This window comes from Oncorhynchus masou, chromosome 30, assembly GCF_036934945.1.
Source record: "Oncorhynchus masou masou isolate Uvic2021 chromosome 30, UVic_Omas_1.1, whole genome shotgun sequence".
Lineage (NCBI taxonomy): Eukaryota > Metazoa > Chordata > Actinopteri > Salmoniformes > Salmonidae > Oncorhynchus > Oncorhynchus masou.
This window is the reverse complement of record NC_088241.1, coordinates 43181481-43253569: the sequence shown is the minus strand read 5'-3', so window position 1 is coordinate 43253569 and position 72089 is coordinate 43181481. Positions and strand designations below refer to the sequence as shown.

The window sequence follows — 72089 nt, the reverse complement described above, 5'->3', positions numbered from 1 at the left end:
TTTGTGGGGTGTCTACCCACTCCGCCCAAAGTGGGTGAAAACGCATTTTGGTAATGAAATTTCGCTTCCTTATGTTATAAAATAAATTTTACCAAGACAAATATGCTCATTCATGTTCTGAATCATTCAGCGGGGTCGTTTTTCAAACATTTCATTATGCCCTCCCGAAAAATAAAAAATATTAAATTCACATTATGAACCTAATACATCCGATTATAAGCTCCGAACTCTGTTGACAAAGCGGTTTGGGTTCCTCATAACTTTTGAGAATTTAACATTTTATGGCAGTCATCTTCAAAGTTGTTTCCGCGAGTGGCAAAAAGAAAAATTAGCATGACACGAGCGGAATTAAATGTAAAAGGCTTTTGAAAATAAAAAGCTTGGTACAGTATACGCTCAGTGCTCTGTTGAGATTTCACAGGGTTACGCTTGTTTTTGTGAGAAATCTTTGAAAAACAGAATTTCGAATGAATATGAAAAGCGTATACTAAAATACTACATGTCAGCTCTCAAACTCTATATCAATCTTACCTTTATTTTGTTTTATGTCCTGCGGATTCGAGAAGATAGATGACTAGTTCAATGGGAAAGTGAGCCTGTCAGGTAGTCCGTAGCCTAATTTCTGTCACAGAACACAGCCTCCATTGATTTAGTCACCCTAACTTTGGCCATCCTACAAGTTTAAAAACTCCAGAAGACATTTCACAAGCATCTTCGCTAACAGCTACAAAAACTGGTCGGTGTGCGCACCGCACATATTCTCATTGCCTCTTCAGAAAGAAATACTGTATCACTGATGCATTCTATTCATGTATTCTGATAAACTTGGGCAAATTAATACATTTTCAATAGATTTAGTTGATTTCCAAATAAGTTCAATACATTTTTGAATATTGTTGAATTTTGTTTTAATGTCTGGATTCTGTCCACATTCTCCACATCAAGGATTGTGCCTTAAAAAGGGTAACTATGGATGCAAAGCAGCATACACACACACACATTAATATAGGTACTCGATACACACCACTGACAGGTTATAATGTTGGCCACTTTATTTGTAATCTACAAACCATAAACAGATATCCTATGATGCAGATAGTGCTGACGTGGAGTGACAGGAAAACCAGTGACAAGGACGATGTGAGTGACAAGGACAATGTCATCACACACCACACTGCACACACATACAGGCTAAATGAAGACACCAACTCGTGACCATTAGCATGAGTACTCGATTCACACCATTGAAAGGCTATAACGTTGGACATATTATTTGTAATCCACAAACCATAAACAGATATCCTATTATGCGGATGTGAGGTGATAGGTAAACCAGTGACAAGGACAATGTCCACTTTAAAAATGGCCTAGTATGTTTACACATCAGAGCCAGTATTCAAAAAGCATCTCAGAGTAGAAGTGCAGAACTAACATCAGGTCCATCCTGTCCATGTAATCTTATTCTTTGTGATCTAAAAAGGCAAAACTGATCCTACTACTCAGACTGGTCCAGGTGGACTTTCATCACCTCATATTTAACAAAAACAGGCAGGTATTGTATGTGCTGTGGTTAACGTTTCCCACCTACCAGCATATGACATGACAGGCGGAGCTACACACACACACAGTAGTTAGGCCTGTTTCGGTCTTGTTTTCCCTGTCTTCCTTGCCTGGTAGTTGAATAATTTACAGGCACGGGTTAAGGGACCCGTAGAGAGTCGTAGTAGTAGTCTAATGCTGGGAACAGAACAGGGACCATTCATGGAACACCATCATCAATAAAACAACAGCAGACAAATAAGCCCCTGGCTGACGTTACAGGCTGACTACACCGCTCGCATTGCATAGAAAAATGAATTTAGAAATCTATATTATTCAATTATTGCACCCCCACTACTCGGCGCACCAACGAGCATCTGCGTTGCCAAGGGTTAAAATAGAAGTCAGTTCTATTTGTGATGGGAGAGGCAGGACTTGCAGCGCGATCTGCAAGTCCTGCCTCTCCCATCTCCTCATTGGTTTATAGAAACAGGTACCCACATGCCATCTCCTCATTGGTTATTCCCATGTTGGTGACAAAGACGAACGAGGTCAGTGGCGGTAATGCACCTAATTTATTAAAGTTGCCAATCGCAATATAAAGTCAAGAGGAGAAAAGGCCTGGAAGGAGGAGAGATGACTAGAAACAATTCGGGTTGACCATTTTATGTGTGGATTAATTGGCAGAGTAGAGGACCTTGTGCATTTCAGGTAAAATAATAACTCAATGTTTATATCGCAGGACAAATTAGCTAGCAACAGCAAGCTAGCTAAATAGGACAAACTAGCGAGCAAGTGCAAGCTAGCTAGCTAAATTGCCAAAAATGTTTAATGCTTTTCGCCCTGTCCCTAAATTAATGTAATTGGTTCAGGGTTTGTTTTGATATTTTAATCTGCGTGTCGTGATCACGTTTGGTGTGGGGGGACAAAACGTATGCACGATGGTGCACTCGCGCAGCCAGTTTGGGTTCCGTGTCAGTCTAAGCTGCTCTGCCATGTATAGAGCTGGGGGCTGAGCACGCTCTTCTGCTCTGCTAGTGTGTTGCACTGTAATGGAGCTTCTGTAAGCACTAGTCTGAGATCAGCTGTAGGAGAATGGAATTAATATTATGTGAACGTACTGCAGCCTAGAGATGATCATGTAGGTTACTGACCTAAGATCAGGTCCCCCTGACCCTAAATCAGCACTCCTACTCAGACGATTTATAAACACACAGCACAATATATATATTATTTTGCTCAAGGGAAACAGTTGCGCTTCAGTGTCCGATGTCCATATCACAACATCTTGATGCCTGACCTTCTCTTGTCCCCCAATAAGGTGTGTTTCTCTGTCTAAGTTTTCTCCTCATAGGCCCCAACCACCAGTCTGTTGTAGTGACAACGTGCCTGGGGGGATAGAGGAGAAGCTTTATAGCTGGTAATCAAATGTGACCGCTGACTGTTGCTGGTGTCTGATGGCTGACATCTGCCTGGTGGACTCATTCCAGCTCAGAACGCATCACGGTGATGGGTAACCCGACACTACACCGCCGGTCCAGAGGAGGAAACAGAAGCGCTGTCTGACCTAAGAACCTTACAAGGCAACCGAAGCTGACATTGACAGCAATTAATCCAAGAGAGAGAATTCCAGGCCATTGTCGGGTGGATGTCCCGAGAGCTTGTTTCCTCTAAACAGTGGCTGTGATGATTGCCTGGCTCCAATGACTTGTAGCACTGTGGAGCACTGACACTAGGTCCCAAATGGCACCCTATTACCTATATAGTGCACAACATTAAGGGTTCTGGTCAAAAGTAGTGCACTATCAAGGGAATAGGGGGCCACTTGGGATGCAATGTAGTGTGTGCTGTGTACACTACAGGTACCTCCACGTCACTATGCATTCCTGGAGCGAGAAACAAACACGCCAACATCTGACCCCAAAAGAGATGCAGTAGAATACTTAAGCATCCATTCACCTAAATATGTCATCACTCGGCAGTCATTTGGCATGTCCCTCCCTATCCCTAGGTAACTGAACAAGCCAGAGGAGCTGCTGCCTGTCATCTGCAGTGAGTGTGTTGGATGCGTCCCTGTTACGGATACCAGTATCCTGTGTGTGTATCCTGTGTGTGTGTTTTCTCTCCTCCCCTCACAGGTGAAAATCATCACTCCCCAATCAGTCAACAATCAATCATTAATCAGAAGACACATCCCTCCTCCTGTTTCCTACCCAATCACAGTTCCTTTCCCTTGGTTTAAAAACCCTGTCAGTTGTTTGCTCTAGAGCTCAATCTCTCTGTAAATGCCATGTCTGTAGGTCTCTGTGTTTCACTCTCTCGTTGTGTATTAACCTCTCTTTTGTTTGAGCACCTCCATAGCACTTTGTCATCACCTGTGAGTATTGTTTTGGTTATGATGTTTGTGTTTGATTGCTGGTGGGAAAAGGAGAAACCAAGACAAGTCGCCCATGGGCATACACTACCCGTAGGTAGACTTTGTTAAATACACTAGTTAGAACTGGGCGGACCACCCAATGTATTTTTGGTTAGTTAGTTAGCTGTTGTTAAAGTAGGCTAGTCTAGCTTAGGTTTTTTTTGAATACTTATTGTTTCTTTCCTTGGGTCAAGCTCAGCCCCTTTTCCTGCTCCCCCCCCCCATTACCGTGTGTTTTCAAATAAACCTTGAGTTTGACGGTAGATTTCAGTTGTCCTGGTTATTTCGTTCACACTTTTGCTTTGTCACTATTATAATTTGCGTGAGTTATGTTACGGGTCTCATTACCATCCCCCCCCCCTAGACTGTCGGGCCAAAAAGGATTCGTAACAGTCCCAAATGACACCCTAGTCTCTGTATAGTGCACTACTTTTGAACAGAGCCCTATGAAAAATAGGGTGCTGATGAGGCAGTACAGAAGCAGTTAGGAGGCAAGGACCTTTGTACAACTGTCTCACATGCCTTAGCTACTTGTTACTTGTTTTTCCACATGTGAATGTGGAAGTGGATGGCCTGCATTGCCGCATACAGTACAAGTATCCACTTACCGAACGTGGCCTACATACCTGACATTTTACCACCACAAACTTTTTGAAACGAGGTGTAGAAATTAGTGATGGTGGAAACATCGATACCGTAGAGCATCGATTTTAGGTCGATACTGTGACTATCGATTTGTCAAATCAATAATAAAATAAAATTGCTAGCAGTAGTGAGCTGTAGCCTACCTACACCAAAACTCTGACATTTCTCTTTCTGCATTCTAAAATGGTGAGCCAACATTTTCAGCACTTATCTCAATGACTGATCAAAACATGTCAGTTTTGTCCCTCTGCAGATATATAGTGAGCAAAATGATTGGAACATCGAATCGCAATAAAAAAAGCGCAGTTTTGAATCGCTATATATACTATATATAGAATCTCAATACATATCGGCACCTAAGTATTGTGATAATATCATGTCGTCAGGTCCCTGCCAATTCCCAGCCCTGGCAGAAATAACTAGGCCTGCACCTAAGGCTTGCTCCTGATGGGCATGCCCTATTTCCTAGAGACCAAGCATACAGTATAAAGTCTTTAAAATTCTAACTTAGGCTGGGCCAACACAGATATCCCACTTCTCTCCCTCAATTATGAAAGCCCACAGATATTCATAACCTGGCTTTAGTTTAATCAATAGCTCAGCAGGAAGCGATTTTGTCTCAAAGTAGGTCTAGTGCAAACAGCAGATGACTCGTGAGACTACGAGCTGACTGAGTGTAATTTGAGCATAGCACAAATAGCATTTCCAGACATCGCTCCCCCTCCCGAGAGACCCACCACTCCCTTCGCACGAGGAACAAAACCTGAGGAATGTAAGTTATGTCAGGCCAGGGGTCTCAGACACAGGTTCATATGACCAGGCTGCCCCCTCCATCGCTCCCCATCTGGAGCTGCGCTCTCAGGGCTGACCCCACTCGGGCCTCCCACTCCCCCTCTGCTAGTTTCCAGCTGCTGGAGGGTAAGAACATCAATACAACACACAAGAACAGGATGCAACATCCAGGTGAAATCCTTCAACTGACTGACCCCTGGAAGGAATCCATCTAAAGAAACAATTCTCACTGTTTGGGGGAAGACTTCTTGCATTGTTAGTAGACAAAGTTTAGGATAGTTTTCTAATTGCAATAAAAAAAAGCTGCTCAACTCCATTACTATACAATTACAGTATTAGCTATGTAACACTTATTACAGTAGTTATTACAGTGTTACTACACACAGGTATAAGAGCAACCTGGGTGCATTTCAGTTGGTAACGTTAAAGCCAAGAAGTTTAGGTGAGTCAAGGGTGAAGCCCTTCTACAGTCACCGTCTGATCCCCTTTGAATTATACAGGAAGGGCATGCAGCGCCAACGGAACATTGTAGACTAACTGGGATCCACAGAAATCTGGCCAGGCTATAGCTTTCTAGCCATGGGATGAAGACGAGGGTGATCTGAGCAGCCCCAGTCAAACCACAGCCCTGCCATCATCCCCTGGTTTGGCCTAGTTCTCACCCCCTGAAGCAGACCACAAACCACATTATGAAGGCTAGGCCTGATCATTGGTTGTATCCGATGTACATGTACAGGATAGACTACTCATGACAAGATCCGGGAAATTTCAAATAGGGTTAATTGGATTCTAAAGCTAAAAATAACATGACAGGTGATAGCAAAGCTAAATCAAACTGACTTGTTGAATTTAAGTTTTTCCTCTTTTCATTGATGTATTTCAATCACCGAAAAGTATAGCCAAAGATGTAGCCCAGTCTCCCACCGTAGCTCCTCCCCTGGGTGAGTGAGGTGTAGCCCAGTCTCCCACCGTAGCCCCTCCCCTGTGTGAGTGAGAGGTGTAGGGTGCAGACAGCTGTGTGAATGAATGACAGATACTTCTCTCCTCAGACAGCGAACATAAAATGCCAAGATTTACAGCAGAGGAGCTGAGGAGTAAACACTTGGCGACCAGTATAACAGCCAAAGCCAGGGAGTTTCCAGCTGAACAGTATGAGGATGGAGGAGTAGTATTCTGCAGTCAGCATTTAATTGTCTACATATGACGTCACACTGCGGTGGAGCACCTGAGGTCACTCTGACAGAAGAATAGGAGGGCTACTGGACCAGGTAAACATTCTGACGCTTTAGCTAGCTACAGATATATTAACTAGCTAGTAAGTTTGCTCTAGTTAGTTAATATCTCTTCTTGACAACAAAATTACATGGTGGAGCTATCAAAACAAGTGAGAAGTTAGGAATTACAAAAGCAAATCACAGACTTGGGGGGAGGTAAATTCTCCAAAAATCAGGGAGGGTCTATCCCAGCGCCATCCCATCTGCATACAGAGTACCTTCCAGAGCTCTATTCACAATATGGACAGGACATCAAAGATGCTGTACAGGGAAAGGACATTTATATTGATGAGACGACCGATGCATTTGGAAGATGTGCACTCGCCATCTTACTCCAGTCAGTGGGTGAGTGACCTGTTGTAGCAGACCTAGCTTTCTTGGACAAAATCAACTTTACCACTGTGTCCCAAGCTGTCATTTCCTGTGTCAACAACACTGGAGATGACTTTAGCAATGTGTAGGCTTTTGTAAGTGACCTCAGCTAGCTACATGAAGAAGGCTTGGAGTACCTGACTTAAAACACAACCTTATTAGAAACGGCCAAGTGTGTCCAGGACCTTGGTGAGCTGCTGAGGGAACACAAGGCCCAGCTGAAAGCCCAGACAGTGCTCATTGTGGAACATAGCATGGAGATAGTGGCTAACCTGACAAGGCTGGAGGAGACCTCTGTGCCAACAGCCCACAACATTGCCAGCAAGCTGGAGGACCTGCAAATGCAGTTTGAGTATGGCGGAACAGCTGGGCCTGATGACTGGCTCCTTCATACAACTGAGCTGCTGGGGAAGCTTCCAGAGTTGTTCCAGTCTGCCATGGCAGCATGCTCAATCAAGCTGCAGAATGTGCTAGAAAAACCTTTCCCTGTTCACGTCACTAACTGTTCTAGATCCAGCCCAGGTGGTAGGACCAAGGACATTAAGGACTATGTCCATGCCATCCCTGCTCGGAGTCAGGTGTCTGCAGAGGAGTGGCACAGATACATGGGCATCAACAAGGCAGACTATGGAACTGAGTGCAGTGGACTGGTGGGCAGCTAGGCAGGACAGGATTCCAGCCTTAGCTCACATTGCAGTGATATTTTTTTTTCAATGTTGTTGATTGCAAAGTATAATAGCATTGAGCACTAAAAAGCATGTCAGTCACATACACACCCACCAACTCTACCACTCTTTCTGTGATTTGGTTTGAAGCAATTTGATAATTGTTCATTAATGGAACGAAGGGACAGAATCGTTAATCTAATCGATTTGGTGTTTAAGTAATTATAGATGGATTCAATGTATTATTTGTATTTATATGCCTTTGCACTTTGTTGATTATGCTCTATTTATTTGTCTATCATATATGTTTTTCCATAAGGAAACACTTACGATAAAAGGATCATATAAAGGTTGAGTCTGTGTAGAGGTTATTTTTGACTGAGCTTTAGTAGAAGGATAGCCGTGTGTTCATTGTCATTTAATACACAGAATTAAGCATTTATTTACGTAAAACCATGTTCCCAATGTTATTAAATAATGTTACAACACTAGAGTCCAAAAAAATAAAAATGTATCCGCAGATTTTCAGCAGAAATCGCCAAATATATATTTTTTTTTTAAATCCCCGCAGCTTCCGTTTGGGTTTGCTCATGACCCGGAGCCCAGACCCCCACCCAATCACGCAGTCTGTCCCCAGACTAAAATTTGATAAACAATATTATTACACTTTACAACTTAATGTGAAGTGTTATCCATGAAGCCAATACTGTACAAAAAGACAATGACATATGTTTATTTGCCTGACCTAAATACATGTGCAAATACTGGTGGTGTTTACATTTCGAACACCTGCTGTCACCCAGAACGTATACAGGTGACATGATCGCCATTGGTATATTTGCCTAATATGGCAGAGACATAACCCACTAAATACCTTTGTCATTATCTACCAATAATACAACGGAGAGCAAATGCAATCTATAACTAGAATCCTAACGAATAGAGTCATTTCACTATCAACATCGCAACTTGCTCCGACTTGAACTTGCTGGGTTGAGAGCGAGCCGAGCTCTATCGTTGAAGGAACTAGCTCGCTAGTTAGCTTCACTATTATATAAATAAAGATAAAGGATCTAGCTACCATAACATGGATTGTTTTGTTTTTTTAAGTCCTTATTCCAGACACGGAAAATGTCCCAAAATATGTAGAGGTTAGATTGAAAATACGGACTACTTGCCTCGCGCTGTCAGTGACAAGCTCCGTTTCAAAACACTTGGCTCGAGCTCAAGAAACGGCTCCGTATTCCTTCGCAACCGCGCTTGCTAGCTAGCGATGGCTAACTTTTTCTTTCAGAAAGCACAGCTAAACTCTCACATATTTCAGATATACATCTAGTTAAGAGATGTGAGCGCATGTAAAACACAATTTAGCTAATTTCTTAACTAATATTAACTAACTGCTATGAGAGCAGCTTGCAAGTTTCTTTCCCACGCAACATGGAATCGTCAAAATACAATATTACTCACTCAAGCTTCGTTGCGTTGGTGCAAATGTGCTCACACTGAGGTTGGCACTTCACCTGATCACTTCGGGATAGAAACTGCTTTGCAGCCAGCCTTAATTTGATCTTGAAATTCTAGACGGAGACTTTCTGCCTGTTTCAATATCTCATCCTTGTTCTTTCTCTGTCTGGGACGCGAGCCTTCCACAAAGAAACGCCCAGTGCCATCCTCATTCGTATTCCCGTTTTGGGCGTTGCCAGTTGTTCATCTGCCCATTTTTATTGGTTCTCTCAAGTTATCAATCACCCGCCAATGCCTGCTTCTCTTGCAACATTGTTCGAATAAGAGAAAAAGTACAGTATTCAGACTAAGTCAATAATACTGTATTTCATTTGGATATTCGCCATGTTAACTTTAAGGTATACTTCAAATTATTTAGAAAGGCTTTATAAGTAAATTATCCATAAATGTATTCTAAATATGATAAAGTATACATTTGGATTATCTAATATTCCTATATCAAATATTATACTTTTATCATAAAAATGTACTTACTTATTCTAATCTGTGTGTAAGCAGAGTTTGTTTACCAGTATTATGAAGATGTTTAAAACAGGGGTTCCTAAACTTTTTGGGCCCACAACCTCATTTTGAAATCTGAAAATTATCGTGACCCCACCCATGTGAAAACAATTATGCGGCCAAATTAATAGCCAACGTTTACTTATTTTTATGGCAGTCAGTTGAAAAACATTCTAACAGTATTTCTGACTGTCTTCTCAACTTACCATCACATACTTTTAATGTGGGGCAGTCAATTGACATTATGTCTCTTATCTCTCCACCACTTATGAGATGTGTGTGCTTGATGCAAGTCATGCCCGAGAGTCTCAAAGTCAGCGGGCGTGGTCTACAGTACGCACCCCATCTCTGCTTTCACATCCAACCTGGATCGATATATGGTTTTAATGCAGATGAGAGCACTGAATCCAGCTTCACGTAGATACAGTATGAGCTAGCGAAGGGTAGCCTACCATGAGTCTTATGGTGCTTTCAAGACATCTGGATACTCGGAGAAATACAATGTCAAATCATGACGTCGGTGATCTTTAGGTTGGAAAGTCTGAGCTCTAGAATGAGGCCAGATTTCGCGAGTTGAATTCCGAGTTGGATGACCGTTCGGAATCTTTCCGAGTTTATCGGTTTTCTTGAACACTCGGGAAGTTGGAGATTTCCCCGTTTTGTGTTCCCAGTGGGTTGAACGCGGCATTAGTGCTCATAGGGAGACGGCAGGATATTTAATCAATTTGAGTCCCTTTGGGCTGCTCTCCGCCCGGTGATAGATGGAGCCCCATCTATGGAAAAGGCCACCATTCGATCCCATATAGAATCTGTTTTTCGTCAATATAGCTTAGCAGCAAACTGAACATCACATATTCCGTTTCATGCTCGGGAATCGTGGGACAGAACAATATGTCCTCGTGAATAGCATCCCCTACATGAAGGTTGTAGCAAACAAAGTCAATGCGTATGCATCTCGACCCTCGCAGCTAAAGTCCATTTGGAGAGGATAAACTAGGGAGTTTGAATCGTTCAGGACAAGTTTCCTCTTGATTGCTAGCAAGGGCATATCTTATTCGTGTAACAGTGTTATCTGAGAAAGGTATTGATATGAGATTATGTGCCTCTGCCTCCCCACACATTGTTTTCACCATATCAAATGCGGTAATATCAGTCTACAATATTGTGTGGTTTCATTGCGAAGCGGACCTAGCCATTTACTGTGGGAATGATTCAAGTGCGACCTTTTCCCATAATCTAAGGGAACTCTGTTTGAATTTTAGATTTGAGATACAAAGACGATATTATAATATATCTATATATTTTGGTATATATATAGAAAATCCAGAATATTTTTATATATATATATATATATATATGTGTGTGTGTGTGTGTGTGTGTTTTTTTCTTCTGGATTTTCTCAATTCTCCCACTAACCTATTTTTATATCAGGTGACCCAACATGGTGTTGTGACCCCTGGTTTGGGAACCGCTGACTGAAAACGAAGGCAAATTGCGGGCATGCTAAGTCAAACTCACGCTTCGTACTGCCCACTATTTGTATACAGTCGATAAGCGCTACTAGCCAGCAGTAGTGAAAAGTAATTAAGTAAAAATACTTTAGAGTACCACTTCAGTAGTTTTTGGGGGTATCTGTACTTTACTTTACAATCTATATTTTTGACAACTTTTCATTTTACGTCACTACATTCCTAAAGAAAATAATGTACTTTTTACTCCATACATTATTCCTAACACCCAAAATTACTTTTTGAATGCTTGAGCAGGACAGGAAATTTTTAAATAAAAATGTAATTGTATCTTCTGGTTTGCTTAATATAAGGAATTTGAAATTATTTATACGTTTACTTTCACTTTTGATACTTAAGTATATGTTATCAATTATATTTACTTTTGATACTTACATATATTTTAAACCAAATAGTTTTAAACTTGAACTCAAGTAGTATTTTACTGGGTGACATTCACTTTTACTTTAGTAATTTTTTATTAAGATGTCTTTACTTTTGCTCAAGACTTTTTCCACTACCAGGCATGATATCAAGAGGAATGATATCAGGCTTTTTGCTCTCTGAAATGTTCTGTGGATTTATTAGGAAATATGAGAAGAATGAGTTGTTTTGCTTTGCTTGATTTAGGCTTCTTCCTGTTCTATATCTCTGTTATTGGTTTGTTTTAACATGCCCAAGCTAAAGGTTATAAGTGAGACTTGCACATACCTGCCCCCTGAAGAATTTAGCCTTCCAGGATTAGCTGGCCTTACTATTTCAAGCTATTTATGTATTGCTTATACATACATGTATTGGATGTATTTGTTGCATCTTTAAATCCCTGGCTGCAATAAAATGTTATTGAGGTGTTTGTGACATGCCAACATTGTCTCAATCTCAGTGCAGAGAAGCACCAATCATAGGCAACAAGTGTTATTTTCAGATGTACCGTACCATAGGAAAATGTGATCTATGGCGCCCCCTGGTGTTTTTTAATACATATCACGTGGATTGTTAGTCAGTTCTGGCACTTACAAGTAGGCCTTGGCCTAAATACTCATAATTTTCAATGGTCAAATAAAGATTAAATACAGATGTCGTTTTCAATATCCCTGCTAGCCTACGATCCTGTATTAATTTGTAAGAAGAGGAGCACTACGTGATATTTGATTATTGAAATCAAAGGTCTAGGCCAATTGTAGCCTTCAAGCGCTAGTATTAGAGTACATGAATGGGAAAGCCCCATTTAAACAGTCAAAGGGGAATTTAAAAAACAAGCTACCTTTATTAATTAAAGTCTTGAAATTTAGATGAGCTTTTCTGAAACAGGTTTACAGTAAAACACATTGACACGAGTACACTAATGGCTTCTATCTCGTTACTTTCACTGGATGGCTCAAACACTTCCTAAAGTGCTACAGTGCTTTCACAGACTTATTTGTTGCTGACCGAGTCCACAACTGACCAGAAACAGTACCAAAGAAAACCTTCTTTGTTATTTTTTCCCCAAACTAAACTGTGATTTCAATAAACGAATTGGTCCCCCAAAGACTCCCTCTGCAAACACAAACTAGCCTATTTATTTGTATGTAATTGCTTCTTCTATTAACCTTTTCAATAATGAAAGTGTAATGGTGCAACATTGTGTAGAAATGTTTTCACTCCTGTTAAATGTATGCTGATTGTCTTAACCAACAGAGCATTAAGCATTGCATGAGTCTACAATCAGCTTGTTCTAGAAATCAATCAACAAAGAGAGCTTCATACTGTGCCCTCCTGACCCATAGTCAAAATGCATTGTGCACCAAAGTGCTGATGCACATAGCTTCTTTTGTCCATGGCCTTTAGGCTCTCTCTTCATTCTGACCATGCTAACAATATGTAAATGGCCTTGTTCTGGACCTGGGGACTGTGAAAAGACCCCTGGTAGCATGTCTGGTGGGGTAAGTGTGTGTTTCAATGATGTGTGTAAGTTGACTATGCAAACTATTTGGAATGTACAACACATTCATGTTTCTTATAAAAACAAGAAGTGACGCAGTCAGTCTTTTCTTAACTGTTAGCCAGAAAGACTGGCATGCATATTCCTTTTATTAGCCCTCTGATTACAATGAAGCGCAAGATGTGCCACTCTGTTTATTTTTTTTTTTATTTCACCTTTATTTAACCAGGTAGGCCAGTTGAGAACAAGTTCTCATTTACAACTGCGACCTGGCCAAGATAAAGCATAGCAGTGTGAACAGACAACACAGTTACACATGGAGTAAACAATTAACATGTCAATAACACAGTAGAAAAAAAAAGAAAAAAAAGGGGAGTCTATATACAATGTGTGCAAAAGGCATGAGGAGGTAGGCGAATAATTACAATATTGCAGATTAACACTGGATTGATAAATGATCATGTACAGGTAGAGATATTGGTGTGCAAAAGAGCAGAAAAGTAAATAAATAAAAACTGTGGGGATGAGGTAGGTGAAAATGGGTGGGCTATTTACCAATAGATTATGTACAGTTGCAGCGATCGGTTAGCTGCTCAGATAGCTGATGTTTAAAGTTGGTGAGGGAGATAAAGGTCTGGGCCAGTTTCAGCTTAACTAGGTCTTTCTTTGCAGCAGTTGACCATATGACTGCACAATGATCAAGATAAGATCAAATTTGAGCCTTCAGGACTTGGTTTGTGGAGTGTGGTGTCAAAAAAAGCAGAGCATCTCTTTATTATGGCTAGACGTCTCCCCATCGTTACAACCATTGAATCTATATGTTTTGACCATGGAAGTTTACAATCTAAGGTAACACCAAGTAATTTAGCCTACTCAATTGGTTCAACAGCCACACCATTCATTACCAGATTCTGCTGAGGTCTAGAACTTAGGGAATGATTTGGACCAAATACAATGCTCTTAGTTTTAGAGATGTTCAGGACCAGTTTATTACTGGTCACCCATTCCGAAACAGATTGCAAGTCTTTGTTAAGGTTTTCAGTGACTTCATTCGCTGTGACTGCTGATGCGTATGTAGTTAAATCATCAGCATACATGGACACACATGCTTTGTTCAATGCCAGTGGCAGGTCATTGGTAAAAATAGAAGAGTAGAGAGCCTAGAGAGCTGCCCTGCAGTACACCACACTTTACATGTTTGACATTAGAGAAGCTTCCATTAAAGAAAACCCTCTGAGTTATGATAGATACAGTAGCTCTGAATACACGATATGGCAGAAGTTGAAAAACAAAACTGTTTTCTCAACAAAAGGTTATGGTCAATAATATCAAAGGTTTAACTAAATCTAACATCACAGCTCTCAAATCTCCTTATTATCAATTTCTTTCAACCAATCATCAGTAATTTGTGTTAGTACAGTACATATTGAGTGCCCTTCTACATAAGCATGCTGAAAGTCTGTGTAGTTAATTTGTTTACAACGAAACAGCATTGTAATGGATCAAAAATCATTTTTTTGCGAAGAACAGCTTGCTGGCATTGCATGCCTAAGTTTGCCCACTTTGCCAATGAAGTAGTCATTAAAATAATTGGCAACATTAAATAGTTTTGTGATGAATAAGCCATTTGATTCGATGAAAGATGGAGTTTAATTTGTCTTTCTGCCCATCATTTATCCAATGTTATTTTTTCATCATTCTTTATATCATTGATCTTGATTTCATAATACAGTTTCCTCTTCTTTTTGTTGAGTTTTGTCACACAATTCCTCAATTTGCAGTAAGTCAGCCAGTCAGATGTGCAGCCAGACTTATTTGCCACTCCTTTTGCCCCATCTCTTTTAACCATACAGTCCACATCATCCTTAGAAGTAGAGTAGACAACATACTGTACAATAGGTCACAATATTTGTCAATTCACTTCCACAAATATCCACCAAGTGTCACAAGATATCCACAATCGAAAAAGGGAGAATCTTTTTCAAGTAGATACTCGAATTACTAGACATCAACTTCTTTGAAAGAGTGCATTTGTGACCAAAAGTGACAGAAGTACCACTAGCTACTATATATTTTTGCCGATGTTATTTAATCGGCAACCGGATGATGGCGGCCGAGTTTAGCTCCACAGTTTCCCGGATGTAGTGGTGGGAGGGAAGCGGGTGGTTTGCAGCCTGAGCTTCGCTTTTTGGTAGATAGGGGCAGTTGGTGTTTGCGAGTGGGAGATGGACCGTGAGCCCTCTTCTGATTAGCGAAGCCGAAGAGCTCCTCAAAATAATCAGAACTATTGAAATAATAGACGAGAACGGGTTGCTGAAATAAAAATACAACTTAGTCCATCTTTCACATCCACTCCACACACACTAACACGGCATTGATGGTAATGTATGCAAGGAAACAACCGAGACTCAGCGATGGGTAAATAGCTCCTAACCTTACTTCTATTCAGAATTTCCTTCTTAGCTTTGACAATCCGCCATTTTTATTGAAACCAAACTAAGTAGACATTTATGGCAGATATTCAGCTGTTGCTGACTATTGTATAAGTTTTTTTTAAACATTAATCTTTACAACCTGTTTCTTTATTTTTTTTAGGTGCAACGACCGAAGGGATTCACAGCCCTACCAGGTACTTGTTAATGTTAGCTAGCAACAAATAAGATTAAAATGGATACTCTAGTGCAGGCTTCCTGAACACTACAGGCCTCAGTGCGGAAAATAAATCGAAAAGTAGCCAATTTCCTTTGAATTTGAACAAAAAAAAGAATGCTCTGTTTTGTTTTCATAATTATGACCGGCAGATCGAACTTTGCCTTATGAACACATTTACTAGCGAGTTTTATTGGAGTTCAGTTAGCCTGTTAGCTAACGTTAGCTGGAATCCCGGCCTATTCGTAATATGTCACAGTAAGACCAAAGATCAGAAGTATGTAAACAACGTTCAGTTACCAATCTGCACAGCCATCTAAATTAGTTTATCTGTGCAATTGAATAATTATATCTCGTTATATGTCAAGACACAGCACTTGAACTACCACGGATCTATTGATTTCATTTGGTGGATTTCAAAATGTGTCGTTTAACCCAGCATTTAGTTTATTCTTAAATGCGCAGGGTTTAGTCTATTTCCAATGCCCATCTATGGAGCCATTATAATAGCGTGTGACGTACTACAGGCACAACTGATCTAACTACAGGATTAAGTCACGACTTTTTGGAATTTGCAAGACACAAACACTTTTTATTGGCAATGATATTTGGGCACAATATTTGTAGATTTTGGTCGAGCCGTTCTAATTGAGCATTGCTCTGAACCGATTGCAGTTCCAGAATCTAACGTTATTGATGTCTTTGGTGTTTATAGACGCTCAAATACTCGTCGAAGAGTCACCCCGGTGGTGATCATCGCCATGACAAGATGCGAGACACCGCAGATGCCACTCCTCCATGTAAAATGTATCGTCGATCTGACAGTCCTGACAACAAACACATCGATAACTCGGGGCATGGCAGGGCAAAGGCAGTCCACACGCACCGGGCCAGAGAGAGGGATGGAGGTGAGAAATATGTCGAAAACGATCTTGATTCAAACAAGCCAATTATTTGAAGTAGCGAAACACCAGTGTCCGACTTAATTTCTCCCTTGGCTAATTTTACTACTGATTTGTCTGCAGCTTTAATATGTTAAACTGAATGATATAGCCTAGGATGATATAGCCTATACCTATTCAGAAATACTGCTATGTTGCTAATACAACAACAGTAGGCCCACTTTCTCTCATTAGGTTGCTTTTCTGGATCTGAAGCACAAGGCAACAGTTATGACTGAGAAGTAGTGTTTGGTCACATGCCTTAAATCGGTCTTTAATAGTTTGGTGTGGTTAATTTGGCAACCATTGTTGTGATTCTAGTAGGCAGACAGCTAGCCACATTTCTCAAACTGTTTAATGACAGTTATTTACATGTTGCATTGTCAAACATTAGTCGAATGGTACTTCATATCTAGGATAGGGAAGCCGAGACAACGTTCTGAGTGCTGTGGTGAAACTAGACAGTCAAGTCATGAAGGCTAGTTGGCAAACGGCAACTCAGTAAAGTGCATCTCCTTGAACTAGCGCTTCAGTTTGCAAATGCACAATATTAGATAAATAGTTCTGTCAACTATTTACTTATATTTGATTAATTCAGGTAGCCTCTGTAACCATTTCCTTAACTATCCACTAGTCTTTCATTGTAATATTATTTTGGGAATAGTATTCAAACACACCAACTTCGGTCACTTGGCAGTGACATAACAGCATTATAGTCTGCAACCTTCATTTCCCATTGTTATACTTCTGTTTTGCATCTGGTTAACTCTAGCTGTGCATCATTCTTTAATACATCTTCAGATTATTTAGGCTAATTTACAGTTACTGTGATAGTCTTTTTCTTGGTTTTGGTCATTTTATCCAAAATGTCTGCTCTCTCCCCTTGCCCTGACTGGAAATCGGTTGCTGTTTGTCTTCTTCACCCACAATGAGAATAGCTTAACCTAATGAGACATGTACGAACAGTGAAAGACCAGTGGATAGATTATATCACTTCATCAATATCTGGTACGGATCTAACGTTTCACCGAACCCACGGTTTGCTACGTTTTGGGGTCACGTTTCGGTACAGCGGGAAAATGAAATTTCCAACAGTTACTTTGGTAGACTTTTAAGAAAATACAAAGTGTTATTCCTGATTCCATATATGTTCATGAATCATAATGCCTGATGAGAGAGCAATCAGGAATAACAACACTTTGTATTTTCTTAAAAATTAATGAAAACACACGATTACTCAACAATAAAATAAAGTGCAATATGCATGTGAAATCAATACATAAACATGGCTCAGACATTGTATAGGCGTATGCTATAATGTTTTCTTACGAAGATACAAATATGCACACTTGTGTGACTCATAAAGCGGCCGTGTCTGTAGCACGGGATTTGTCATTTCCCACTCAGGGTAATGTGATGGGCTGTCACTGTTAAGTAGCACTCTGCAGTCCATCTGCAGTAAGCGCAGTGCAGGGTGCATTGGCCAATTCATTGACATCAGCTTTAACTTGCTTATATAGAGCGGGTACTACCTGTTTGCTGAAATGGTTGTGAGAGGACGAAGTTTGTAACATGGCTCGAGCACTTTCACGAGGGGCTGAAACCCCCTATTCTTCTCAACCATGAGAATGGGCGCATATCCACAGCTGGAAACATACCTATCGTTCTTGTAATTTCCTGGTCAGAATCGGCTTTGTTAATGCAGAGGGGTGAAGTTGTTGTTTTTTTGCCTTTGTCTTGCTACAGTGGTAGGAGTACTGGGTGGATGTCGGCGTAAGTGTGTCAACATGTTTGGGGTGTCGTCAGCTGCATAAGCTATTTTCGGTGAGCAGTGGTGACATTCTGTCCATCGTCGTTGAAACCAAAATGTTCCTAAATTGGAGATTTTAAACGATGATGGAGAATCCTCCTGGTTTATTGAACCCACCACTCGCTATAGAACAGAACTTGTTCCCCGCTGTGCCTCACAAAAGGACAGTTTGAAATGCTATAGTTGTTTTAACACTGCTGAACGAAAATATAAACGCAACATGCAACAATTTCAACGATTTTACAGAGTTACAGTTCGTATAAGGAAATCAGTCAATTGAAATCAATGCATTGAACCTTAATCTATGGATTTCACATGATTGGGCAGGGGCGCAGCCATGGGTGCCCACCCACTGGGGAGCCAGGCCTAGGCAATCAGGATACGTTTTTCCCCACAAAAGGGCTTTATTACAGACAGAAATACTCCTCATTTTCATCAGCTGTCCGGTTGGCTGGTCTCAGACGATCCCGCAGGTGAAGAAGCTGGATGTGGAAATCCTGGGCTGGTGTGGTTACACGTGGTCTGTGGTTGTGAGGCTAGTTGGATGTACTTCCAAATTCTTTAAATGACGTTGAAGGCGTCTTATGGTAGAGAAATGAACATTCAATTCTCTGGAAACCACTCTGGTGGGTGTTCCTGCAGTCAGCCAATTGCATGCTCCCTCAACTGTGGCATTGTGTTGTGAAACAACTGCACGTTTTAGTTGTCTTTTATTGTCCCCGGCACAAGGTGCACCTGTGTAATGATCATGCTGTTTGATCATCTTATTGATATGCCACACCTGTCAGGTGGGTGGATCATTTTGGCAAAGGAGAAATGCTCACTAACAGGGATGTAAACAAATTTGTGCACAACATTTGAGAAACAAGCTTTTTGTGCGCATGGAACATTAGTGGGATCTTTTATTTCAGCTTACGAAACATGTGGCCAGCGCTTCACGTTGTGTATTCATATTTTTGTATAGTTTAAATAGCCTGGAATGATTTACTCAAGAGGCCTACAACGCAGTGTAGGCATAGCCTAGTGTGTTTGTATTGTATTGTAAATATTTTTTGGTTTCATAGTGTGGACCGTACCAAGGTCCCTGTACCTAATTGTTCAGTACAAATACGTGTACCGTTACACCCCTAAGGTCTAGCTGAACATATCTGTGGCACATGGGAATATGTAACAGTGGCAAAGGCTGCGTTTACATAGGCAGCCCAAATCTGATATTTTGTTCACTAATTCGTCTTTTGACAAATCAGATCAGCATTGAAATGTATCTGATTTGAAACTGGCTGATTTTATTATTGGTCAAAAAAATCGAATCAGTGGGAAAAATATCAAAACCTCCCTGCCCTGTAAACGCAGCCAAAGGGACATCTGGGCCCGTATTCAACAAACGTGTCAGAGGTCTAGGATCAGGTCCCTCCTGTCCGTGTAATCTTAGTCATTATGGTCTAAAAGGCAAAACTGCAGCACTCCCACTCTGAGACACTATGAATAGAGGCCCTGAATTGCGTTCTCCTTTGATAAGTCAGTGCATACACTGTAAATACTACACTGAAAAAAAGCCTGCCTAATTACATATGATCAAATGCATGAGAGTGAACTCAACATTGTATTTCATCTAGGTAAAACATGCCTCTGATATACAAGCTCGGCCTATGATTGTGAGAACTCTTTTTTTTATGGGGAGTTATATCCTAAGTGCAAGGAAATGGCAGTACATTTCATTAATCAATTTGCTTTCGCTTTGACATGTTAGTTAAATGATACATACATACTTTCTTTCCCCCTTTTCCAGCAGTCTTTCACTGTTGGTAGGCGCTAACTAACATTCATCCCATACTATAGACCCGATGCGTTGTAGCCAACTCTTTGATCATTCTTCAACATACCATATGGGGAACAAAAGAAGAGATGGCCACAGCACCAAGGCCAACTGCATGGGACGAGGCTCAGAGTTAAGGACAAGGGCTCTGTTCTGCATTTTAAAAGTATCTGAAATCCTTGAAGGAAATCACTCTGACATGATGTGATTGTTGAAAGCAATGCAATGGCGAGCTTTCTAAAATCTATCTAGTAATGTAAGATCAATGATTGCTTGAAGGAAGGAAAAATGCATGTTTTGAAAGTTGCCAAAGTTGGTCGACTAGACGTTGACAGCTACTTATTACCCCATAGTCTTTCATGCACAGTGACTACAAACTAAGCCTCAATGTTCTGGTTTTCAGATGAGTCACGAGGCTTTAGGACCTCTAATGCACAGAGGCACCATCTTCTCCTGCCCGTTTGTCAGTCTTCTAACCTAGAGATCTGCATTATTTCTATAAAAGTTAGATTATCACAACATTTACGCTTGCAAGGAAATAAGTGTGACAGTCATTTATGTGATAATGTCTTAATTGATTTAATTTGTTGGCTGTTGAAACATCTTTAGATAAAGCATACCTCCATACCCAACCATATTTATTATTAAATGTCTGCTGCTGATTCTGCTGGCTGCACAGAGCTGTCACAGCTAATAGTTGTTCTGGGCAATGGCTGGCCTTTTGGTTGCCATAGATATGAGTGTTTGACACCTCTACCTCCCTCACCTGCTTTGTTCAGGGATGCCCTGTCATATGGGCCCTGGTGGTCAAAAGCAGTGCACTATAGCCAGATTTCCATTGTTACTTTGAAGTCTACTCAGGTTGAGCTGGCCTTGGTGGGCTAGCTCAGATTACGTTTCCACTGCCTCCAGAAATGAGAAATGTCATCTTGCTTGAGCCTGTATGTGACTGCAGCTGGCTTTGCTAATGTTGCAAGCTAGCAAGATGTTGAAGAATTTAATTCACCCTCACCATGCAGTAACTAAAATTTTCCCATACTCGTGCCAGTCAGACTTGGAGCCATGTACTAGCATGCTGATGTTAGCGTCGTTGTTGGCATAACAGGCTAGCTATGTAGCTTAACCTTGCGTGTCTTGGCATTGGCTATTAGCTGCTAGCTAACAAAGCAAAGCACATTACATGTTTGATATGATGTAGCTAGCGAGCTTTCAATACGACCTGGCCAGCTAAAATTCCTACTAGCTCACGTTAGCTCGCTAGCGTGTTTCAACTCTGATTTGCTAGCATTTGAGGGATGACTGTTATCATAATTTTGTGCAAAAATTAATGCTGTATCCAGCTATGGTGTTAATTTGTGTCATGTCTGACTACTGCAGTACTGCTTGTCCATGTGCTAGCTAACAGCAACAATCCCAGACAAGCTAGCTAGTCGTTTTCAGCATCCAGCAGTGATCAGCTTGGTGGTTGCGTAGTAACGGCACCACCAGCCCGAATTCTCATTGAGTTTGCAGCAGTAGTGAAACTGGGCCGTGCTCTCCCGGGTTTCCCTCGAATTTGAGAATTCCATTCGAGACAGTTCTGCATTAGATGGCGCTGTTTCTGCCTCTGATGCGTTTTCATACAGGATTTGCCCCAGTGTTTTACTAAAAAGGCACAGACTTTTTCCATCTACTCCGGGCAGGGACCTGTGCCTCACTGGGAAAAGGCTCCGGCGATCCTACTTTCTCTTGGCACCGAAGCCGGGCCACTGGTACTTTTCAGCTTGCCTTTACATAACTGAACTTTATCACCTTCTCACAAAGCAACTGTTTTGAATATGTAGAGGTTGATTCTGGTTTTCACTGTCAGCCCTAGCTCTGGAAACACAATTTCCCTAATATAACATGAGGGTGTACAGTCCAGTAAAAAGTTCGGACACACCCACGCATTACAGGGTTTTTCTTTTTTCTTTACGATTTTCTACATTGTATAATAATAGTAAAGACATCAAAACTATGAAATAACACACGTGGAATCATGTAGTAACCAAAAAAGTGTTAAACAAATCCAAATATATTTTAGATTCTTCTTGATGACAGCTTTGCACACTCTTGGCATTCTCTCAACCAGCTTCACCTGGAATGCTTTTCCTACAGTCTTGAATGAGTTCCCACATATGCTGAGCACTTGTTGGATGCTTTTCCTTCACTCTGCGGTACAACTCATCCCAAACCATCTCATTTGGGTTAAGGTCGGTTGATGGTGGAGGCCAGGTCATCTGATGCAGCACTCCACCACTCTCCTTCTTGGTCAAATAGCCCTTACACAGCGTGTAGGTGTGTTGGGTCATTGTCCTGTTGAAAAATAAATGATATTCCCACTAAGCGCAAACCAGATGGGATGGTGTATCGCTGCAGAATGTTGTGGTAGCCATGCTGGTTAAGTGTGCCTTGAATTCTAAATTGATCACTGACATTGTCACCAGCAAAGCACCACCACCTCCATGCTTCACAGTGGGAACCACACATGCAGATATAGTCCATTCACCTACTCTGTGTCTCACAAAGACATGGCAGGTGGAACCAAAAATCAAAAATTTGGTCTCATAAGACCAAAGGACAGATTTCCACTGGTCTAATGTCCATTGCTCGTTTCTTGGCCCAAGCAAGTCTCTTCTTCTTATTGGTGTCCTTTAGTAGTGGTTGCAGCAATTTGACCATGAATGCCTGATTCACGTAGTCTCCTCTGAACAGTTGATGTGTCTGCTACTTGAACTCTGTGAAGCAGAGGCTGGTAACTCTAATGAACTTCTCCTCTGCAGCAGAGGTAACTCTGGGTCTTCCTTTCCTGTGGCAGTCCTCATGAGAGCCAGTTTCATCATAGCGCTTGGTGGTTTTTGCGACTGCTCTTGAAGGAACTTTAAAAGTTCTTGAAGTTGTCCGGATTGACTGACCTTCATGTCTTAAAGTAATGATGGACTGTCTTTCTCTTTGCTTATTTGAGCTGTACTTTCCATAATATGGACTTGGTCTTTTACCAAATAGGGCATATTCTGTATACCACCCCTACCTTGTCACAACACAACTGATTGGCTCAAATGAGTTAAGAAGGAAATACATTCCACAAATAAACTTGTAACAAGGCACACCTGTTCATTGAAAAGCATTCCAGGTGACTACCTCATGAAGCTGGTTGATAGAATGCCAAGAGTGTGCCATGCTGTCATCAAGGCAAAGGGTGGCTACTTTGAAGAATCTCAAATATAAAATATATTTAGACACTTTTTGGGGGGGGTTACTACATGATCCCATATATGTTAGTTCATTGTTTTGATGTCTTCACTATTATTCTACAATGTAGAAAATAGTAAAATAAAGAAACTCATGATGGAGTAGGTGTCCATACTTTTGACTGGGGTCTTAAACGGGTAAATCGCGAGCTACCGGTAGCTTGCCATCACAAACTGTCATAAACATGAAGCTTCCGGCCACTATCCAATCAAAGCCACATTGACATTATCCCACCCCTGGTTCGCCACTATTGGCTTAAAAAGCCAAACGTAACTATCTGCCAATTTAATTTCCAGCAAGATTGACCGTCTGTCTTTTTGGTGTGCGTCTGTCCGTATGTAACCATTTAGTAATGATAACTGGGGTCTTGTAGGTAGACTTTCCCCATAAACCTTCTCAATTAAATGTATACTGCAAAGTAGTCATACCTGACAACTGTGTTAATTTGATTTGTGTCCATTGGATGGCTTTTTTTTTTTTTTTTTAACTCTGCCTTGACATGTGCTACAGCAGTAGGGCTAACTGCAGAAACACTGCTCGACTGACACGTTCCGCTCTTGCTCGATACGCAAAAGGGGAATTACACTCATACACTGCTCAAAAAAATAAAGGGAACACTTAAACAACACAATGTAACTCCAAGTCAGTCACACTTCTGTGAAATCAAACTGTCCACTTAGGAAGCAACACTGATTGACAATAAATTTCACATGATTTTGTGCAAATGGAATAGACAACACGTGGAAATTATAGGCAATTAGCAAGACACACCCAATAAAGGAGTGGTTCTGCAGTTGGTGACCACAGACCACTTCTCAGTTCCTATGCTTCCTGGCTTATGTTTTGGTCACTTTTGAATGCTGGCGGTGCTTTCACTCTAGTGGTAGCATGAGACGGAGTCTACAACCCACACAAGTGGCTCAGGTAGTGCAGCTCAGCCAGGATGGCACATCAATGCGAGCTGTGGCAAGGTTTGCTGTGTCTGTCAGCGTAGTGTCCAGAGCATGGAGGCGCTACCAGGAGACAGGCCAGTACATCAGGAGACGTGGAGGAGGCCGTAGGAGGGCAGCAACCCAGCAGCAGGACTGCTACCTCCGCCTTTGTGCAAGGAGGAGCACTGCCAGAGCCCTGCAAAATGACCTCCAGCAGGCCACAAATGTGCATGTCTGCTCAAACGGTCAGAAACAGACTCCATGAGGGTGGTATGAGGGCCCGACGTCCACAGGTGGGGGTGTGCTTACAGCCCAACACTGCGCAGGACGTTTGGCATTTGCCAGAGAACACCAAGATTGGCAAATTCGCCACTGGCGCCCTGTGCTCTTCACAGATGAAAGCAGGTTCACACTGAGCACGTGACAGAGTCTGGAGACGCAGTGGAGAACGTTCTGCTGCCTGAAACAACCTCCAGCATGAACAGGTTTGGCGGTGGGTCAGTCATGGTGTGTGGTGGCATTTCTTTGGGGGGCCGCATAGCCCTCCATGTGCTCACCAGAGGTAGCCTGACTGCCATTCGGTACCGAGATGAGATCCTCAGACCCCTTGTGAGACCATATGCTGGTGCGGTTGGCCCTGGGTTCCTCCTAATGCAAGACAATGCTAGACCTCATGTAGCTGGAATGTGTCAGCAGTTCCTGCAAGAGGAAGGCATTGATGCTATGGACTGGCCCGCCCATTCCCCAGACCTGAATCCAATTGAGCACATCTGGGACATCATGTCTCGCTCCATCCACCAACGCCACGTTGCACCACAGACTGTCCAGGAGTTGGCGGATGCTTTAGTCCAGGTCTGGGAGGAGATCCCTCAGGAGACCATCCGCCACCTCATCAGGAGCATGCCCAGGCGTTGTAGGGAGGTCATACAGGCACGTGGAGGCCACACACACGACTGAGCCTCACTTGTTTTAAGGACATTACATCAAAGTTGGATCAGCCTGTAGTGTGGTTTAATTTTTTTATTTTGAGTGACTCCAAATCCAGACCTCCGTGCGTTGATGAATTTGATTTCCATTGATACTTTTTGTGTGATTTTGTTGTCAGCAAATTCAACTATGTAAAGAAAAAAGTATTTCATAAGAATATTTCATTCATTCAGATCTAGGATGTGTTATTTTAGTGTTCCCTTTATTTTTTGAGCAGTGTATATCTCCTTTTCAGGCCTCAATGGTCTTCTGGTGTGATTTAAGCATTGACATGGACTCAGAACATCTATTTCATTATCTCAATGAGTAATTGTTATATACAGTGTAAAAAAAACAATACGAAGCACAATCCCAAACCAGGAAAAATAAGACGTAAGAAGCAGTATTCAAGAAAATAAAAAATAATTTTAAGGGTCCCCAAGGGTTTTAATAACTGTTATTTTACTAGGTATATTGACAGAAAAACATATCTTGTACACTAAGGACCCAGTGAAGAGTTGCAGGGTAGAAGAGAAGAACGGGCCTATTTGAAGGCAACAAAATAAAAAAGAATCAGAGTAGCTTGCAACATGTTTGATTAAAAATAATACTTTGCTCTCATGTTAAAGGCTGAATACAGTGGAGTAGCAGTATGACTGACACCTGCCCTGTGGGAGAGGAGTCTCTCTCACTGATACATTGACATGCATGCGCGCACACACAATCATCCCTCCTCCCCCTTGGCCTGCATCCACACGCATTATGGCCCAGTAAATGTTAAAACACCATTTGTATCTGCATCACAAGGAAGTTTAAAAAAAAAAAATGTCTTATTGGATGGGTAAAGTACTCACTCATCTGCCAGTTATCTGACTTTCCTAGTTAAATGTAAAAAATCTGCCAGTGATGCAACTTTTTGGCATTGGTTTGTAGTAAAACATTTGTTAATTGTAAGCTTCAACTTTTTAGTTTTGAATTGGAGAAGTATCTTTCTGGCAAGTCAGTTTTCCTCTAAATGTGTTTACACCGTATATATACACGTACTGTATCTGAAAAGTGGTCAACTTGTAAGTTGCAATAACTAAATATTGCAGTGTCTGTTTGGTTTGATTAGACTCACAGTAGTTGGATGCCCGTATCAGGGCTCCCAAGGTACGGAGTGGTCTAAGGCACTGCATCTCAGCGCTAGAGGTGTCACTGCAGACCCTGCTTCGGTTCCAGGCTGTATCACAACCGGACGTTATTGGGAGTCCCATAAGTTAGGCTACTAGGTTAGTTAGGCTACCATTAATCTTGATTGGATTTTTAATTACACAGACAAAATTGGACAGGTGACAAAGGACTGTCGTTATTGTTCCATATCTAGCAATATGATAGTATAATAACAAAGTTGCCTATTGGTTGAATTAAAAACCATCTACCTTTTTGTTCTTTTCTAGGGACGAGTTATTCTCCACAGGAAAATTCACACAACCACAGCACACATCAAAGCAGCTCCAATTCACATTCAAACCCCAGCAAGACATCAGACGCAGTAAGTACAGTACCCGCTTACCACCTCTCTGTGTTGTCGATGTTATGTCATGGTGGGCTGGGCTATGTCCCCATCTCTCCTTTCCCCAGCAGTGTGCGATTGTTCACTTCACTGCATGGATTTGAAATTATTGCATTAAGAAATATGGTGTAAACTCCCTCTAGAACATGCCTACACCACTCCAATGATTTGAAATGTGTGTGTGGGGGGGGGGGGGGGGGTGTACAAGTGCACACTTCAGCAGTAAGGAGAGACTATTGTGATGAACCCCTAGTGATTGATGTATTTAGCACATTGAAGAGAGAGTCTCTCTTTGAGTGGGAATCTACAGCTACACTCCAGAGACTGGACCAAGACCTTGTTCTGTATGTTGGTCTTTCTATAAATAATGAGTCCAATGTGTGACATTGGATCCACATTTAAAAATGGTTTGAAACTTAAACAAATATGATTTTTATTCAGTTCCACATGTGTACTAAAAGGAATATATTCCAATTGAACCATAACTCCACCTATACAACAACATAGACCTAGGACTATATAGCCTTAAAGCAGGGTTCATACAGACATTGGCAACTGTCAAACGCTCCCTAAAACACTTTATCGAGCAAGTCTATCTATTCGACCTGGCCTGGGTATCCTGGAAGGATATTGACCTCATCCCGTCAGTAGAGGATGCCTGGTTGCTTTTTAAAAGTGTTTTCCTCACCATCTTAAATAAGCATGCCCTGTTCAGAAAATGTAGAACTAAGACCTGATATAGCCCTTGGTTCACCCCAGACTTGACTGCCCTTGACCAGCAAAAAAAAAAAACCTGTGGCGTACTGCATTAGCATCAAATAGCCCCCTGCAATGTGCAACTTTTCAGGGAAGTTAGGAACCGATATACACAGTCAGTTAGGAAAGAAAAGTTCATCCTTTAGCACTAATTCCAAAAAGACACTAAAGTCCATGGAGAATACGGCTGGCCATGCTCTCCACCTGGCTACCCCTACCCCGGCCAACATCTCAGCACCCCCTGCAGCAACTTGTCATCGTCCCCCGCCACCTCTCCTTCACCCAAATCCAGATAGCTGATGTTCTGAAAGAGCAGCAAATCTGGACCTGTACAAATCAGCTGGGCAAGACAATCTGGACCCTCTTTCTAAAATGATCTGCCGAAATTGTTGCAACCCCTATTACTAGCCTATTCAACCTCTTTCGTATCGTCGAAGATCGCCAACGATTGGAAAGCTGCCGCAGTTATCCCCCTCTTTAAAGGGGGAGACACTCTAGATCCAAACTGTTATAGACCTATATCCATCCTACCCTGCCTTTTCTAAAATCTTCGTAAGCCAAGTTAATAAACAGAGTTCCTTCTCCACTATGCAATCTGGTTTCCGGGGTGGTCATGGGTGCACCTCAGCCACGCTCAAGGTCCTAAACTATATCATAACCGGCATCGATAAAAGACAGTACTGTGCAGCCGTCCGTCTTCATCAACTTGGCCAAGGCTTTCGACTGTCAATCACCGCATTCTTATCGGCAGACCCAATATCCTTGGTTTCTCTAATGAATGCCTTGCCTGGTTCACAAACTACTTCTCCGACAGAGTTCAGTGTGTCAAATCGGAGGGTCTGTTGTCCTGACCTCTGGCAGTCTCTATGGGGGTGCCACAGGGTTCAATTCTTGGGCAGACACTTTTCTCTGTATACATCAATGATGTCGCTCTTGCTGCTTGTGATTCTTGAGTCACCTCTACGCAGACGACACCATTCTGTATACATCTGGCCCTCCTTTGGACTCTGCGCTAACAAACGTCCAAACGAGCTTCAATGCCATACAACACTCCTTCCGTGGCCTCCAACTGCTTTTAAATGCTAGTAAAACTAAATGCATGCTCTTCAAACGATTGCTGCCCGCATCCTGCCGCCCGACTAGAATCACTACTCTGGACGCTTTGGACTTAGAATATGTGGACAACTACAAATACCTAGGATGTCTGGTTAGACTAAACTCTCCTTCCAGACTCACATTAAGCATCTCCAATCTAAAATTAAATATAGAATCGGCTTCCTATTTCGCAACAAAGCTTCTTTCACTCATGCTGCTGAAAATACCCTCGTAAAACTGACTATCCTACAGATCCTTGACTTCGACGATGTCATTTATAAAATAGCCTCCAACACTCTACTCAGCAAATTGGATGCAGTCTATCACAGTGCCATCTGTTTTGTCACCAAAGCCCCATATACTACCCACCACCGTGACCTGTATGCTCTCGTTGGCTGGCCCTCACTATATATTCATCGCCAAACTCTCTTGCTCCAGGTCATCTATAAGTCTTTGCTAGGTAAAGCCCACCTTATCTCAGCTCACTGGTCACCATAGCAGCACCCACCCATAGCACTTGCTCCTGCAGGTATATTTCACTGGTCATCCCCAAAGCCAACACCTCCTTTGCCCGCCTTTCCTTCCAGTTCTCTGCTGTCAATGACTGGAACGAATTGTAAAAATCACTGAAGCTGGAGACTTATCTCTCTAACTTTAAGCATCAGCTGTCAGAGCAGCTTACCGATCACTGTACCTGTATACAGCCCATCTGTAAATAGCACACCTAACTACCTCATCCCCATATTGTTACTTATCCTCTTGCTCTTTTGCACCCCGGTATGTCTACTTGCACATCATCATCTGCACATCTATCACTCCAGTGTTAATGCTAAATTGTAATTACTTCGCCACTACGGCCTATTTATTGCCTTACCTCCCCACTCTTCTACTTTTGCACACACTGTATATAGATTTTTGACGGTACGTTTGTTTATCCCATGTGTAACTGTTGTTTTTGTCGCACTGCTTTGCTTTATCTTTGCCTGGTCGCAGTTGTAAAAAAGAACTTGATCTCAACTGGCCTACCTGGTTAAATAAAGGTGAAAAATAAAGGCATGCATGCTTAATACATCCATAAATAGAGAATATCACCAATTAATATAATTTTTGAATTTTGCGATCGCTGGTTTTATGAGAAACACACCAAAAACCAGGTTCCTTTTGGAATGGAAGGATTTGTATGGAAAGCCAAGTTGAAGACAGCATTAATGTTGTCGTCCTCATAATAGCCGCAAATGGTTTTACCGCAAGCGTGGCGCAAGACCCTTCAACTGAAGAGGCGGGGAACAAACTAAGGTGGCCACATCTCACAAAATGGATAAAAACTGAAATTGGCGCATGGTAACTTTATAATTTGGCTACATAATTACAAGGACTTTTAAAACACCAAATTGGGGAAATATTTTATTTTCCAAATATAGGCCTATTCCAATAGACAACATGAAGGTCTGAGCTCCAAGTTCAAGTCGGCTACGTCAAGTCCCTTGTATTGTTTTACAATTGCAGGTGTACCATGGAAGACAAAATATATTTCATGTTATTTCAATACTAGGTCTTATTGTAAATGTAATTTGTCAATATATCCAGAATAATTCATAAGAATAGCGTTGGGTGTTGCGCAAACAGTCTATACACACAATTGCGCACCGTGGACTGTGCACAAAAACATATGAAAAGATGAACTAATTCATTACCTTGATGCTTCTATTCAATCTAACGATCCTGCTGTAAATCAAGAGGACAACATATATCCAACATCAATTCGCTAAGGATCTTAGATCTGTGTATCTAGACACAACCGTCTTCACAGTCGTAACGAATGAGACTCCCAACACCAAAATATTCTGGACATTCCTCGCAAACACCTTTCCCTTCGTCACATCCCTTCCTTCCTAGATCACATGGTCTGTGTGTGAAAATATCACTGCGTGATTAAACAGCTCGACACCAAATTCGCATTCCAACAAATATAATTCATAATATAAGAACCATGTTAATGACCGTATCAAGGTATGGGGGGACTTTTTCAGTGAGAAGCAAATACATTTTGTAAGCGCATTAGGGCTGACCCTATTAAATCGATTGGCTTTTGGTCGACAATATTTGTTTAGGGTCAAGCAGCTGCCCCAAAAACTGCTAAATTGTATGGCATATGTCTTGATTGACGCCTGTCTCAGTGGACTAATCAGCGAAGGCTGTGGGGATGGCACACCAGTATCATCAGTAGTACAATTACCGTTAATTCCCATAATGTCTGTTAACTTTTATTTTATTTATCCTTTTTATTATTTATCCGTTATTTTAATACATTCAGTTTATTATTATTGGTATTTTATAGTTCTCATTGGAGGAGTGGACATGTTGTTTGCAGAGTGCACATCCTAGGCTACACTTGTGAGAAACACATTTTGTGTTATTCCATTTACGAGTTGTCAATTTATAAATTTTGTTTGTAGAGCTCCTGTCAATGTTGAGTAAGGACACTCACCTGATTATACATAGAAGTAGGCCTAGGCTACCTGGCCTGCGAGCAAATATAGGATTATAAATGTGCCCATTTGTTGGTCTGATTTCTATTTCTGATTGTCTTAACTCACCACCACTATTAATGAGCTGTGGAGCTTCTCAAATGCAACAAATCTTCACCTCAAACAGCAAGTAAACAGTCTGTTTTTACATCCATTAAATTACATTAGTTCCTTTATGTAGCCTGTGTGAAAAATCTATCCAGCTCTCCCTTTCAATAACCAATCGGCATGAAAGAAACAAAAAAATGTCATGCTCTGATCCGGTGGAATCGCCAATAATAGTCCTGCCTACCTGATTACTTCTTGCCCAGATAGCCTACAGCTGTGTCTGTCTGGGGATGAGGGTCCAGAATATTTTATACAATGCTGCAAGTTTGTTAGTGCATGCTTTGGGCTGGACCTAGTTGATACAATGTTTCAAGTTCCTTGCAGATTGGCCATGCATAGCCAATGTGATCTATTTTTATCAGGATCTTTTGTATCTGCAGGCTGAAGTGTGTTTATTTGTTGGCTTTACGTAGGCTCTTTTTATATAGTTGGCAAGGTTAAGAAGTTACTTTTAGGTTTGTATAATTTTCATTAGCATATCATTTGTATTAGTCACATGACAAGGATTTGAGATATGACTTTATAAAAGAAATGAAACTGTTCCACGAAATGTGCATATGAAAGTCATAACTGTCACGCAGATTGTTAGAGGTTTGAGCTCCCGAGTGGCGCAGTAGTTTAAGGCATTGCATCTCAGTGCTAGAGGCGTCACTACAGACACTGGTTCGATTCCAGGCTGTATCACAACAGTCTGTAATTGGAAGTCCCATAGGGCAGCGCACAATTGGCCCAGCGTTGTCCGGGTTTAGCCGGATTGGGCCGTCATTGTAAATCAGAATTGGTTCTTAACTAACTTTCTTGGTTAAATATAAGAAATTGTAAGGAAAATTGACACTCCTAATGGAAAAGGATCTGACGACCCCTGCTGTAGCCTATTAACGGTAACTTTTGGAACATAATGCAGAATCTGCAAAGGCCTGCAGTGTTTTTTTGGTGGTTGTTTAGGAAGAGTTTTTTTTTTCTCTCTCTCTTCTGGTTAGGCTGTCATGATCACTGAGTAATTTGTTTCTGAATTATTTAATCACTGTGTGCTTAAAGCATCAGACAAGCTCAGTAGCCTACATATGGTTGATTTTATTAAAACACATAGGTTGTGTCTATATAATGAAAATACTTGGTTTAACATTTCGATGGGTTGAAAGAATGAACAGATGACGACTCGGTCTACCAAGATTGTATTTGATCTGGAATAGCACTAATCACATATATTTTGGGTGATTTGTGTGCCCCTGGAATCTTATCACCCTGTAACATAAGAAAGCATACAATGTTACGTAGTTGCACTGCATTTCTGAGATCTCCATATAAACAACTGTCCGATGGCTAGATCCAGGGTTCAAGTTAAATGTATAATATAACTTAATGCTTAATATATGACACAACAACAATTTGCACTGCCATAACGGCAAAGATGGAAAAGTTTACCAAAAAATTGTGAAACAATTTCGGACAAATCCGTCAAGACAATAACCATGCGAAAGGGTTCAATTGTTTTAAATCAACTGGTGATTTTGATTGAATATTGCTATGTTCCCACCTTAATGTAATTACATGAAAATGATTGGTAGAATATCAATGATTTATCAACTGCTATAACAAGTTGTCTAGCATAGGAAATCCTCACTAGTACCTTAGTTTATAGATGAAACCATGTATATCGCGTCCCAGAGTAGGAGTGGTCATCTTCGATCAGGTTCACACTGAATGTCATTGGACAGGAGGATCTTAATGTCTTGTGGACAGTTTGCACATGACATAGGATGGTCGCGTCTGTGAAGACTGGGATGCAACAACCAGCAAGGAACCTTGTTCTGGTGCAAATTGAACATAGTCATTATGTTTGTAGGTTACAAAGTTGTTTGTCACTTGTCAAAAATAAGGAGGATTGGCATTAGAAATATTCTGACTTGGAATGGGGAAAAATATTGTTATAACACAAGGCCCGCTCTGGAGAAAAATGTGCTCATTTATCTCTAGGCTTATGCCAATAGTGTGCAACACTGCCTCATTTATCATAACCATTACAGATAACCAGTCCTAATCGCTTAATTGCCCGATTAGATATATCTAACTCTGTATAGTGCATTCAGAAAGTATTCAGACCCCTTAACTTTTTCCACATTTTGTTACGTTACAGCCTAAATTTATCAATCTACACACACTACCCCATAATGAGAAAGCAAAAACTGTTTTTTAGAAATGTTTACAAATTTGTTTAAAAAATGACATCTCATATACATAAGAATTCAGACTCTTTACTCAGTGCTTCATTGAAGCAACTTTTGCAGCGATTACAACCGCGAGTCTTCTTAGGTATGATGTTACAAGCTTGGCACACCTGTATTTGGGGAGTTTCTCCCATTCTTCTCTGCAGATCCTCTCAAGCTCTGTCAGGTTGGATGGGGAGCGTCGCTGCACAGCTATTTTCACGTCTCTCCAGAGATGTTCGATCGGCTCTGGCAGGCCAACTCGGGGACATTCAGAGACTTATTCCGAAGCCACTCCTGCATTGTCTTGGCTGTGTGGTTAGGGTCGTTGTCCTGTTGGAAGGTGAACCTTTGCCCCAGTCTGAAGTCCTGAGCGCTCTGAAGCAGGTTTTCATCAAGGATCTCTCTGTACTTTGCTCCGCTCATCTTTCCCTCGATCCTGACTAGTCTCCCAGTCCCTGCCACTGAAAAACTTCCCCGCAGCATGATGCTGCCACCACCATGCTTCACCATTGGGATGGTGCCAAGTTTCTTCCAGATGTGACTCTTGACATTCAGGCCAAAGATTTCAATCTTGGTTTCATCAGAGCAGAGAATCTAATTTCTCATGGTCTGACAGTCCTTTAGGTGCCTTTTGGCAAACTCCAAGCGGGCTGTCATGTACCTTTTACTGAGGAGTGGCTTCCATCTGGCCACTCTACCATAAGGGCCTGATTGGTGGAGTGCTGCAGAGATGGTTGTTATTTTGGAAGGTTTTCCCATCTCCACAGTAGAACTCTGGAACTCAGTGACCATCGGATACTTGGTCACCTCCATGACCAAGGCCCTTCTCCCCCGATTTCTCAGTGAGGCACTCACCATTGGGCACTCTGTTCACAACGTTAGCACACTGCTTGCCAACACAACGCTGTACACATGGTCTGCGGTTGGATGTAATGCCAAATTCTCTATAACAACGTTGCAGGCGGCTTTTCTCTACTTGCACATCATCATCTGCACAGATCAATCCAGTATTAATGCTAAATTGTAATTATTTTTGCCTCTGTGGCCTATTTGTTGCCTACCTCCCTACTCTTCTACATTTGCACACACTGTACATAGATATTTTTTATTTTGTGTTATTGACTGTACGTTTGTTTGTGTAACTCTGTTGTTTTTGGCGCACTGCTTTGCTTAATCTTGGCAAGGTTGCAGTTGTAAATGAGAACTTGTTCTCAACCGATCTACCTGGTTAAATAAAGGTAAAATTAAAATAATGGTAGAGAAATTAACATTCAATTCTCTGGCAACAGCTCTGGTGGACATTCCTGCAGTCAATTACACGCTCCCTCAACCTGAGACATCTGTGGTGTTGGGTGATGAAACTACACATTTAAGTGGCCTTTTGTCTCTAGTGCAACTGTGTACTGATCATGCTGTTTAATCAGCTTCTTGATATGCCACACCTGTCAGGTGGATGGGTTATTTTGGCAAAAGAGAAATGCTCATTAACAGATATGTAAACAGGGGTCTTTTATTTCAGCTCGTGAAACATGGGACCAACACTTTACATGTTGCCTTTATCTTTTTGTTCAGTGTTGCTTGTGTACCCCATCAGATTTGTTTTCATGGGAATTTATTTCAGTGTTCCTCAAGTGTGTGTGTGGGTGGAGCGGTCGGAACGCAATTGAAGGAATGAGAAATGGAGGGAAAGGGAATTTAGGGAGAACTGTGTGCACATTTACAAACTGAACTCTAGAGTCAAGCAAATTAACGTTGTGTTCATGACAAAATGTAACTTGTCTATTTCGGGTTTGCCACAAAGGACATTCCACCAAATAGTTTTACAGTATAAAAATAGTAAGTGATCTCTGGTTAAAGATGGAGCTTTGATGTCCGTTCCACTACTCTATTACTCAAGCCCATCTCTACTTTGCAAGATCTATTTTATTAGATTTATATACTGGTACTATGCACAACATTAATCACACGTCTGGAAATGTGTTCGCTTTGTCGACAGATTTGTATCTAGTCCCCGGGCAGGTGGTTTTCAGAATCCGAATCACAAAATGTTACTTTCTCTTGGTGTTGTACATAGAAGCATAGACCTCAACAATGACACAAACGTCAACATTTTAAAAGCTTGAGAAGCCGTCCTAGCTGTTGAGTAAGCCAGCATCCATCCCTACATGTTATCTCCCAACCAGCCCTGGTATCAGAGTCCAACCTTAAAGCACAGATGGAGCCTCACATACTAGACATTTCACATTGCAAGCTCTTGCATCAGACCTAATCGCTCTCTCTCTCGCTCTCCCTCTCTCTCGCTGCAGTATCTTTTTTTCTCACCTATCAGATCTTCATGGCATAAAATGTGTCATTGCATATTTTCCTCCCTGCATACATAAAATGTATCATTGCATATTCTCCTCCCTGCATACATAAAATGTATCATTGCATATTCTCCTCCCTTCATACATAAAATGTATCCTCTTCTCTATTCCCTATTTGCCTACAGTTCCCTCCTCTCTCTCCTTTGCAAAATGTCCCTTTCTCTCCCCTCCTTAACCCAAATATCCCCATCTGCCTCCCTCCGCCTTCTCTCATAACTGTCGTCTTCTCTCCTCAGCCTTGTGAAGATAAAGATGACTGGTCAGAGCACATCAGTTCCTCTGGGAAGAAGTACTACTACAACTGCAGAACAGAGGTGTCACAGTGGGAGAAACCCAAAGAGTGGCTGGAGAGGTAGGCATTATGCCATCTTCATTCACTTCTTTCCCCTTTCACAAGACTTATCCAAGCATAGCTGAGCTGTACTGGTTCCCTTTTCATTTTTAAAATGCTGGCCTTTTCAGTCAGTGATGACTGGGGTGGGGTGCAGCAGTGTACCTTAAAGCTATTTCTAACTTTTAAGAAATGTCCAGATCAACTAGCCCATGTCAGCTAATGTTTCTTTAGCCCATAGATTTTGTTGTAATTTTTGAGTCACTTAAGTATCACATGAATGAACAAAATGTATAAAATTGCAAGAAAATGGTCTTTTAAACTGCAATGTTTTCTTGCCGCCAACAAGAGGGAACAATTTGTGTCATGAACAGTGCTTGTGCCAATATAAATAGACGTGGCACACTCACAGGATGTTCCCCAGCCCTGGAAGGGGGCCCTGAGTGGAATGAGTTTGGGAACCCCTGCCCTGTATCACATGTCAATAATGAAGATTTGCGCTATGTGTTTTAACTTATGGCCCAGGTTAAAAGTAGTGCAATCTATAGAGAATAGGGTGTCATTGGAGACGCAGACTTGAGTTCTAACTGTTTGTTTCCAGAGAGCAGAGGCAGAAGGAGTCCTGCACTAAGTCGGCGCCAGTCAACAGTTTCCCCAAAGACAGGGACTACAGACGAGAGGCCATGCAGCAGGCTACAGCACTCACTGGCTTTACTGCTGCTAGTAAGTCATACAACTACATACTGGCTTTACTGCTGCTAGTAAGTCATACAACTACATACTGGCTTTACGGCTGCTAGTGAGTCGTACAACAACATACTGACTTTACTGCTGCTAGTGAGTCGTACAACTACATACTGACTTTGCGGCTGCTAGTGAGTCGTACAACTGCATACTGACTTTACTGCTGCTAGTGAGTCGTACAACAACATACTGACTTTACTGCTGCTTGTGAGTCTTTTTTTATACCATGTCTCCCATTGAGGTCAAAATACCTTCTACAAGGAAGACCTGACCAAATTGCTAGAAACATGCGATTTTACTTTTTTGTGCAATAATGGTTGCTGAATGTTCTTATCAGTCATGGATGATCCTTGTTAAATTTCTAGCTGACGTATGCTAAATTTACCTAAAGAATGAGACTTGTGGCCGTGCCGTCTATACGTATGATTCAATTAATGCTGCATCTGTGAGTCAAGGTCATGTTTTGAACGTGTGCCTCTGGGAGGGGGCTGTGTTGAGTTCTAAAATGTCTGATGAAATCTGTGGGCTGCTTGTCTTCAAAAACCACTCTTATTCTCAGGCTTTCCATTATCTCAGTGAAACAGTAGCCTCTTAGGGGATATAATGCAGGAGCGGTGGTAGTGGTTCATGTTGGTGAGCGTGCCGTGCTGTACAGCCAGTTAGTGGAGACTGGGAGGGGGGGGGGAACATGGGCCGTCATAGAGACCTGATTGATGTCTTCTGGCAAACACAGAAAGACTGACTGCACTGTCACCGTCCGGGAGAGAGAGAGCAACGGAGGGGGAAAGAGAGCGGGACATACTGCACCGTCCAGAGCAGAGTAGAGCTCTCCCCTCCTGTCAAACAGCCAGAACACAGCGGTGGTGCACAGTGCTCTGTCTCCCCTACCAGACCTGGCATCTGGGCTGAAACGGTATTTGCAAGATTTATTTGGACTCAGGTTTGTCATGCGTGTTCACTATGCCAAGGTCACTGGTTTGTGGTTGGTTCATAAGTGGTACAGCTTAAACAAACGGAAGAACAGTATCAAGTTTGTTCTTTCGGAGGAACTACTCTTTGGAAGCTAAAAATGTTGAGGGCCAGCTGGGGGGGGGAAAGCTCTCAGGGAGAGATTTGGCTTACTCAGTTAGCGCCTTACAGTCCAGTCCACAGCCAACAGCCAGGTTCTAATCAGACTTAACAAGCCTGTTGATTTGAGATGGTTTGAATAATTTGGCATATTTATCCAAGAGAACTTCTGTGTGTCTGTCAGTGACTCGACATACCCACTTGCTGACTTATGATTAGAAATTGAGATTCCGCCAATTTTAACAGGCAGTTTCCCCTGGAGTGATTCACGTCTTTAACAAACGCATCTGCTGCGCAGTAGGGATGTGATATAAGTATCACATCATTTTTTCCCATGGCAACAATGTAAACATGAAGCAGACAACTCTTTGGTCCTTTAAAATGTGTGCCATAGCTAGGAAAATATGTTAATGTGAGTCTTGTTGACCACTTGTTTGTTTCTGACATTAGGGCTGTTTTCCTAAATGAGTCAAAGCCTCTTTGTGTATAGTTTCCTTGCCGCGATACTAATTAGTATCGCAATACTGCTATCGTCCTGCTTCTATTGTTTAATAGGCTAAGCTTTCCTATCGGCTTCTTGATTTCCATTGAACATTTCCTACACACTTGCAAAAATAATCTTGAAGAATCGGTAGTGCTGAGCGATTTAATGCTATTGTTTTGACATTAAATGCATAATGTGTGTTGAATGCTGTAACAACACAGAATAAACAATTAATTGTAGTCCCGTGATGGTTGTAACTGCCCATTACCGCTCATCACTTAAGTCATTTATTCACTTTAATCAACTATTTCAGTCTATATTATATTTTTCATTTGATGACTGTTTAATTCCAAGTTCTCATCTCTATAGAGCTGCTGTCAAAGTAAATAAGGCTTACATGCATGACTGCTGAACCTCCAGCTATCAATCACTTAGATCATGTATTGTTTCATGTAGAGAGACATCGCGAAGCAACAGCTGCTTTCTTTCACCTCACGATGTGCGTTCTTCTCCTTTCAATAGCAGGTGTAAAATAAACACAGACCGGACAAATAGATGCGCAATGGATTATGGTCATTCTGGTTAATTACCATGGTTAATGCGCAAAACTATGTAGAATATTGACCTGTTGGAAACTACATACAACTCCCTACTACATTGCATAGTTCAGGTTGGATCTGATTTATCTCTAGAGAAACGGTGCGATGTGCACATTGAGCTCACAGAAGGAAAAAATTAACTAAATTAACTTCTAATAAGTGAACCGATACCTGTCAAAATTGCTCAGCACTAAATGAGTTGTGAGTGCTTTTAACATGTGAGATTTAACAAGGCTGCTTCTCTGCTCCCTCCCACAGAGTCAGCCCAGGTGGAGAAGCAGCCAGCGTCGGTGTCTTCACAGTCGTCCTCCTCAGGCTCGGTCCTGAACCCCACGTCGGGTACCCCCTGTTCCTCCTCAGCCTCCACCACGGTGCCGGTGTCCCCGGTCCTGCAGTCCCACGCCCATACCCCCCTTCTCCAGGACCCCTCCCTGCTCAGACAGCTCCTCCCAGCACTTCAGACCGCCTTGCAGCTCAACAACGCGAGCGTCGACATGGCCAAGATCAACGAGGGTGAGAGAGGGAGAGACGCATGTGCACGGAGTCTCATCTGTGAGGGCTACTATGGTGAATGTTTTCGCGGACAGCAAGGGAAGCTAGGTTATAGAGGGAGTAGGTGACAGACACAGAGAATATTGCTGAATATTTAGGAGCAGCAAGTGATACTTGAAGGTTTTGTTTTTGCTCATGATGGTGGAGACAGTGGTCTTTCAACCTTGTGCCCATGTTTCTCTAGCTGCCCTTTGTCTGAGGACTGAAACTCACAGATAATAGGCAGATATGTAGACCTGACTAGCAGGTTACTAAGGCTTTATAAAAAATGTCATGCAAAGGGAATCGCAGAATCCAGACATTCAAATGGAATTCAACAATATTTGTTAAATTATTTAACTTAGTAGGGAATCAACTAAATATCTAGAAAGTTCATTCATTTGCCCAAGTTTATCAGAAGACAGGAATAGAATGCATCAGTGATTCGTATTTCCTGCAACTTTCTGCAAAAGCAACGAGAATTTCCCGTGTGTCCGGTGTGCGCGCTTCTACCATTTTGTGTCGCTTTTAGCGTTGATTCTAATGAAAGGTCTTCCAGTAGATAGAAAGGCTTCCCCCAAAATGTTATGTTAACTACCAGGTAGCCTATGCTTACAGCGCCCCACCCCCTCAATTTCTCACCATCAGACTGAGTTTGTACTTCAGTTGCACTTCTCTACTTGGATGAGAATTCACAAATTGGCATTCTTTTAAAAGACAGTGCTCTGACTGATGTGCAGATGTGCAGCTACTTTTCTCAGTGCAGCCTAATTTTCTCAGAGTAAAATACAAGATTAACTTCAAGTAAAACTTTAAGAAATGTAGCTGGTTATACATTCTATGATAAACATTAGAAATACACTACATGACCAAAAGTATGTAGACACCTGCTCGTCAAACATCTCATTCCAAAATCATGGGCATTAATATGGAGTTGGTCCCCCCTTTACTGCTAGAACAGCCTCGATTATTCTGGAAAGGCTTGCAACTAGATGTTGGAATATTGCTGCCTCCATTCAGCATCAAGCATTAGCGAGGTCGGACACGGATGTTGGGCGATTAGGACTGACTCGCAGTTGGCTTTCCAATTCATCCCAAAGGTGTTCGATGGGGTTGAGGTCAGGGCTCTATGCAGGCTAGTCAAGTTCTTCCACATCGATCTCGACAAACCATTTCTGTTGGACCTCGCTTTGTGCACGGGGGCATTGTCATGCTGAAACAGGAAAGGGCCTTCCCCAAACTGTTGCCAAAAAGTTGGAAGCACAGAATCGTCTAGAATGTCATTGTATGCTGTAGCGGTAAGATTTCCCTTCACTGGAACTAAGGGGCCCAGCCCGAACCATGAAAAACAGCCCCAGACCATTATTCCTCCTCCACCAAACAGTTGACTCTATGCATTGGGATAGGTAGCATTCACCTGGCATCCACCAAACCCAGATTCGTCTGTTGGACTTCCAGATGGTGAAGCATGATTCATCACTCCAGAGAACGTGTTTCCACTGCTCCAGAGTCCAATGACGGCGAGCTTTACACCACTCCAGCCAACACTTGGCATTGCACATTGATCTTAGGCTTGTGTGCAGCTGCTCGGCCATGGAAACCCATTTCATGAAGCTCCTGTCGAACAGTTCTTGTGCTGACGTTGCTTCCAGAGGTAGTTTGGAAGTCAGTAGTGAGTGTTGCAACCGAGGACAACTGATTATTACTAGCTTCAGCGCTCCCCTTCTGTGAGCTTCTGTGGCCTACCACTACGCCACTGAGCTCTTCAAAAATGCCATTCTACTTCCAATGTTTGTCTATGCAGATTGCATGGCTGTGTGCTCAATTTTATACACCTGTCAGCAACGGGTGCGGCTGAAATAGGCGAATCCACTAATTTGACAGGGTGTCCACGTACTTTTTTTATATAGATTATGATGGTGATGCATCGTTTATGAAAGACCTTGCTATTCCATTTGTAAGCTAATTTACTTTGGCTGCTAGCCAAATAGCGTTGCACTTCTGTCATCTGGTGAAAATGAAGCCACTTTCTGCTTAATGTATTTTTTTGTGAAGGAAAACTAGTTGCACACCTCTGATCACAGACTTTTTGGATCTGCGCTTTGAAAATGCAGATATCTGAACTCCGATGTGACCCATGGCTGACCTGGCAGAATGATATCATGATTATTTGCATCAGTCCAGTAGGTATTTGTTTAGCAAACTCCATCGCATGTGTGCTACAAAAACACTGCTTCTCTCCTACCCTTGTCCTTCCACCTCTTTTCTCTCTTTGTTTGTCCCCTCTTTCTCTCCGCTCTCTTTCTGCCTGTTCTGTCTTTCATCTCTTTTGGTGTTCTGAAATGGCTTGGGACCTCACAATACTTCAGTGCCGATAAGATATGTATTGTGATTCTCACAATACTATATGTATTTTCATTCAATACTATGATTTTATTGCTGTCCGATATTCCAAACATATTTCTCACCATATTGGCTGCAGAGACGGAAGGAGAGCCATGAGAAACCGTCCTGATCAGTCATGGAAATGCAAGTGCTGAAAACAATTTGGCTCCCTATTTAAAAAAGTGAAGAACAAGCGTTGAAGGAAAAATGGTTTTGGTGCAGGTACAGCCAACTAGCGTAAGAATGATACAATATATCGTCAAATAATGTCTTTGAAACTAGCTTTTTAATTTATTTACAAATATGTCCTATCACTAGTATTGCTACTACCAGGTCTCTGGGTTGGAGGCTGGCCCTGGCTCTGCCTGGCTTGTGAGGGGAAGGCCTACTTAAGTGCTCCAAATGTGCTCATCGGTGCCAAAGTCACACAGCCGTAGCCCAATCCTGCTTCAGTATGCATCGATGAGTGGCCATGCAGAAAATAACATGTCTGTTTGGAGCGAGCCTGTCAGTCTGTCTGACTGCTTTATGGTCCCTGAGTCAAAAGCAGAATGCAGTATCTTAGCGGAGCAGACTACACTATACTGGCTCATCTTTCCACATTTCTGGGTTTTCACATTGGGAATTAGCCAGGTTACCAAGCACTGTTTTGTCAATTGACTGATTAAAAAAAAAAAAAAAAAAAACAATCTCTTTTTGTTGTAAATATTTTTATTATTATTATTTTTTACCTCAGCCTAGCCTGGAAGGTCCCATACTAAGCATTTTAAAATCTAACACGAGAACTGAATGAATATTCACTCAAATGTATTAGCATGACCTGGGATACAGACTGAAGGGTTATGTAAATGCTTGTGTTTCCTGTTTCTGCATTCTGGGGTTTTGCTATTGGGAAGTAGCCTGGTTACTAGGTGGCGTTGTCATCTCAATTGACAGATCTTCCTACCGCTGTCTATCTGTTGCATATCTGTCTCAAATTCTGAATCGAACAGGATCTGAATAAATATACATCAGACTGTATTGGAATATGTGGTAACGCTACTCAACCAACAAATGTTATGCTGCTGTAGTACCTTCGTGTAGCCACCACTACTTCTTCTTTTCTCTCTAAACATCTTTGTGCCTACGACTAGCCACGTCCAAGAATGGAAGCTTTTCTTCCTGCCTGTGCTTAAGTAGGCCAAAAGGACAAGATGGACCAACACAAATGTCGTCTGGGTGTCGTCAAATGGTGGCGATTTCAAAATGTGGAATTATCTGAAACATGGGTCCTGGTCAAAAGTAGTGCTCTACGAAAGATGTAGGGTGCCGATTGGGACGCACAGAGAGACTGTGCGTCTCCAGAGGTGGGTCAGACGGTCTCTTTTCCTGCTGACGCTCTGCTCTCTTCCAGAGATTCCCTGCTTTCCCTTACTCAGCTCGGTCGGCACACCTAAACCTACAGAGAAATGACTGCTAAGGGGTCTTCCAGGAATCCGTTAAATCCAACATGATCTAGGCTTCCCATTAGTAAGCATCTATCAATTGACCTGGAATCCAGACTGAACACTGCTCTGTGATAGAGGTTGACACGGGAACAGGACTCTTTAGAGTCCAGGATTCTGGCATGAATGGGAGTGACGCCAACCTACGTCAGTCAGCTAAATGATGATGCCGTCAACAGCGGAATTACAATGCGTTTCAGCCAAGAACCCATCACTAACCTTACGGACAAGGAAAGAGCAATGTTTTAGCTACATTTTGATTATGGAGTTGTCTTTGACAAGGAAGGAACTGAGTACAGGGCTTGTAAAATAAAATAAAAATATATATATATATTTTTTTTTTTTTAAACATGCTGACCTTTAGTCAAATAGCTTACCAACCGGAGAGTGGAACAGGCGGCCTGAAGCAGCATAGCTGCTCTACTCCATACAGCTTAAACACATAATTGGGCTTAATGGTAAACTAAACCCGTGCCATCTGAAGTGAAGAGTTTAATAAATATAGATTGACTTAGCCTGCTGCCGATCAGTTTTAAAAATATATATGTTGTAAATGTTCATATGTTCTCAGCTGTAGGCTACAGATTTCTGGGTGCTGTGGTCTCGGCTCTCGTCCTCCAGCCTTAATCTGTCTACATTTAGGTCATTTAGAATACGCTGTTATCCAGAGCAACTTAAGGCCAACAGTCAGTGCATTCAACTAAAGTAGGTAAGATGACCACATCAGTCACATGTTGCATTACTGAAATCATTTCAGATGCTTCCTAAACAAACACAATAGTCTACATATTTCTGCTCGCAAAAATGAGTGGGACTGATTTTTATCGGGAAGGGACAGGAAAGTTCCGGGGTTATACAACTGTTGTGAGATCAGTACAGGGGGAAAAGATGACAAGACGGGACAGGAATGAATTTTCACCCCCGTGTCATCCTCTACTCTGTTACTGTTTCACCGTTCTGATGCAGTTTTGTCATGAGAATGTTGAATCCCAATGATTATAACTAACAATCAATAGCTTTGACCAATCCCGGAGGTTTGTAAGACCATGGGTATAATAATAATTAGGCAAAGACACAGCTTATGCAAAAGGTTAGTTCAGTTTATTCACTAGAATGTTCTAACTTCAAAAATGCATACTCCGTCTTTACTAACAGTTTCTCACCTCCACAGGTGGAGACAGAATGTCCTGTAAGGAACACAGTAGTCCAGCTTGTCTGTCGAAAGCTCCTCTTATCATTTGTTTCCCACTTGCACCCTGCTTACATACTAAAAAGGAAGAAAAGGTCCTTGTTCTAATTCTGACAACTACACACGTCATCAGATTATAGTTTTATGATTCTAATCAATTTCATACAATTATATGGTTTCAGAGTGGAATTATTGAATCATTTATCTTTAGACATAAATTGTTTTATCAAGTTTGCACCTACTTCAAGAGACACTTGGAGCAGCTAGAGAACGGCTGTTCATTGCAGGTCCTGGAAGGCCGAGACACTTCTGGTTTTCATCATCCTCTCCAAATAAGGGACCAATTCATACCTGGGACACCAGGTGAGTGCGGTTAATTACCAGGTAGAGACAAAAACCAGAAGTGTTTCTGCCCTCCAGGACCGGAATTGAACATCCCTGAGCTAGAGAGGAGCCACTGTCTCCAAATGCATTTGCGCTGCCCATTTGACAGTGTGTGGCTTTAAAGTGGGTCTGATCAGTATTGATCTAAAACGGGGATTATATTAGGGATTAGGGGGTGTGACGGCTCACCAAAACCACAGTTTGGTACATATTGCTGTTGTGTCAGAGTTCGTTTTCGGTACAGCAGGAAAGTTATTTGCCGTTCACGATGTTCAGCATTTACAATGTTCCTGGCATTGTCTGTTGTGACCGGATTGTTTTGTTGGGCCTCTGCAGTTTTCACTCTGGTGCTGCGTTTGTAACCATGTGGGAGGTGGGAATTTACCAGTTGGATTCATTGATGGGATTTAAACTCATTGAGAAAGGCAGATTTGGATAATTGTCAAGGAGCTGTGCCAGCCATGCTACAAGTACAGCTATCATGCTTGTAAACAAATTATAGTTTATACATGTTTTGTTGCATTTAACTGCCAAAAAGACTGTTTATAGAGGCAGTTTCCTTAGTAGGTCACCATGTGGGAGAGGTGGGTGTGTGCTAGTTTGCCACTAGTCATTTATCAGTTTCATGGCCGTTCAAGTGGATTTTTCCCAGTCGTACTTGGTAAATATCCACTTCCCACTTAGTTACGAAAGCACCATGACACTGCCTATTTCAGTGCCAGATGCACGTCTAGCACGGTACATCTCCCACTCCGGGATAATGTGAATCGCTTTCACTTAAGTAACACAAGGTGCTATGGAAAATGAATTGAAAACTTTGTCTGTGGTTTGTTTATATGGAGCGGGTACTAATTGTTTGCTGAACTGGGTGTACGATTGAAGTTCGTAACGTGGCTCGAGCACGTTCACCAGGTGCTGAAACAACTAATGAAACCCCCCTCTTCTCAACCACAGAGTATGCGCATATCCACGGCTATAAACCAAAGACTGTAACAAATATGAACACAGCCCATATATCGCTCCTGTTATTTCTTTGGCCCAGTCGGAATCCACTGCCAAGAGCTGCTTGAATGGGGAGAGAACTGTTTTCTTTCTTTGTGTTTCTGTCTTGCTCCGGTATACGGCAGGTGGGAGTGTGAATGTGTCAACATATTTGAGGTGTTGGCAGCTGCATAGGTTATTCTCGTTGAGTGCGGTGACATACTGTTAACGTTTTATCCACTACTCTGTCCATCGCTGTTGGAAGCTAACATTTTCCCAAACTGGAGATTTTAAACAATGATGAGGAATTCTCCTAGTTTATTGAACTCGACATCGAACAGAATTTTTTTCCCCGCTTGCGCCTCACAAAAGGACGGTTTGAAATGCGTCAATTTATATATTACGATTTATTCATTGAGGACCGAACCAAGTTCCCTGCACCGAACTGTTCGGTACGAATACATGTACCGATACACCCCTAATTAGGGATCATCTTATGCTTTTAGATGATCTTTCCTCACTATTTTCTCTCTCCCTAGTCCTCAAAGCTGCGGTCACTCAAGCGTCGTTACAGTCGTTGCTTCATAAGATCCTCACGGCCGGCCCGTCGGCCTTCAACATCACCACTCTACTCTCCCAAGCAGCCCAGCTCTCCAACCAAGGTAGGACTTCTTCAGCCACACTGTTGTGTTTTGCTGCCGTGGTTGTTTATTTTTTATATACAAAATTGGCAACTATCCTCCCAACTTGCCACTGTTGATTTTAGTTAAAAAATCTGTCTAAACCAGAATTGGAATGGTGGTCAAATGTGTAAGCATATCCATGCTCTCTCCCTCAAACCGCATCGATGCGTGTTTTTAGCATCTCATGTCAGTGGTTGATTTTTGTATGATTTTGCGTCAGTCTTCTTTTTGCACTGTTACACTCTGCAAAGAAGACACTGTTTTCATCTACAATTAGTCCCTAACATTACTTTGAGTTTGCTTTTGCCACCTGCTTACAAAATGCAGCTTTGTCGCGTAAAATGTTTTTTACTAAATCATTCTCCAACCTCTCTGTTAACACCAGCTGCCCAGCAGTCGAACCAGTCCCCCATGTCCTTGACATCAGATGCCTCCTCTCCCCGCTCCTACGTGTCTCCCAGGATCAGCACGCCTCAGACCAACGCTGGTCACCACAAAGCCCTGCTCAGCACGCCGCCTGTCACCTCACAAACCAAGGTAGTGTCTACTCTACCCCCCCCCCCAGCCTAAGGTAGGGCCTCTTTACCCCACTGTCCCCCTGAGTGGCATGGTAGTGATTTTGTTGACTTCATAACCCAGCTGGTCTGAGACGAGGAGTATTTACTCTTGGTGTTTCACAGTATCATGACCAGCTGTTCTAAGACCTACATTGGTTGTTCAGCATTTATTACTGCTGTAGGGGTGTGTTTCTCTTTCAGATTTGTGTTTTTGTCAGTGTAATAAGTGTGTCATTGTCGAGGAACGTTTGCTGTGACAGCACTTGAGCAAGCAGCTCTTGTTTTCCGTTATGTCTGTGTCTGGCAGTGTGTGTCTGCATCTTAGTCTTTAATAATGAATGTTTATCTCACTAGAGCTATTCTTATCTGGCATCGGCTGTCTGGCTGTTGCTGGCTGGCGGTGTGTCGCTCGCTGGCTGGCTGGCGGTGTGTCGCTCGCTGGCTGGCTGGCGGTGTGTCGCTCGCTGGCTGGCTGGCGGTGTGTCGCTCGCTGGCTGGCTGGCGGTGTGTCGCTCGCTGGCTGGCTGGCGGTGTGTCGGTCGGTGGGTCTGTGTCGGTCGTTGGTGTCTGTCTCTGTGTGGTCCAGGTGAACGTCTGTGGTTCTGGTGTTTCCTCTCTAACTCTCCTCCCCTCTGTCTCTGTGTGGTCCAGGTGAGCAACACGCCAGTTGTGAAGCAGCAGGGATCAGCCCCCCAGCCCTCCCCCCAGCAGCCCCTCCCCAGCGACAAACTGCACGGACACGACATCGCCGCCTCCCCAAGGACCCTCCAGCGCCAAGGGTTAGCTCACATTTACATTTTAGTCATTAGCTCTTTGTGACATTGGGTTGAATATGTTTGTTTTTGAAATGTTTTCAGTGTGAAAAATCTATTTAAAAAATGCAATCGTAATTTAGCAGATGCTCTAATCTAGAGCGATTTACAATTGGTGTTTTCAACTAAAGGAGGTAAAACAACAATTTATCATTGCTACAAAGAGTCTTCAAGAAGCTCTTGTGTTAATTTCAGACTGATGTGAAGAGAAAGCGGAGAACCTCAAGGGGTGATGTACAATGCCACGATCATGCCTTGTAAAACACTGTTTACACATTATTTCAATATGTAGTGTTGAGGTGCCACCTGCTGGTGGGTTAATGGGCAACAAGTCTTTGATAGATCATTGCGAAGACCCTATTGCAGGGTTCCCAAACTGGTGGACCGCGGGCCATATATTTGCCCCCAAAATTAATTCTGAATATTTTTGTTCATTAAAAAAAATATATATATAATATATTGGTCCTGAGATGCAAGTGGTGTCAAGCAACAGATGGAGGAAAAACTACCCCAGTCGAGTAATTCACTTCCACAATAATCTTCATTTTAATTTGACTTTACAAACAACAAGAGGGCTTAAGTGGAGTGTTATTTCCTCCGAGCCAAGGCCCATATAAAATAACTTGGCCTACCTCAGCCAGTTATGTGGCTGAACAGCATCTTTCACAAGAAAAGCAAAATGGCCTAATAGAAGTGGGATTGTTATATTCTTTATTAGGCATACTTACAATTGCAACTGGCAAACAAGGTAGCATCCTACATAAAACAATCATTTAAGAAAGGTGGTTTGTAATGTCTATATCTGGAGATTCGGGATAACCTGCTCCTGTAACCACAAACAGAAAATAGTGTCAACATGAGACCTGAAATAGCCATGGATAAGCACATAATGAATAATGTTAGTAGCCTATATCATTATTTATTAAATACTAAGTTACTTACTTAATGGGAGAAGTTGCATTTCCCCCCGGACAAGATCTTGTGGATGTCTGTTGAGAGGGATGTGATTTTGATGTGCAGGCAGTCCTACATTGATTAATGTGAAAGCCAGTTCCTGTTGTGAGTCTTGATTGTGTTCATAGAAGTTCTACACCTGCATTGCTTGCTGTTTGGGGGTTTTAGGATGGGTTTCTGTACAGTACTTTGTGAAATCAGCTGATATAACAAGGGCTTTATAGATGCATTTGATTGATAAATTTGATAGAGGAAAAGGAGGACTCGCAGATGTAAGTCGAACCAAACATTGTCTTTATTGTGCTATGTTTCTCTGAGCATGCCAGGACTCGGCACTCCTGAGCGCATCCCTGATTTGTCTCGATGTTTGGAATTCAATCAGCTCAGTTTGAATTGCGGCCTCATCCAGCGAGGCTATCGTTTCCTTGCCCCCTGGCACCTCTGGCTGTCATTTCTTCAGTGTGCTGAGGCGCAGTAGCCTTCCAGAGGACAAGTCCAAATTGAAAACTCAAGCTTTCTGGTAAAGGCCTCAAGTTTTTCCACTATGTCCTTGACTGTTTTCCCTCTTCCTTGTAAATGCAGATTTAAGTGACAGAATATGTCAGCCAAACCAGCTACATTAGAGAGGAATTCTTCTATTTCCAGAATACGAAGATGGTCAGTTGCTGTCATCATTTAGCTTTTTTGGACAAAATCCACAACCTGGTCATGCAGCTCACAGAATTGCTCTTGATCTTTTCCTTTAATCAGCCAGCGCACGTGGTTGTGAAGCAGGAGATCATCGTGGGTGGCCTTCTCTGATTCTGTCACAAGCTTGCGGAAAATACAGTGTTGTGTGCTTGATGTCCCCCTGACAAAGTTGATTATTTATCATGGCTTTATCCATCACATCTTTTAGCTCAGCGTTTAGTCTGACACACAGCACACTCTGATGGGTGAGAATGCAAGCCATTCATTTGTGGGGCGATTTCCTTCAACCTGTTGAACAGGCCCATGTGTCTGCCCACCATAGCAGGAGCCCCGTCGGAGACCACAAAGTTTTCTAATGACAGACCATGCTGCGTAAACAATGGTTCCAGCTTTGTGAATAAGATGTCCCCAGTGGTGTGCCCGCCGAGGGGAATCAGTGCCAGTAGCTCTTTAAAGTCATTTCCATGAAAATAACAGCCAATTGTCAGTACTCTCATCAATAGCCAGGGGAAAATGCTCAACCTTACTTGGCCCCTCCAGAACAATCCTATGCACATCATCCACCAGAGCATGGACACTGTCCGGCTGTTGACGCAGACAGGGGCACCTGTTTGACAGACGCAATTATGCAATCCACAGACTTGTCTGTAGCCAATTCCTCAAACTGTCACCATGCACGTTTTAAATAGCTCCTCGTCTGTGAAGGGCATTTTGTGTTTGGTTAGAACCCAGGATGTCTAGGAAGGCTCTTGTGACCTTCTGTTCTTTTTGTCAGGCCACAAAGGAGGATTCTGCTGCCGTTTTTGTAGCTTGTAGTTAATGCTTCAATTTTTCTGCATCGGGCCTCTGTCTGGGGCGGGAAGGCCACTGTGAAAGAACCATGCTTAGATTCATAATACTGTCTGAGATTGACTTCTTTGCAAACAGCGACCTTTTCATTGTAAGTAAGACACACTGGCTTCGTTTTGGAGAAAGATGGTAAGATGAATGCATATCTCTGTCCATTCTTCCCTGAAACTTAGATTTTCATTATCCACCTTTTTGATACTTTTTGAGATCAACATGTTCTCTTGCTATAAAGCTAATTGTTCTGAACGACATTAACAAAAGTAGTGTGGACTACAGTAGGCTACGCAGACCTGTTTTTCCCCACCAATCAATGCACAGAGAAATAAACATAAAATAATAATTGAGTAGAGATATTGGTGATTTTATGAGCTTAAAACTTATGGCTTGAATCCCGCTAACGGGATCGATATGACAACAGCCAGTGAAGGTGCAGGGCGCCAAATTCAAAACAGAAATCTCAAAATTAAAATTCCTCAAACATACAAGTATTTTACACCATATTAAAGATAAACTTGTTGTTAATCCCACCGCAGTGTCCGATTTCAAGAAGGCTTTACGACGAAATCACACCAAACAATTGTTAGGTCTGCACCTAGTCACAGAAAAACACAGCCATTTTTCCAGCCAAAGAGAGGAGTCACAAAAAGCAGTAATAGAGAAGATTAATCACTAACCTTTGATCTTCATCAGATGACACTCATAGGACTTCATGTTACACAATAGATGTATTTTTTGTTCAATAAGGTTCATATTTATATACAAAAATCTGAGTTTACATTGGCGCGTTATGCTTAGTAGTTCCAAAACATCCGGTGATTTTGCAGAGAGCCACATCAATTTACAGAAATACTCATAATAAACATTGATAAAAGATACAACTATTATGCATGGAATTATAGATGCACTTCTCCTTAATGCAACCGCTGTATCAGATTTCAAAAAGCTTTACCAAAAAAGCACGCCATGCAATAATCTGAGTACAGTGCTCAGACAACAAATCAAGCCATACAGATATCCGCCATGTTGTGGAGTCAACAAAGTCAGAAATGGCATTATAAATATTCACTTACCTTTGATCTTCATCAGAATGCACTTCCAGGAATCCCAGTTCCACGATAAATGTTTGATTTGTTGGGTGAAAACCATCATTTATGTCCAAATACCTCCTTTTTGTTTGCGTGTTTAGCCCAGTAATCCAAATGCTCAATGCGCAATTGCTTAGTTCAGACAAAGTCAGTTATATTACAGTTCGTAGAAACATGTCAAACGATGTATAGAATCAATCTTTAGGATTTTTTAAATCATAATCTTCAATAATGTTCCAACTGGAGAATGCCTTTGTCTTCAGAAATGCAATGGAACTCAAGCTAACTCTCACGTGAATGCGTGTGGTCAGTTCATGCCTCTCTGGCAGACCTCTGACTCAATCCCTTCTCATTCCCCCCTCCTTTACAGTAGAAGCATCAAACAAGGTTCTAAAGACTGTTGAAGTGGAAGCCTTAGGAAGTGCAATTTGACCCCATAGACACAGTATATTTGATAGGCAATGAGTTGAAAAACTACAAACCTCAGATTTCCCACTTCCTGGTTGGATTTTTTTCTCAGGTTTTTGCCTGCCATGTGAGTTCTGTTATACTCAGACATCATTCAAACAGTTTAATAAACTTCAGAGTGTTTTCTATCCAAATCTACTAATAATATGCATATATTAGCAACTGGGCCTGAGTAGAAGGCAGTTTACTCTGGGCACCTTATTCATCCAAGCTACTCAATACTGCCCCCAGCCATAACAAGTTAATCAGATCGAAATTATGTTATGATCACTGAATTTAGTATGTACTAATCAGATGTGTTAAACATCTAGTTCAATGTGTAGTGTAGGCCTATTTATTGTGCTAATATTATATGCTAATTATGTTCTGGCCCGCCGACTATTAACTCAGGGGAGGATTGGCTCGAAGCCAAACCTAGTTGTCGAACCCTGCCCTATTGGATTGTACCATCGTTTAATTCTTTAGATTCTAAGATGTTGGTGGGTGCTAAGATGACAAACAGAATACTACCATATTACGATTCACAAGCCATTTGCGTCGATACTACTTTTTGCAATACTGCATCACAATATAGATTTTTTTTTTTTTCTGGCCGTTTATGGTAGTCATACACTGGAATTCACGGGTGTTTATATAATAGGCTTGGGCAGTATACTGTATATACCGGGGTATTTGGAAATCGCCACGGAATGGTTTTTCAATACCGTCAACACTATGTTTTTCCATACATTGAAACAATTTTATCTATTTAACTAAATACCTGCAGTCAACTTGTGCAATGCGTTAGAAGGTAAAGCAGATAGCGTTTTTATTTCCCCTGTCACATTCGTTTCCATTATGGACTTACTTAGTTCCCCAGAACAGTTGAGCCAGTCATGTGTTTGTTTGTAAATGGCACAACCAGAGAAAGCGGGAGCAGGTGTTCCAGCTGTGTATTGACAGGGGTCACGTTTAATATTGAAAGTCCAGCGGTTTTTGCTTCAATAGAGTGATCAGGGACACGCAACTATAGTTTTCCTTCACAGGAAATACATTAGTGCAACACATTTGACATAAAATAGCTGCAATTTCATCAGATGACAACAGAAGTGGAACGGTATACGGCTGGCAGCCACATAAGTAAATTAGCTTACAATGAAAAGCAAGGTCTTTTTGTTGTTGTTGGAAAATAAACATGCATGGCCATCATATTTCTAATGTTTAGGCCTATCATAGAAAGAATGTAGCCCGCTACACTTCCTAATGTTTTACTTAAAGTTAATCTTGTGTTTTACCAGAGGAAAGTAGGCTGGCTATACTGAGAAAAGTACTGGAGAAATTGCAACTGAAGCAGAAATTACAGTAATAATCATTTCAGATCTGTGTTTACAAAACGCAGCAAGATATTATTTTTTCCTGCGTGTAAAACACAGAATTATGCATTAACACGACACCTAGTTTAACTTGTTATCCAAGTGGCTGAAATAATATGACAGGGCATCATATTATGTTAGCTTCCTGACATGTTTGAGAAGCCAAAGCCCTTTGGATGAGTTATTTGTTTAGCTGCCAATGCTGTCTTGGTTTCCTTGTTTTTTTTTCTCCCCTCAGTTCTCGGCCAGTCTGCTCCTCCCCCTCTTCTCCAATTAGAGCAGTCAGATCTGTTTCCCTAGTGACTCCACACAGACACAGCATGTAGACATGCTGCTGGAGAGCCAGTTCTGCATGCAGCACAACTTTGTTCATTTGCACAACGTGTCATTTACATTTAGTTGTAAATGTCCAAACATACCAAAAATGATATTTGGTCGCTCGTACCTATATTCACTACATGACCAAAGGTATGTGACACCGTGTGGTCGAACATCTCATTCCAAAATCATGGGCATTAATATGGAGTTGGTCCCCCCTTTGCTGCCATTACAGCCTATACTCTTCTGGGAAGGTTTGCACTAGATGTTGGTGACTTGCTTCCATTCAGCCACGAGCATTAATGAGGTTGGGCGATTAGGCCTGGCTCTGTCTGCATTCCAGTTCATCCCAAAGGTGTTCGATGGGGTTGAGGTCAGGGCTCTGTGCAGGCCAGTCGAGTTATTTTGCACCGACCTCGACAAACCATTTCTGTATGGACCTGGCTTTGTGCACGGGGGCATGCCATTGTATGCTGTAGCCTTAAGATTTTCCTTCACTGGAACTAAAGGGCCTAGCCCAAACCATGAAAAACAGCCCCAGACCATTATTCCTCCTCCAGCGAACTTTACAGTTGACACTCTACATTCGGGCTGGGAGTGTTCTCCTGGCATCCGCCAAACCCAGATTAATCCGTCACACTGCCAGGTGAAGTGTGATTCATCACTCCATAGAACGCTTTTCCACTGCTCCAGAGTCCAATGGCTGCGAGCATTCGACCTCTCTGGCCGACGCATGGCAATATTGTGCATGGTGATCTTAGGCTTGTGTGCGGCTGCTCTGGCATGGAAACCCGTTTCATGAAGCTCCCGACGAGCAGTTATTGTGCTAACGTTGCTTCCAGAGGCCGTTTGGAACTCGGTTCTGAGTGTTGCAACCGAGGACAGACTATTTTTGCACACTTCAGCACTCGGCGGTCCCATTCTGTGAGCTTGGGTGGCCTACCACTTCGCGGCTGAGCCCGTTGTTGCTCCTAGGCATTTTCACTTCACAATAACAGCACTTACCGTTGTGCCCGGGCAGCTCTAGCAGGGCAGAAATTTGACCAAATAACTTGTGGGAAAGGTGGCATCCTATGACAGTGCCACGTTGAAATTCACTCAGTAAGGCTATTCTGCTGCCAATGTTTCTCTATGAAGATTGCATGGCTGTGTGCTCGATTTTATACACCTGTCAGCAATAGGTGTGGCTGAAATGGATGAATCCACAAATTGTAATGGTTGTTACTTTTGTGTATATATAGTGTATCGTACGTTAACTTTGAGCTGGATTGCCTGTTTTTGCAATTTAGTTTTTTTCCTTCTCTGTTCGTTACCATATTTAGCTAGCAGTATCTGCAAATTCGCTGTTAATTGTGCTAATTGTTTTAACCCTCTGGTAATAGATGCCCAATGGGCTTTTTTATTGTTTCCTTTATTGGTACCAACATGTGTATTAAACCGGTAAAATAAGGGAAAGGGGGATACCTAGTCAATTGAATGCTTTCAACTGAAATGTATCCTCCACATTTAACCCAACCCCTCTGAATCAGAGAAGTGCGGGGGGCTGCCTTAATCAACACACACGTCTTTGATGCCCTAGGAACAGTGTGTTAACTGCCTTGCTCAGGGGCAGATCAACATATTTTTACCTTGTCAGCTCTGGGATTCGATCCAGCAACCTTTCGGTTACTGTCCCAACGCCGCCCCACTACCTTTGTACTTGATGATCTTATTCTGTGGTGTTCCGTCTTGTCCGATTTGATCAGTTTGACCCTCTCCTACAGTCTCCTCTGTTACAACAACAAAGTTGGCGATAGTGTTATTACAACAGAATATAATTAACCCATAATATGCATAATTGAACTGAACCCTCTCCTCTCGTTGCTCCTGTCATTCCACAGCAGTCAGAGGAGTCCGTCCCCAGGTCCCAACCACGCCCCCCCCAGCAGTAGCAGCAGCAGTGCCCCCACCACCACCTCCACACCCTCCAGCTCCTCCAACCGGCCAGCCTCCTGCTCTTTCACCCCAACCCTAGCGTCACACTTCAACGAGAATCTCATCAAGCATGTCCAGGGCTGGCCCGCCGACCACGCAGAGAAACAGGTAGGTTACGCATCCCAGGAATTGTATGTATGTATGTATGTATGTATGTATGTATGTATGTATGTATGTATGTATGTATGTATGTATGTATGTATGTATGTATGTATGTATGTAGGTATTAGTTTGTTTTTATTTTAGCAGGTTGTCCAACTTGATAAAATACCTATTTTTCAAGGGAGATCAGTAAAGAGCTATATATAGATTTGATTTGGATACCTGATTCATGTCGTTATTCTAACGTGAACCTCCATTCATTATGCGTTGGTCAGAATCCTGGCTGTTGGTAATTGATTATGTCTTGTCATAAATTCACTGCTCTCTGCTTCGGCTATCCCAGGCGTCCAGGCTACGTGAGGAGGCCCACACCATGGGAAGCATCAACATGTCTGAAAATTGCACCGAGCTCAAAAATCTGAGATCCTTAGTTCGAGTCAGTGAAATTCAAGCGACATTGCGCGAGCAGAGGTAAGATTCCAGACCCTAATTTCCATGGTAACATCACAATATGTTAAATTATTACAAATATTTTATGTCAACTAATACATGTTTATTTTTTACTCTTTCCTCTAGGATATTATTTTTGAGACAACAAATTAAAGAACTTGAAAAGTTGAAGAATCAGAATTCCTTCATGGTCTGAGGACTTGACTTGAAGAGAGGGGAAGAGACCCATTGCACATGGTTGGAAGAGAGCTCTTGGTTGGGAGAACCATTATGTGTTCTTGTTCTGTGCCCAGTCTTAACACTTTTGAGCTGCAGTTGGATTGGTTTTGGACCACTGGACTGGGCTTTGAGAGGGCTTGGTTAGGTGGAGAGAGTCTGAGTGGTTGATGGTTGTTGTGGAGGAGAAGAGCGGAGAGAAGGGTTAGACATGGCTTGCATCCCAAATGGCACCCTTTTCAATTTATACTGCGCTACTTTTGAACGGGGCCAACAGGACGCAATCATGGTTGGTTTTTGCGCCCTGGAGATGTAGATTTCTTGTAGATGTTATCCATGTTGTAAATATGTTTTGTAGATGACTGAAGCCATGGAAAGCCATGTTTATCAAAGCTTTTGACATCCAAACGAGTCAACGTTATGCCCGAGGAATCAACAGCTTCAGTTCATAGCCTTCTTCATGTTAAACGCATCAGTCGGGCAATGTCCCAAATGGCACACTATTCCCTATATAGTACACTACTTTTGACCGGAACCCTATGGGCCATGGTCGAAAGTATTGCACTATATAGGGAATAGGGTGCCATTTGGGACAGAGGCACTCAGTCTGCAGACTTCAAGCTTTTTTGTTAATAGATCAGTGAACCATTGCCTTGAGCATGTCTGTGACCTATGACCTGCATGGAACTGGAACTGAATCATAAAAAAATACCGTAACGCAAACAAAACAAACTCACGTTTTAATTTTCTAGTTTTCTCTGCTCTTGCATAATAATAATAATGCTCTATGGATGAAACCCAGTCATATTTGACGAATGTATTACCCTCTGGTGGAAGTATTAAGGTTACACACACAATGTCTCTCAAATGGCACCCTTTTCCCTTTATATGCCAGTACTTTTGGCAAACGTAGTGCACTATATAGGGAATAGGGTGATGTTTGGGAGACAGGTACCCATCTCCACCATCCTCCTAAAAAGGTTAATCATGCCTGGTTGCAATGGTTCAGAGATCTTTGTTCACAGCTCACAGTAGCCAAACCAGTGCCTGATGGTGTGATGGGGGGAAAAAATATGAAAGAGCACAGCAATGTTGTGATGTTATTTACATCAAGGTTAATTCCCGATGCTAGTCCCTCCCTCAACCCTGCCCCTGACCACACCCATTACGTGCCGAAGCCCAACCCCCCTGGTCTAGCTCTTCTGAGGAGCCACCGAGCAGTTGTCTTTCTAAAAACCCTCCTGTTGGTTTTTTCTTTCTCAAACTTTCCAGCTAAGTTATTTTTGTATTTTTGGGGGGTAGAACTGTACTTTTATTAAATGTGAGGTGGCGCCATCTCGGTTCAACTAAGAGTTCATTCCTATGTACATTTGATAAGGTAATAATGGAGTTTAAGAGGTTTTAACAAGTTTAAAAAGTTGCAGTGATTACTAGTATATCAGAATGTTATAAATTATTGCTACACATTTTCCTTTGCACCCTGTTGTGAATGAGTGCGAATGAGAGCTATTAAAGAAGTGGTTTGGGGGGCACTACCGAGGCAAGGTGTGTCTGAAATGGCACCGGATTCCATTTTGTACTGCACTACCTTTGACCAGGGCCCATAAGCAAGACTAAAATGGAGAAGACAGTGATGTCATCATTTTCAAGATTCTTCGGCAGGTCCACTGGGAGCCAAATGGAGCGCCCGGTGAACTTACCTGAATGACGCAATTGGAGCGCTTGGCATGTTCTTTGTTATGACATTGTCTCAGTCTTCTTCTCTTTTAGTCATCCTGCCCATAGGGACTGGTCAAAATGTAGTGTACTATATAGGGTACCATTAGGGACATAGGCATGGAGATTATGATCGCTGCCCCACACACCATGGTCAGAGGTCGGGCAGGGCAATTAAAGCCAGGTCACACGGTCAAATGTGAAATGTACGTATTGTAATAAACATGCTAAACTCAAGCGAGCACTGGTTATTTTATTGCAGTTTTCTGTTAGGTTTTACATTGTATTATTACTATTATAACGCTAGTGCCTTGTTGAAAGTCTTAAGTCACACAGCCTCTGACATGGAAATAAATGTACCAAGTTTGTTTTCGGTTTGATCAGTAACAAAGATATTCAATAAGCATGTCATGCATCAATCTACATAGGGTTGTTTTGGCACTCCAACCCAGAATTGCATCTTTGTATATGTTGTGTTTGTTCCCCTGTTCACTCTGAGTCAGAGCGGGAACAGTGTTTCTATCCCAAATAGCACCCTATTCCCTATGTAGTGCAAAACTTTTGACCAGGGTCCATAGGACTTGTCAAAAGTAGTGCACTATATAGGGTATCTGGTGCCATTTGGGAACCGTATGTCCTCAGCTGTGACATGTTTTTCTCCACTGTTCTATTATTCTAGTGAGTCTGTGATTTGAGCTGCACCAACACATTCAGTAAATATGACCACATTGCTTTGTATATTGTTTTCCTCTGAGTATATTGAATAAAATAAATAAAATATGCCTCTATAGGACCAAGATGTCTCTGTTTTGCACTTTGAATTCAGTTATTTTTGGCTAAAGTGCTTTGTGCTGACCTTGCCTGAGTGTCAGTCTGTGCTACCATGTTTACTCATCGTCATGTCAGACATGTTTGTATACAAAATAAGTGAATGCAACACAACTAGAGATTATTTGAACCCTTGCAACAAAGACCCATATGTGCATTTTTAGATTATAACGTATTTTGTTTCTTAGAACGCATATAGCGGTTCTTGTCATTGTGGCCGTTCGAATAGTCCTTTTATGTTGATGTGAAAATGTGGACTGCTGCCATTAGGAAGCTGGCAATGCCTCCCTGTCCCTTCTCCCCACTCATGCTTATCTTCTAGTTGTCCTGCTTTACCCAATCATACTCTCCATTTAATATTCCTGTTTTCCTTCCCTTTACCCAGTTCCTACTCTAGATTTCTCTCCTCTGCAGGACAAGGAACCCTCTTAAAATCAGTAGGTCTACTGTGAAGGGCTCCAGTTAATGTCACTGAATACAAGGAGTATGGAGACTGCAAAGGCATAGTTGAAAGGAGGTGTGTGTATATATATATATAATTGTACCCCATTTTTTTTCTCCCCAATTTCGTGTTATCCAATTGTCTTGTCGCTACAACTCCCGTACGGACTCGGGAGAGACGAAGGTCGAGAGCCAAGCATCCTCCGAAACCCAACCAAGCCGCACTGCTTCTTAAAACACCGCGCATCCAGCGTGTCAGAGGAAACACCGTGCACATAGCGACCTGGTCAGCGTGCACTGCGCCCCGCCCGCCACAGGAGTCGCTAGTGCGCGATGAGACAAGGATATCCCTACCGGCCTAACCCGGGCGACGCTAGGCCAATTGTGCGTCGCCCCTTGGACCTCCCAGTCGCGGCCGGCTGCGAACCCAGAGTCTGGTGGCACTGCGATACCTTCGACCACTGCGCCACCCGGGAGGCCCACAAGTTATATTTTACGTTGAACAGAACACACACCACACCAATGTTTCACACATGAAACCAAAGGGATGCCAAGTAGATTTGAACCTTGAGTTTGTCTTGGCGACAGTAGTGTCACTTATTCTACTCATTGCTAGATGGCGCTGTTGTCTTTCCCATATGATTGCACACAACAAAGAACCAGGTAGGTTTGCGCAATGTAATTCTTGTACGTTTCCTTAATTAATGACGCTTGTACACTATATCAAATAATTACTCTCTTTGCATTTTATACTCTTTTGCCAAACTTTGTAATAACCATTTTCTCTCACCAGAACTACAAGATCACTGGACCGTAGACCGCAGTGCTGAAATGAAGCAACAGCAGCTGTGAAATTGGTAATTTGGAGACTACAGGCTACTAAAAGCAGTAATTTTCTTGTCAAGGTATGGATCCTTCTTGAAGATTAAGCCAGCCAGACATTTTACCAAAGTGGTTTAATCACATTTTTTATCTAAAAAAAAAATCAAAGCCTGATGAAACCTGCCTCTGACAAGGTGGGAAGCTGATAACATCTTAGAATGGAAAAACATTGACAGTTCCTGTCGGTGACGTTATTTGGCCTAGTAGTTGTCTGCGTAGTCCTGCAGTACTTAAAACTTATAGGAAAAATTTACTTTAGAATTTAAAAATACCAAATGTAAAGGTAATAAAAGTAGCTTTCATACAGTAGTCTTACATAAACTCAGCAAAAATAGATATGTCCCTTTTTCAGGACCCTGTCTTTCAAAGATAATTCGTAAAAATCCAAATAACTTCAGATCTTCATTGTAAAGGGTTTAAACACTGTTTCCCATGCTTGTTCAATGAACCATAAACAATTAATCAACATGCACCTGTGGAACGGTCGTTCAGACAGAAAACAGCTGACAGACGGTAAGCAATTAAGGTCACAGTTATGAAAACTTAGGACACAGTAGAGGTCTTTCTACTGACTCATAAAAACACCAAAAGAAAGATGCCCAGGGTACCTGCTCATCTGTGTGAACGTGCCTTAGGCTTGCTGCAAGGAGGGATGAGGACTGCAAATGTGGCCAGGGCAATAAATTGCTATGTCCGTACTGTGAGATGCCTAAGACAGCGCTACTGGGAGACAGGACGGATTGCTGATCGTCCTTGCAGTGGCAGACCATGTGTAACAACACCTGCACAGGATTGGTACATCCGAACACATCGACCTGTAAGGCAGGTCCTCACCAGACATCACCGGCAACAACTTTGCCTATGGGCACAAACCCACCGTCGCAGGACTGGCAAAAAGTGCTCTTCACTCTTGGCTTGTTGTCATTGCAGGCAATCTCAACGCTGTGTGTTACAGGGAAGACATCCACCTCCCTCATGTGGTACCCTTCCTGCAGGCTCATCCTGACAGGACTCTCCAGCATGACAATGCCACCAGCCATACTGCTCTTTCTGTGCGGGATTTCCTACAAGACAGGAATGTCAGTTTTCTGCCATGCCAGCGAAGTGCCCGGATCTCAATCCCATTGAGCACGTCTGGGACCTGTTGGATCAGAGTGTGAGGGCTAGGGCCTTTCCCCCTGGAAACGTCCGGGAACTTGCAGGTTCCTTGGTGGAAGATTGGGGTAACATCTCACAGCAAGAACTGGCAAATCTGGTGCAGTCCATGAGGAGGAGATGCACTGCAGTACTTAATGCAGCTGGTGGCCACACCAGATACTGACTGTTACTTTTGATTTTGACACCCCCTTTGTTCTGGGACACATTATTAAATTTCTGTTAGTGACATATCTGTAGAACTTGTTACGTTTATGTCTCAGTTGTTGAATCTTGTTATGTTCATACAAATATTTATACATGTTAAGTTTGCTGAAAATAAACGCAGTTGACAGTGAGTGGACGTTTCTTTTTTTGCTCAGTTTATATGACATACAGTGGGGCAAAAAAGTATTTAGTCAGCCAACAATTGTGCAAGTTCTCCCACTTAAAGATGAGAGAGGCCTGTAATTTTCATCATATGTACACTTCAACTATGACAGACAAAATGAGGAAAAAAAATCCAGAAAATCACATTGTTGGATTTTTTATGAATTTATTTGCAAATTATGGTGGAAAACAAGTATTTGGTCACCTACAAACAAGCAAGATTTCTGGCTCTCACAGACCTGTAACTTCTTTAAGAGGCTCCTCTGTCCTCCACTCGTTATCTGTATTAATGGCACCTGTTTGAATCTTGTTATCAGTATAAAAGACACCTGTCCACAACCTCAAACAGTCACACTCCAAACTCCACTATGGCCAAGACCAAAGAGCTGTCAAAGGACACCAGAAACAAAGTTGTGGACCTGCACCAGGCTGGGAAGACTGCTTCGTAAGAAGCATTTCAAGGTCCTGGAGTGGCCAAGCCACTCTCCAGATCTCAACCCCATAGAAAATCTTTGGAGGGAGTTGAAAGTCCGTGTTGACAAGCAACAGCCCCAAAGCATCACGGCTCTAGAGGAGATCTCCATGGAGGAATGGGCCAAAATATCGGCAACAGTGTGTGAAAACCTTGTGAAGACTTATAGAAAATGTTTGACCTCTGTCATTGCCAACAAAGGGTATATAACAAAGTATTGAGATAAACTTTTGTTATTGACCAAATACTTATTTTCACCATCATTTGCAAATAAATTCTTTAAAAATCCTACAATGCGATTTTCTGGATTTTTTTTCTCATTTTGTCTGTCACTGTACATGTATGTTTTATGAAATCCTTATGTAAGGTGATCAAACTTTATTTGTCACATGTGCCGAATAGAACAAGTGTTCACCTTACCGTGAAATGCTTACTTACAAGCCCTTAACCAACAGTGCAGTTCAATAAGGAGTTAAGAAAATATTTACCTCATAAATTAAAGTAGTAAAATAATAAATCATTAACACAATAAAATAAAAATAACGAGGCTATATACCGAGTGTACCTGTACCGAGTCAATGTGCAGGGGTACAGATCAGTCAATGTAATTTGTACATGTAGGTGGGGGTGAAGTGACTATGCATAGACAATAAACAGTGAGTAGCAGCAGTGTAAAAAAACAAATGGAGTGAGGGGCATTTGATTAATTGTTCAGAAGTCTTATGGCTTGGGGGTAGAAGATACTTGTACAGTGTAAGTTATAACATAGTAATTAGGCTAATCCCTTTTTTTCTGTCCATCTGGGACCTAAAAATGTCCCACATGTCGAACACACGGATGCACTGTAGATCAGGCCTCTCATAAACTTGTGGTGAAGGCTCAAATCCTCACAGTGGACCCTGTTGGGACCAAAGTCTGCAGGCTACATTCCCAACTTGCTCAATCTTTGAACGTTTGATTAAATTAACTCTTCCATTCATCTGAACCGAGGCTACTAATTAACAGTGGATAGGTACCTTCTACCTTTGTAGTAGGGAAGAAAGCATGAACAATTAATGGAGCCACCCAATCTTTCCCTAGACGAGACGACCTCAAACTTGATATGACACACACGTCTAAGAGAGGATGAAGACAGAGGTGTCAGGGGATGTCTGTCTAACTCTGCTCCCGTCTCGGCTGGCAGATGGAGACCCTGGGTGAGAGAGACACACGCGGGGGAAGTGTGTGTGTCAGTTCTAAACTGACCTCTTGTTTCTCCCCACACAGTTGAGTGGATCACTGACCAGATTACCGTCTGGACTGAAGGGGTCCCAGGACATCCTCTACTTACTCAGGTAGTCTTCAACTCACCCCCACTTATCTCCCATTCCCATTCTCTATATATTGACAGGTAAGTGCTGTCATTCCCTCACAGCCCAAACAATAGCTCTCTAGGCAGGGATCCTGTAGTCAGGCTCAAGAGAACCCATCCAGGCATCACAGACTGACAGGGGCTTGACATTGGCAGGGACAAACGGCTGCAGACAGACCGAGCTCTCTGTCCCCGCTCCCCAGCAAAGTACAGTGAATTTACCCCTTTGCGCTGATCATGGGTCAGTTTTGCATTTCCCCCCCACTAATGGTTAATAACACAATTTGGAGGGGGAATGTGATCTGTACCTAGGGGGAACTTCCCCCCGGGGGCCCTCAGACGACTGGCCCTATACACACCCTTGTTGTCTCTGATTCACACCTCCAGGTGTGGACAGTTTAATGGTCAGCAACATGAAAAGCCCCAGTCTGACCAGCTCACCGACACTGATCCCCTCAGCATGAAAACACACACTGTTTTGTTTCCTTACCCGTTCTCTTTTTTTGATTATGCAATCCATCTATCTACTAGGTTCTACCCCATTAGGTGGGACTGACTGGCCATCAGGGGGCAGATACATGGCATAGTTTGCCCTGTCCATACTCAGTGTCCTACTTTGCACCAACTGCTTGAAACTAAACAGCATCTAGTATTATTCAGTCATATTAAAATGACTGAACAAATATTTTAGTTATTTGATTGATTGGTTTGAGTTATTTGAGTTGATTTGATTGATTGGTTTGAGTTGATTTGACTTAATTTGATTGATTGGTTTGAGTTGATTTGACTTAACATGATTGATTGATTCATCAAAGGATTTTTCGTGCAAGAGAGTTTGTGATCTACGGTTCAGTTTAGACACAACGGACATTTCACTCTGAGTCAGTAGATGGCGTCAATCGACCATACAGCTGAGATACTGGCAAAATACCTTCCTGTCATGCATGGAACATGCCATTCATGATGAATTTATAGAGCTAGAACCTCAATGCCTATTGGATATTATTTTTGTCTGAGAATATCACACCCTCTATTTAATTTCTATGGTTTCTTAGAATTGCTTCTATTTTCGGGAAAAAGGGCTATTATGTCGCACAGTTGCCTCCAAAAGCCAATAGCCTACATGTGGACTAAAGCGTGGGCCCATATAGGTTACATAATTAACCTGAGGGAGAGCATAATTTCGGAGCACAGTAGTAGTTTTATGCTTGTTATAAAAAGTTGAAAGGGCTGTGGGAAATATGTAACTAAACTACTTATTGTCACAGTTGTCCTATTTAGAGGCAGAAGAACAAGTTCGGTTTAGTTTGTTGAATAGTTTTGGGTGGATGATGATGCACATCAGGGATAGGTCTGGCGCCTCTCAGGAATTACCGACAATTACCGATAATTGCTGTCAATCCAGTTATTTCTGTACGTGTCCCCTTGAGCGGAATCGCACCCCTTTACCCTTTGACACTGTGTCGATGACCATCTATCTGTAGGGCAAATAATTAGGCCTGCGCGTCTTTATGTCTGCTCTCTCTCTTCTCCATACTCAGGCAGTCTATGAAAATTCGTGTCCATTTAGACCCACAAGGCTACGCTTTTAGAACTATGCGAGTAGGCCTATGACATTTATCTACCGTCATGAAGAAGGTCGCCGTTGTTGCCCTTTTCTGGAGATTCTGCCTGAAGGGGTTTATAATTAGGGGATATAAACAGGCAAAAACTGCTGCTGCAAGTTATCCACGAGAATGTTTGATGCTATCAGTGCAAAACCTTACCTAGCTGTCATTCCATGTAGCCTGTAATCTCTTTCCTTCACAGAATTCGTAAATAATACTCCCTTTTCCCAGACACAATACCACATTGGTGAATAATGCTTCACCTTTTTCCTGAATTATGATTGTGTGGTTGTAATCTTTTATTAGCCTAACTCAATCAATCAGCCTTTAAATTATGTTTTTCTTCATTCTTTTCATTTTTCAAACCAAACATCAAACAGTCTACATCCTAAGTAATCAACACCTCAACGGATAGTGACGGTTTGAGTTGAGCTGGTTGGTTTTGATATCGATCGGAGACCACTGCTGCTGTGTGTTTTGCATAGAATTGTTGGAGGGTAATTGAGTGTCAGTGTCTGTCTGTCGTCTCAGTGGCGCCATATGCCTTTTTGGATTGCTAATTTCTCTAACCGCCTGTCCGCTCCGCCCATAACATCCATTCTCACAGGCAGAAGCAATCTAGATATCTCCGGGCTGGCGTAGCCTGGGGAACCTGCTCCCGATGGCGTCCGCCTGACGAGGCAATGCGGATGACACTGTAGCTACAGACAGACATGTAAAAATGAGCTAATAGCCTAGTCTGTTTAGAAGTTCAGATAGTGTTTGTTTTCATTATTAGGCTATTGCGGTAGAATGTAATCTATGGTTATAGTTTAAAAATGTTTCTAAGGCATTTATAGGCATTTTTGATGCTGCTATTTAATAAAACAATGTCGCTTTGTAATGCAACATTGTAGCCAACGCCACCCTCGGCAAAATGAGTGAAACAAACGGTAACAATGTTTCTTCACCTTTACTGTAGCCTAGTCAGCACCATAGACTTATATCGCACTATCAGTAAGAGGAATGATGAATAGTGACCGCCTGGTGAACCAATGGAAATGTAAAGTTCGTGAAGTATGCTAATTAAGCGAGGGGTGCTCCAATGGGCGCTGATGGGGCGGAGTTGTGTTACGTAGAGAAGTCTGGCTCGGATATTTCTTCAACTCGAGGTCCGCTATCCGAAGTCGACTATTGAAGTGTTGATGCCAGAGTAGACAACATTTTATTCACATTTCGTGGTTTTCGGATTGTAAACGTTATGCTTGACCACCATCGTGGATGTGTGTAAAGTCGGATTGGACAAGTAGTCACGACATTTATCCGGTTTTCTACTAAAGGAATGTTTTTTTCTTCCTCTTTTCAGCAACTAACGATACAAGTGTTCCGCTTTTCCAGTAGGGCTGTTCAAGTACACCAGTCGGCTTTTAGGCTTTTTCTCATGTAGCCTAGTTTTTCTTTGCAGGGAAAAGCCTTCCGTTTTTCGCGTGCTTTTCTTACGTCTTCCGGTGGATTGTGATTGTGGCAACTATTTCTTCTGTAGATTTCATGTAACCGTGTCTTCGAGCTCAGCCCTGCGGGTTTTGGTACTTGGATAAGAGTGACTAAAAAGTTAGGCTACTTATCGTAAATGGATCGCCATTCCAGTTTCATTTCCATTTGGCTACAACTGGAACTCTGTGCCATGGCTGTTCTTCTCACTAAAGGTAAACTTTGATCCCTTAAAACATGCCTTCATGTCTTCTTTGCCCTTTTCTGACCAAAGGAAAAAGTTCAAAAAGGTTGAGTGCGAGAAAACGGGGTCAGAACCTCCCACAGGCCTTATCATTGCTTTCTTCTCCGTTTCCAATTGCGCAACGTTGAATAAGTAAAAATATTAAACACCGCAGTTTTGTCAGCAAAATTATTTTATCTCCTCTCTCTTTACTTTCCGAACTTTGATCTTTCCTATAACAAAAAATGAAAACCATTCGCGCATCCAGGTGGCGTGTTTTCAATATGCTGTTTCTAAATCTCAATAAGCTTTAGTTTGTTTCATCTACTATATATTCCAACACAGGACAGGTGCCATAGCACTGTTATACCCATGGAAAACGTAACTTTCTATACCGTTTGTGGTCTGTGTTTTCCCCCATGAGTTCCATGAGAGACCTTAACAGACTGAATGGCCCTAATGTTTCTCATAATTCTCACGCTAGGGCACATCAATGGGGTGTGTGATATTATGTAGCCTATAGGGTTTTAATGTAAATACGGCAACTCGAGTCTCCAAAGTAGAAAGCAAAGGCCAGTAGCTACTACGCTACGGATGTTTGGCTCCTATATATTAAACATTTGGCAATTGCGAGAACATATGTATTAGTTTGTTGCCGTAATGCCATTATCAGGTCCCTGTCAATGGTCAGCTCATGATTAAGAAGATGACAACGTGTAACTGGAGACTGGAAGTCCACAAACATCGTGTAACAACACACAACGGCTGTGTTTATTTGTGTGCGTCTCTGCGTGTGTTTTGGGGGGGGGTAGCTGTCTTGTGACAATGTTAATTAGCCTTTAACTAGTAAAGCTATGGATTTACATTGAAAAATAAAACAGGTCGATCCAAACAGCGTGTACCATATTTAACTTGTTGGACTCAATACAAATATTTTCAGTCATTTTAAAACATCTGACTATAGGTGAAACGCTATTCGTAGCATTTGCTGCGCGTTTTTAGCACTATATATATTAACATAGTTAATTAACATATATATATATATATATATATAAAGTATTTGTTGCAAAAAAACAACGAATAATAACAAGGTTGTTTGGTGGAAGCTTTTGAGATGAGAAGCCGAGAGAGCTCATTGCGCCCAGCCCATCCTGACCACACAAATGCTTGCATATGAAAGATGAAAAAGGAGACTCCAGCGCTGCTCTCTCACCCCCTTTTACGAGTTTCCATTTGGGTTGAAAGAAATTGACTTTGGAAAACAAACCACTAATTATAAGATACACGGTTCCTGTTTTATAATAGGGACGGACTAAAAGGACAATTTTGAACGGAAAGGGCCTAACCTCGGCGTATGTACTGCATTTCATTTGAACACGTCTACTTTTCAGGGGTTACCTTGTCATTTACATGCGTTTTGCCAATGTCGGTTCAGATCCGACTAGGCAGTCTTTAAAAGACACAAGTAGTCTGGTTTCTGATTCAAATATCGAAATAGCGAGTTGAGATAATTATTTGGTTGTAAAAGTAAAGTAGATATGCTATTGGCTGTATTTTATTCTTGGATATGACAGCCATGTGTGTGTGACTTTATCAAATATCTATCTGAGGAGTTTATAACATTTCCACAAATTTGACTACAAAACGCAAGATTTCTCCCCTGTTGGAACATGTTTTCATTTCCCAAACTGCTGCCCAGTTAGAAAAGGCAGACCTTGTATGCGGAAAAGTTTCAAAGCACAAACAATTTCTTTGAGACGTTATTACTAGATAATATGCTGAATTTGGGGTCAGCCATTCTTGAAATGTTGGAGAATACGCTACTATTTAGCCGACAACACCTCATTAAACGAATCAAGTAGGCCTATGGCTAACACTTTGCATTTCTTTTCTTTTAGGAGAAATACGGTGTTACTGTGATGCCCCCCACTGCGTGGCCACGGGCTACATGTGTAAATCTGATCTAAACGCCTGTTTCACCAAGGTGCTGGACCCAATGAACTCTAACTCTCCCCTCACGCACGGGTGTCTAGATCCCATAGCGAATGCTGCCGACATATGCAGCTCTAAGAACACAAATGCCCTGAGTGAGGGTTTGTCTATGCTGGAGTGCTGTCACGACGACATGTGCAACTACAGAGGCCTTCACGACCTGGCTCACACCAGAGAATCAGCAGGTAAGATAAGAAGAGAGAGTCGAAATATGAAATGGCTCTGACTGGAAATATTATGGCTGTTATTTTATATTCTGTTCTATAAGGTTTCTAATGTGTGACAGACAGAGCAACCAAACGGACAATATGTAGTGTAGCCTATTCAGGTCTCCTCCCTGTAATATTCTGAAATAGTGTTTAAATGTACCATAGCCCTATACAGTAACTGAATCAACCACAGAGGTTAGTTTAACGGTCTACTGTAATGCATGCACCTTTTCCTAATTCCCACCTGTACACAGCTTCAGTTAGATTTTTTTATGGGTTGCAGCACAGCCGCGAGGAGGAGGGGGGGGCACCGGTTTACCTGAACTTGGACGCAGATCAGATATTTTTTTGTTGTGTGTGCACCATGTAATTTCTCCACCGAGTAGGAATGTGCCTTGTAGAATATCCTTTCACAGGCTGCATGTAGGAAGGTATAAATACGAGCATCATTGAGTCATGACAAGGTGTATAGTCATACAGAGAGGAAGGGGGAGCTCTCAAGTGGGACTTTCTGTTATGTATTGGAGTTTAGCAGGTTTATTAGCTGAAATGTGTTTATTTTGGCTCTTATTTGGGATAAGGCTCGGCGACACATTGCATTTCCCTTCTGAAAGCAGGAGCCAAGTGTACGCTAGACAATGAAATAACCCACTTTCCCTCTTATCTCCTCGTCCAGACCACGGCCGGTACCAGCCGGAGAGCAACAACCGTCACCTGGTCACGCGGGTACAGGAGCTGGCCTCGGCCAAAGAGGTGTGGTTCAGGGCAGCGGTGATTGCGGTGCCCATCGCTGGAGGCCTCATCTTGGTCCTCCTCATCATGCTGGCCTTACGGATGCTCCGGAGCGAGAACAAGCGGCTGCAGGACCAGAGACAGCAGATGCTGTCACGGCTCCACTACAGCTTCCACGGCCACCACACCAAGAAGGGCCACATGGCGAAGCTAGACCTGGAGTGTATGGTGCCCGTGACAGGACACGAAAACTGCTGCCTCACCTGTGACAAGATGAGACAGGCAGACCTGGGGAACGACAAGATACTGTCTCTGGTACACTGGGGGATGTACAGTGGGCATGGGAAGCTGGAGTTTGTATGACTTGCTTTTCTAAGTTAGTTTGACCTTACTCAATGCCCCCCCGCCCAAAAAACAGCCAAGACTGTCTATCCTCTACTCGTTGGGTTTCCTCTTTTAATTTTAAAAATGAATCCCCAGTTTTGTCTATTTTACTTAACGGCTGGTTTTTTTCAATGGAGGAAAAAAAGAGGACTGAACTGAACACAAGCCTTGTGGTTTTTGCTAAAGGAGCACTTTACTTGAAAATGAAAGGCAAACCATCGAGGCTCTATTTAAACTTGAGGACAGGACTGACCGACGGACTGAGAAAGCTCTGTCAAGACCCTGTCTGCATGTGGATCCTGGACTATACAGGGAGCGCTGAAGGATTCCAAATCTGTCTTATTTGCACATTTGTAAAAAGTAAAATAAGTTGTTTTGCTTAAAAAGAAGCTAAATAGAAGACTTTTACACTGACACCAGGGTTAAACAAAAATAAAATAGTTCAATAATTCAGTGTTGACTGTAGGTGTGTGCACTCCTCTGTGTACGTTTATTGATCCAAGCCTATTGTAAAGATTGAAAATATATATATTTTTGTCTGAAAGAAAGACCCTGTCCTGTGTGTTCTTCCTTGCTGTGTGAAAGAGAGGAACAGAGAGCCGTGGCTCATGTTAGATTTCTTTTCAAGATGTCCCCCCCCCCTGGTGTGGTTCGTGTGTGTACAGTAGTATGTAAGAGGATGTGTAGTGAGTGAGAGGGCCACGCTGCCGTGGTGGTGTGACGTTTCATACCCAGACGGTGGGAGTGTGGGCCGCGGCGGCGTGTGTGTAGTATCAGGCGGAGTGTGTTGGCTGTGTGGTGCGTGTAGGGCTGACTTCACAGTGAGGCCTTGTTTCACAGTAGTACTCCACATCTGAGTCATTCTTGAACCTCCTCCAAAGGTCAGGATTTCGGGCTTCAAACGCATTCGGTTTCTTTCATTGCTGGATTCCTCCTGGAAGTAGTGTGGCTATTTATTTTATACTCGGTCTAATGCCAGTAGAAGCCCTCCCCATTCAGCTCCTCTGCATGTGTTTCAGCCAACACACTAACCCTCCTGTATCCCAGCTTGTGTTGACCAAGTGGGCTCTTTTCTTTGCCAAGCGACGAGGCTAGCGATTATGCCCCAATTGACACTTATTACGCAGCTTAGAAATAGATCTCAAGCCTGAGGTTGCGCATGTGTTTTATTGAGAGAGTTATGCACGGGTTATCGGGAGAGTTCATATGGAACCCGCAGAGTTCTAGCTTCAATAATGTGAAGACTATATTTCTATTGTTGTTGTGTTGAAACCCCCCTCTCCTTTTCTCCAGTCTGTTTGGTAGGCCTTCTACTTTATTACGTCGTACTACTTCCCCTGATGGTACGTGTATCTAGCTGTAAAGCCTGTCCACTATGAGACACAAAGACATATCGCATGACCAAT

The 72089-nt window shown here is 42.2% G+C and overlaps 3 protein-coding genes across 5 annotated transcripts in view; 2 read left to right on the top strand and 1 right to left on the bottom strand.

Annotated features, from left to right (window-relative positions):
- Positions 1-9366, bottom strand: part of LOC135522634 (MAGUK p55 subfamily member 7-like) — a 273268-nt gene extending 263902 nt beyond the window's left edge. For all 3 annotated transcript variants that reach the window (XM_064949080.1, XM_064949082.1, XM_064949081.1), the window contains exon 1: positions 9171-9366. The gene's annotated coding sequence lies outside the window, so the exon portion shown is untranslated. The remainder of the gene's footprint in view (positions 1-9170) is intronic.
- Positions 9367-15351: 5985 nt separating this feature from the next.
- Positions 15352-59365, top strand: LOC135522635 (WW domain-containing adapter protein with coiled-coil-like). The gene is made up of 13 exons (XM_064949083.1): positions 15352-15578; positions 15756-15789; positions 16525-16717; positions 26984-27078; positions 36399-36514; positions 37095-37216; positions 39647-39901; positions 46882-47004; positions 47411-47562; positions 48234-48361; positions 55991-56192; positions 56530-56657; positions 56763-59365. The coding sequence occupies exons 1-13, from the start codon at positions 15538-15540 to the stop codon at positions 56830-56832; spliced, it is 1659 nt and encodes a 552-aa protein (XP_064805155.1). The 5' UTR covers positions 15352-15537; the 3' UTR covers positions 56833-59365.
- A 7430-nt stretch (positions 59366-66795) lies between these two features.
- Positions 66796-71231, top strand: LOC135522636 (BMP and activin membrane-bound inhibitor homolog). Its single transcript, XM_064949084.1, has 3 exons — positions 66796-67358; positions 69265-69543; positions 70244-71231. Exons 1-3 carry the CDS (start codon positions 67283-67285, stop codon positions 70660-70662), a joined length of 774 nt encoding a protein of 257 aa, XP_064805156.1. The 5' UTR covers positions 66796-67282; the 3' UTR covers positions 70663-71231.
- Positions 71232-72089: the final 858 nt, after the last annotated feature.

Coding starts and splice junctions, on each gene's coding strand:
- LOC135522636 (XM_064949084.1), top strand. CDS start 67,283: ATGGATCGCCATTCCAGTTTCATTTCCATTTGGCTACAACTGGAACTC. Junction 67,359..69,264: donor GGCTGTTCTTCTCACTAAAG/GTAAACTTTGAT, acceptor CTTTTCTTTTAG/GAGAAATACGGTGTTACTGT. Junction 69,544..70,243: donor TCACACCAGAGAATCAGCAG/GTAAGATAAGAA, acceptor CTCCTCGTCCAG/ACCACGGCCGGTACCAGCCG.
- LOC135522635 (XM_064949083.1), top strand. CDS start 15,538: ATGGTAATGTATGCAAGGAAACAACCGAGACTCAGCGATGG. Junction 27,079..36,398: donor CCAGCAAGACATCAGACGCA/GTAAGTACAGTA, acceptor TTCTCTCCTCAG/CCTTGTGAAGATAAAGATGA. Junction 56,658..56,762: donor GCGACATTGCGCGAGCAGAG/GTAAGATTCCAG, acceptor TCTTTCCTCTAG/GATATTATTTTTGAGACAAC.